The following is a 71,034-nucleotide window of genomic DNA, read 5'->3' as shown; positions in this document are numbered from 1 at the left end:
TTAAATATCCCTCGCTCCACACCTCCATGTGTGCTCTCCATTTCTCAAACATCACAGCTAGTTGACATGGTGAGCCCCAGATACCTTGGCATTTCATCTGCAAATATTCACATCTGAATCCACACTCACCGTGATTTACTCATAAAGAGGCTACGCCAACAGAGGGTACCTAGATATATGGGGATTAAGGTGACCAAGGTGGGATAATAATGGGTTGAAATGGTTGTAAAATCTCCAGTGGCCAGCATGAGGGAAGTGTATTAGGAAGGTGGGATGGGAGGGTGAACTGGCACCTAGTTTCTGGTGGAGTAGTGGGTCAGTGGTGCCTGCCTTTAGTCCAATACAGTGCTGTTGGGTATGACATAATGCTTTTTCTCCACATGTACATACACTGCCTGTGTGTTCAGTGCAAGACATTAAAGCAACCTAGTATTTTGTATCACTATTAATTTATACTTTTTAAATGAAGGCTTGGTTGTTATATATTTTCTCCTTTTTGTATCATATGTATAGGGCAAAGTTAAGGTTATTTGTGTGTTGCATTTTGGTTTAAATATTATGTTTATCTCATATGAGTTGTATGATTTGGCTAAAGAGTGTGTGCTCTATAAGTTGCTGTGGGTTGCTTGCTTTGTGTGTGCTCAATGGGGCTTACCTGTTAATTTCCTAGATATTTAATGTTTGTTAAGCTGGTTGTTTATCTTGAGCAACCTTAACTGTTAACCAGTGCAGTGTTTTTGTGCATGAATATATATTGGAACAGAGTGCAATTTAATCACAGCAAGAATATTCAAAAGATTAGCAACCATCCAATCTTAATACCAAAACTTGGTTTCATACAGCAGATACATTATGAATCAATGTGGCACAATCACCCTGACGTGACAGTGTAAGGACAACAATCCTTGTGAGTCAACAATATGGACAAGATAATAAAACTATGCAAGTTAAAGATTTGCTGATATCCAAAAGATCTGAATAAGGCAAGCGCTAGCCCAAGAACAGTTGAGGAGGTTGCATCTGGCCCTTCAAACTTCAAGAGTATTTTCACATTTGGATGCAAGCTGAGGTTGGAAAATGTTTTTTTGTTCCTGTGAAAAATTTTGACAAAAATGAAAAAGATTTTGGTTTTGTTAAATTTTTCTCCAAACATTTTCAAGTTTTCATCAAAAAACTGGAAATCCCCAAACCAAAATAAATAAATAAATAAATATAATCTGTTTTTGGTAACCAAAAACTGAATTAAAAATGGACATTTCCACAAAAATATCCATATTGACTTTTTTTTAATAAAATAATTGAGTGAAAATTTTTGAACAGCTCTAGCTTTGGCTGGTCTGATTCAATACAGGAAGAGGTTTCAAAGTAGCAGACGTGTTAGTCTGTATTCGCAAAAAAGAAAAGGAATACTAGAGATCCACTTCCTGGACACTACGGTGCTAATAAGCGATGGTCACATAAACACCACCCTATACCGGAAACCTACTGACCGCTATTCCTACCTATATGCCTCTAGCTTTCATCCAGATCACACCACACAATCCATTGTCTACAGCCAAGCTCTACAATATAACCGCATTTGCTCCAACCCCTCAGACAGAGACAAACACCTACAAGATCTCTATCATGCATTCTTACAACTACAATACCCACCTGCTGAAGTGAAGAAACAGATTGACAAAGCCAGAAGAGTACCCAGAAGTCACCTACTACAGGACAGGCCCAACAAAGAAAATAACAGAATGCCACTAGCCATCACCTTCAGCCCCCAACTAAAATTGGACAGTCCCTATGTAAAAGAATAAATGGACACAAATCAGACGTCAAGAATTATAACATTCAAAACCAGTCGGAGAACACTTCAGTCTCTCCGGTCACACGATTACAGACCTGAGAGTGGTTATCCTTCAACAAAAAAACTTCAAAAACAGACTCCAGCGAGAGACTGCTGAATTGGAATTAATTTGCAAACTGGATACAATTAACTTAGGCTTGAATAGAGACTGGGAGTGGATGGGTCATTACATAAAGTAAAACTATTTCCCCATGTTATTTCTCCCCCCACACCACCCCCCACTGTTCCTCTGACGTTCTTGTTAACTGCTGGAAATGGCTCACCTTGATTATCACCACAAAAGGTTTTCCTCCTTCCCCCCCTCCTTCCTGTTGGTAATAGCTCATCTTAAGTGATCACTCTCCTTACAGTGTGTATGATAAAACCCACTGTTTCATGTTCTCTGTGTGTGTATATAAATCTCCCCACTGTATTTTCCACTGAATGTGTCCGATGAAGTGAGCTGTAGCTCACAAAAGCTTATGCTCAAATAAATTTGTTAGTCTCTAAGGTGCCACAAGTACTCCTTTTCTTTTTTGTGAATACAGGAAGAGCAACACTCTGCACCTACATCCCCTCCATTACTAGCAACTTCCCTTTGTCATTGTCTCTGCACCTGACATGCACCAAGGCATCACATCCTGGATCTGCTCTACAGTTGGTGATCTGCTAATTTAAGGCAAAAATGGTCAACAAAACAATGAGAGTCTATCCAGGCTAGACTTGTTTGCCGTGTACGGCAATTGCAATTTACCACACTAGTACATAGATTCTTCTTTGTTTATTCACCTATTTTATTTGCCTGGTTCTTTTGCAGGCCCAGCCAATGCCAGGGCAGTCACCAAATCAGTGGACTGTTTAGAACTGAAAGCAGCCTGAAGAACTTGCCTTCCCCATAAGAAATTTGGAGCAGGGATGTACTAGACCTCAATTCTGCTACTCTGGCCTCCCTTCTTTTGCAAAATCCAGTTCCCACTGACACTGGTAGCAGGGGGAGCAGAGTGGTGAAGATAAGATCCAAAATGGATTGGAACCTCTATTGAGCTAGGTAAGATTTGGCTAGTTGGCATCTGGGGCCGCAACTATGACTTCTAATATCTGTGTGGATCTGGTAGATTGATTTTCAGTCTAGTGTGCCAGCACTGATGAGACATCCTGAGGGGACTTGCCTCAAATCAGCCAGTTATCCATGTATGTGCAGATGTAATTTCCATTCTCTTGAGATGGGCTGTCTCCAGCTCCAGGCACTTGGCAGCAGGCACCCACAGGGATGTAGACAAGCCATGTACTCTGCCATGTACATTGGCCAAACTGGACAGTCTCTACGTAAAAGAATAAATGGACACAAATCAGACTTCAAGAATTATAACATTTAAAAACCAGTCGGAGAACACTTCAATCTCTCTGGTCACTCGATTACAGACCTAAAAGTCACAATATTACAACAAAAAAACTTCAAAAACAGACTCCAATGAGAGACTGCTAAATTGGAATTAATTTGCAAATTAGACACCATTAAATTAGGCTTGAATAAAGACTGGGAGTAGATGTGTCATTACACAAAGTAAAACTATTTCCCCATGTTTATTTTCCCCCCTACTGTTCCTCACATGTTCTTGTCAACTGCTGGAAATGGCCCATCTTGATTATCACTACAAAAGTTTTTTTTTTCTCTCCTGCTGGTAATAGCTCACCTTAACTGATCACTCTCATTATAGTGTGTCTGATAACACCCATTGTTTCATGTTTTCTGTGTATATAAAATCGTCCTACTGTATTTTCCACTGCATGCAACCGATGAAGTGGGCTGTAGCCCATGAAAGCTTACGCTCAAATAAATTTGTTAGTCTCTAAGGTGCCACAAGTCCTCCTGTTTTTAAAAGAGGATCAGGAAGCAGAAGGCCCTGTCACCTGGGAGCCACCTGAATAAAGTGGGGGTCTTTTTTGGGGGGGTGGGGGGGTGGGGAAGCGGGGAAGTGAATTAATGTCTTTGTTAGCTTAAGACCCTTCTACTTCGTCATGTCTGCCAGGCGGCTCAAATATATGTGTGTTTGATGGTCAGCAGCCTATGATTCCTGTGAAGTGTCTGTCTTGTCATGTATGTCTCTGGGCTTTGGTGCATGCCTGTCAGATGATTCAGGTGCTTCTGGTGCATTTCTGTTAACCCAAGAGCATCATGTTTTCATGTATGCCTGGTTGAAATCAGGTCCTTGATCCTTGGCCACATGGCCCTGGTTGAAGTTAGAGCATAGGTAGGCTACTCTAACATAGCAGTGGAGGATCAGATATAGTGCACCTCCTCTCTCCCTCCCACACCCACAATACCCCATACATGCCCCTTCCCTGCCCTTGCAATGGGGGCATGGGGCAGCTTACGTAGGCATGGGAATTTGCTACTATCTCTGGCCACAAAGTGGCCTTCGCAGACAGGAAAAGACTGGTTGTATTTTTGCATGTACATTTGGTTGCTTCATCTCCCAGAGGCTTCAGAAATCTTCATTAGACAGATGCATAGATCCCTCCTTTGACAATGATTTCTTTCTGCAGCAGGTTTCTCAAGCTTCCCTATCAAGTGTATTTATTTAGCCAGATACTAAACCCTAAGTACATCACAGGGTCCCTTCATTTTTGCTTGAATCGATTATTTCATTTTCCTGAAAACCCTGATTTGTACAAATATTTTAATAAAAGTCTAGAGCTTACTGATTTCTGTATGGCGTCTCTTCCTCTCAGAGAATAATTCCCCCAAATCCTCCACGACACTAGAGAAAAATGCAATGGCTTCACTGTGTTATAAAAATATATGTTGTTCTCCTGCTGTGTCACTAGATCTCCTATTTGTCTTTGCCTCTGAATCTTTCAGTTCTCTTTTGACCACCATGTTTATGTACAAATGGTCTCCACCCTTGATTTCTATCATCTCTTGTCTGTTTTCCTGTTCTGTTGTTTTAAGTGGTCATTTCTAAAAATTAAATACAGACTTTAAACGCTCAAAATGAAAAAAAGATTCATGTTCTAATGTGAAAATGAAGTTAGAGGTAAAAAAACTCTACTGTGACATTCATTGTTTATGAGCAAGCAACAGTTTGCATATGGGATCAGATTGGTTAACATGCTTTAAGATCTCCATTTTGCTGATTTCTAATAGGTAGGTAAATGGTAGGAACTGTCTGATGCGTTACATGAATGTTTTCAGCCAGTTATGAGCCAGAACTATTTTTATTGACTGTACCAGTATTCGTTGTACTTTTTGTTTGGCACAATTATGAGACCAGAGTCCTTTCTACAAGGAAAGAGCATGTCTCCCTGTCACCTTCCAAAGGTCATACCTCCACATTTCTTCCCAGCCAGAGTTAGACGTCCCACTCAGACAGCATTGCAAGGCCTTTGCCCAAAAGGCTGAAGAGAAGACAGCTAGCACTTTGCTCCAAGGAGCCAGTTATCTAGTCTTCCTCAATGTCACTCCAAGAGGCCGTGTACATTCAAAGGAATGACTCAGACACTTAGGAGAGTTGTGTATATCACCTGAAGAATAGCAACACTTAGCTCTCATACAGCAGTTTTTGCCTTCATAGATCTCAGAGCACTTTGCAAAGGAAGGTCAGGATCATCCTCCCCTTTTAAAGATTGGAAAAAGACACACAAGGGAGGTGATTTGTGCAACGTCACAGAGCTGCTCAGGATTAGAGCTTGGGATTCATGACTCTGAAGGCAATGCCTCATCTATGGCCCCACGCTGCCAATCCTGGCGGAAGCTAGGCACTTGGCCTCAGTGCCCTGGATAAGACTTTCAGCATGAGTTATCAATGGTTCTTGCTGGATTAGTTTACAATATTTCCTTTACAGCTGTTAGTCAATTCCACAGTTTTCTTAAGACTTTCACCTTCCCCCTGCTCCAGTCTTTGGGGTTGACATCCTGGGACAAACAGGTCACAGGATTTCTTCTTGCAGGGGGCTATATTTATTGTGCTTCTCGTGATTCAAAATGTTCTGAATCAATGAGCCCTTTCTCCTGAGACAGGGCTCCATCCTGTGCTCAGTGCCATCAGGGCAGAACTCTCATTGACTGCAGGTGTAGTATCAGGCCTAAAGGGTCTGAACCTGCAAGGTGCTGAGTGCAGTCAATGGCAGTCGAAGGTGCTGATCACAGCTCAGGGGTCACTCAATTTCCTGCAGGATTGGGCCCATGGCAAGCAAGTACATGCTGAAAACAGACAAAAGATTAAATTGTTTGAACAGAAAAAAAAAGGGCCTGATCCTGGGTGACATTCACAATGCGCAAAGACCTCCTCCCCTCCCTGTAATGGCGGGTGACTGACGTATCTGAGACCATGAGCCTGGAGAATAATCAGTCATTATAAATGTGTTCTATTATGGACCCAGCCAGATGGATATCTTGATATACCCATGGGCTGTGTGATAAATTTAAAGTGAGACGGATTGGTCCTCATATAGACGTTTCGTTACAATTTATGACCAGTTGTTCGACATCTGAGTACATGTTAGCTCAAGGACTTACTACACATTTATTTAGTTTGCCAGTACCTTGGTGAGTCTTATAAGTCCACTATGATACCCCATCTTGGAGGTTGGAACCATGATTCAGTCAGAATCATAGAAGTCTCATCTTAATATAGTACTATTCAGAATAGACAATTCATTTTCATTTCTATGAATTGGAATAAGCTTGTCCAATATGCAATTTGGCCATTTTCTCCTCCTTTGTACGAAGTTCACATAAGAGCTCCGATTGCTGAGAAGGGATCTTTAGTTCCTCCACAGTTAATGCTTGCAAATCTGTGGTACATACTGAAATTCTTTCATGCTAAGCCACCTGCTATTGGGTCAGAGGCAGTATCTGGAAAAAGAAGAGGTCTCAAAGCATCAGCAACATTACTTTTTCTTTTGATGTGGTTCCTAGTAAACTCACATGGTTGAATTTTCCATCTTAGGTGTTGGATTTTAGGTGATAGGTGGTAGCATGATAGATTAGCTAGGATTTAACCTTTGAATTAAGGGTTTATGATGAGTCATGTAAACAAATATACATCCCCAAACACACACATTAAAGTGTCCTATGACCTACACAAAGCCAGGGGGCTTCCTGTTCAGTCTGTAAAATAGCCTCTTCACATTTATAGTAAGTCACTGGAGTAGGCCACAGCTTTCCTGGAATCATCATTTTGTACTTGGAACACACATATGTCAATTGGGCTAATGTCACTTACAGCAAATATTGATTTCATTTGGTTTATAATGTACTGGACACAGTTTATTTGTTAAAGCATTTTGAATCCTTGCAAACCTGTTTCTGTATGTGAATTCCACTGTCATACAGCACCTTTGCTGACTGGTCATCAGAGTGGCTCTAAAATGTTTGGATAGTTTGAAATAAATTTCATAAGAAAACCACAGGTTTCTATAAAGGAGTGCAATTGTCCTGGCCTCAAGGCTTCTTGAGGCAAAGAGGCAAAAAGAACAGCTTCCCCTTTCTTTGAGACAGACTTAATACCATCTGCTGTGATGAAACCTTCTTATGTTTGTGTTTCATTCAGGTTAAAACAACATTTATTTCTACTGAGCTTCAATTCAATCCCCTTTCTTGAAATTTATCAAAAAGATCTCAACCTTCCCTCCAGCCGTTACTCACTATCACAAAGATGACACCATCATCCATATAAAAAACAACTCCAGGTAAACTACAGAGCATTGAATCCATAGCCATCTGATAAGTCTCAGGAGCATTGGGAAGTCCACAAGAAACATTAGAGTACCTGTAAGAGCTACAGCAAGTAATAAATGTCATCAGATTCCAGGAATCAAGCAATAATACTGCCTGTCAGAAACTTTTTCTTAGCATCAAGTTCATTGAAAACTTTTGAGCATTGTGAAGTGTGGAGAATATTATCACTTGTAGCTAGAAGATGGTGTTCTCTAACTACAGCTTTATCTACTTCTCTTAGTCACCTTTTTTTGTGTGTGGCCATCTATTTTATATTCATTCTGTCCTCTCCTGCTCTTCAATAATTCTGTCACCTAGCATGTTATCCACTTGCTGGTTCACAGCTTCTGTCCTGGAGTGTGGAACACATCAATCATTGAGCTACTAGTGCAACTAGTGCATCCGATGAAGTGAGCTGTAGCTCACGAAAGCTTATGCTCAAATAAATTTGTTAGTTTCTAAGGTGCCACAAGTACTCCTTTTCTTAGTGCAACTTTGCCATCTCCTGTGTCATTATCCTTGAATTTCTACAAAGTCTTTCAATAACAAATCCTATACCTGGACAGGCTTATCAAACTGTTCTCTGGGATTTACCGTTTCATTCTCCCACTCCCTGCTGGAGAATTTATACATCAAATCTGGTTTTCTAACCTAAAAGGGCTTTGATTTTCCCTTCAGTAACATATGTCATCTCTCACACTGATTCAGTAAAGCTTTATGTCAATGCAGCGACTGGTGTGGGTACGGTTATTATTAATGATGTTTATTACATTAACACCTAGGTCAATAGCATGGTCTAGTGGCCTGAGCAGTGGACTAGCTCTCCAAAAAACCTATGTTCTAGTCCCAGCTCTGCTGCTGGATGACTGAGGGAAATCATATCACTGCCCTGTGCCTCAGTTTCCCCATTGGTGAAATGGGAATAACAATGACATCTTTTGTGACGTGCTTTAAGATCTGTGGATACAAAGCACTGTGAAAGGCCTGAGTATTATCATTTATTATACAGGCCAGCACAGAATGGGCTTTGTGCTGCACAGTCCATGTCCCAAAGTATTTACAGTCTAAATAATATTAATAAAATTAAGCACAAGCTGAAATGCTTTGCTGAATCAGAGCCTATGTGGTTTCCAACTGATCTGCACTTCGAAATATCCCATACAATGAACTGGTATTGTCCAAATATAGACAAAACATTGTTTCTCACTGGATAATAATGTACCAATGTACAAACTGGGTTCTTTAAAGAGACAAAGCTATGAAAGATTCACTCCCCAGATCAATGACCATTTCCAGCTTTTGTCTGTTAACAGTTATAGTTTCTCATACTTCTGAGTTTGTAAAATAAACAAACTCCTCTACCTCTGAGTCAGTGTTGTTATCTTCTTAGACAGTTCACGCTCTCCTATTTCCTTCAGGGATGGCTTTCATTCAGAACTTCTGTGCCCAACCTTTTTGCTACTCACTTTCTTTCAGCAATCTCTAGTTTAGTGCCCCAGCAGCCCTGCTTTCTTCTAGCACAGATAGTTGGCATTACTAGTCCCATATTTATCTTGTGGCTATGCAGACAGTTCACAACACCAACAAATGCTGTGATCATTTATCATAGTAAAATCCATATGCTGCGCATATGCTGAAACATCTTTTTGATGGAAACAATTGGTAGCGAAACAGTGAGACTGCACTCTGTAAATGCTCATGGCTACAGGCACAGCACAGAGGAAGCTAGATTCGGCCCCTGCTAAGCCCCATGGTCACAGATGAGCCAGCTCTATGAGTTGTCCCCATAGACTGTGGGTTTTCCAACCCTCCTATGGGTCTACGAGGGAAATTCAACCACGGATTTCACTATTAGAATGGCTGCCCTTCCCCATTCCCTTCTCCTGGAGACATATGTTAGTGCACAGACCCAGTCCTTCAATATGTGAAACAGGAGGAGATCCTACCACCTACCTCCAGTTGGACAAAGGCCTAGGAGCAGGCGGAGGAGTGTGGATTGCAGTAGCAAGGCTGGTTACACAAGTCAGCAGGACCCAGTTTGGGGGGGGGGCGGGAAATTAACAAAACTTTATTTAAAACAACAAAAAAGAGGCCTTTTCACACCATAGCGTGAGCCCATTTACCCATCCCAATTACTCCATACGTGTTACAACAGACCCGGAGTTCTCCATGTGATCTTTCCGCACTAGCCCTACAATTCTGACTCCCTTCTTAAAGGGACTCGGAACCAGGAGTTTTACAGAGGGATTCCTTGCCCAGAGCCCTTTACTGAGAAGGGAAGCCCTGCCTCGACTCTCTGGATGATTGACAGTTTGTCTAGCCAACCTGCTCTCTTTCCCTCACTCCTAGTTCTATAAGGGCTTCGCCCCATCACAAAGTACCACTGACTGTAGCAGATGGAGGTTATAGACTCAGCAGGTGAGGCTGCTTCACCCTAAATCATACGAAGCAGCAGCACAACTGAAAAGTTTGGCCATTTGATCTTAAAATCAGCAGGGGAATGCCGGATCTGACAGCATTACTACTCCTCACCCCTCACCAATTGAGGAAGATGAGGAGGGTGAAGATTTGGTACTGACTTTCACCCACGACCTGGGAGAGTGAAGGGTGAAGATCCCAGATTTCCTCTCCTGCTGCTCAGGGCAGAAAGATGCTGCATTGTAGTTTCCAGGTCTGTTTCACCTTGCTCTACCTGGGAGCAGCAGCCTTACCCAGGAAGGGGGGAGAAACCAGGGTCAATCCTGCCCCACTCAAGCCAGCAGGCCTCCCAGGCTAAGGTAAAGGGTGTAGGGGCAGAATGAAATGCTGCAGGAGGAAGACAAAGGGAAGGAGAGGCAGGAAGTGGTTGTAAGGAAGGATGAGATGGAGAGAGAGTGTCAGCATCCCATTGCTTGTTTCAGGCAAGCCATTGGCAGCCTCCCTGGAGGAGTCCAGCTGCCCCTTCTATTCTGCATAGAGGTTGGTTGTATTTAAGCTGGAAGGCAGAGCAGTGATACAGGGGGACTTGCTGTCTTTCTCAAACTTCTTTCTCAAACCACTGCTCGTTGCCAAACTGCAGTATCAGCGATGATGCAGGGAGTCTCAGGACTCAGCACAATGCCTCTGTCTAACTATCACATCAGCACTGTGATGGATAAAACCAGATTCAGAGTTCTACTCTGAGAATCCCTAAACTCTGCAGATTTCCACTCCAAGTCTCTCCCCTCTACTTCCTCTGGCCTCTGCACTTCCTGACAAATGCAGGCAGTGGCCACAAGATGGCACTGTTCAACACGCTCAGGGAACCCACTGGTCTTCCTATGCAACACCCCTGGGTGTGAGGGGAGATCAGCCATTCCCTCCCAGGGCCCAGCTGGCATCCATGAAGCACAGTGGGCAGCTAAGGAAGAAGGAAAACAGCTGGGACTGCTAGGCCAGCTCCCAGTGGTGTGTACCCAGCCCTGCACCTCCTGTAGAGCCATTCGGTTTTCCCCTAGGGACTGTATACTTTTGATTTGGTTTGGTGGACCCCATGAATTCCACAGCCATTCGTGTAGCTCCAACCTCTTCCTTCCCTTTAGCGTTTAAAATAGGTCTTCCCTTCACAATGACGCTACTCAAAGCTGAAAAGCAGTCACAAGCTGTAGTAACCCTATATTTCTTTAGTCTTGTCTTGAATGAAGAGACGGGTTAAACATCTCTGATTGCACCAGGCAGGGAACTATATAACCGGGGCACATGGTTACAAAATGTCCTGCTTCCCATTGACTCACATTTCTTAGCAGAGAAAACCAGATAAGCTGCTAGTTCAGATCCTTATAATCAGCAGGAATATAAAGACGGAAAGTGGCTGGGCAGAGTCAGGTACCATCATTCAGGATCTTGAATATAAATCATCGAATCATTGAAGATTAGGGTCAGAAGAGACCTCAGGAGAATTTTGAACCTCTCTGAAAATCAATGAATTTTGAACTCAGATACTTGATTTGACAAGGAATTAATTCAAAAACTTTAAAATAGGAGTAATATGCCCTGACAAACATGTGCCTAGAAGGATGCAAGTTGCTGTATTTTGAATAAGTGCATCCTATTGCTCTACTGCAAGCAGGTGCTCCTGCAAATCAAGGTGGAAAGACAAAAGAGGGTGTTTTTCCCTCCAATAGCTCCACAGCAGCTTGGCAAGGTTTTCTTGATGGTAAAAAGAGGTTTCAGTAATGGACCTAAGTAATGTGTTCTCTTTGAATGCTCTTGTCTTGCCAGATGATATTGGCTGCTCTGTATCTTGGATTTCATGTCAAGCAGACACCTTACTTTGTGGCGATCTATCATCCCTGCCACCACTTCCAATAATAAGCCACTTATATCTGTGTTGTATGTAAGTGATGTGGGAGGACATTATGAATGGGCAGGGGGCTCCTGCAGGTGAGACCCAGTCAAACCAGGTTGTTGGGGATTCCTGGCTGGATTTTGAACCATTCACTTCCCCAGACAAGTTCAAACTCAGATTTAATTCTTGATACCTGTTTGACAGTCATCTTCCTAATCTCCCTGGGAGCAGCACTCCCTGTACAAATGAGAGACAACTCAAAACCTAACAGAGCATTCTAACACAAGAATTTTAACCGGTTGTTGGACACAGTGATAATTCTACAGAAACACCAGGGTCACATTGGTGGTACTGTGCAAACAGCCAGCTTGTATAGTTCTTCCCTGCTGATAAAAACACCAGAGAGTTAGCTAATTTTTCCCAACTCCATTTGGTTGTGAATTTCTAAGCCTATTAAAATACTGAAGATGAAAACCAGACATTTGATTGGCAGCTGTAACTAGATGTGAATTGCCCACAAATGTCCCAGGGGCTGCCATTAATTTATCCCCTCTACTTTAAAGAGGATTAAAACTTTCTATACTCAGATAGTCTAAGCACAAGTTCTACCTTCCTGTTCCCATAATCTTACACTACTCTCCCCCTGCTTTCTTCCAGGATCTGCCTTTAACATTAGTTGAGAGGCAGTCTTGTTGTCATGCTACACTTAAGATTTAGTCCCTGGATGCACCATAAACCCCTGTTATTGGAAGCTTAGAATCTAGCTGTAAAACTGTCAAAAAGAGGAGAGTCTTATCCTTGAACAACTGTCAACTGTATTGCTAACAATCTTTAGCTAATGGAATTTGGCAATTTGCAAACCCTACAAAGGTAAAAAAACACAAGTTGGGAGTTCTAGATGTAGTTTTGGAAATTTCTGAAAACCGTGGGGTTAAACTGCTTTAAGGCCTCTTCAGAACAGTCCTTGGAAACAAAAAGGGCATTATTAAAACTAAAAACCAAGCATTACAGTTTTTCACAGATAAATAAGAATTATTTTTACATCCTGAAATAGGGCTATTCTAAGTCTTCCTTAAGAATTCTCTGCACTTATTCTCCCAACATTCAAGGTCTGTCCAAAGGCCATTCAAGACACTGGAAAGTCTCCCATTGATTTTCGTAGAGGGTCTGAGAGCCCCCCAAAGCCCAGAATATTCCCACATCTTCTTCACTTTCAGGGGTAAACAGAGATCCTAAACCCCCTGACATCAGAAATCATCAGAACAGCAGAACAAAGTGATCATGATCTGGGGATTGAAGGGGGGAGAAGGTAATGCTACTTTCCAGGGTCCACCCACAACATATCTGCCCACTTGACATGAAAATGAGACACCCCTCTTGGTGGCTTGTGCGGGTATTCAAAAGTGATGATATGGGATCTCTGGACTCCTTGATTTTAGCTCTCCCTCACTCAAGTTTGAATATACCATGGCTGAGCTCCTTGACAGGCAGGGGGCAAGAGGGTCAGAAAGAGAAAAATAAAGGACCATATCTCCCAAGTTCACCCACTCAGGGTGCCAAAGTGAACTGCCACCGTAGAACATGTAGCTCTGGAAGCAACGGGGTCTAGTGGTTAAGAAACTGGATTGAGGGATTGTCTACACAAGGAAATTTACTGGCATTATTTCTGTGTAAACTCCCCCTGTGGGCAAACTTATTCCAGAATAAGAGTGTGCATACAGAGGGTTATATTGATATAAATATAGCTGTATAATTATGCTGGTAAATTTTCCCCACAGTCCTGGGAGTGAGAAGACCTGGGTTGTAATTTTGTCTCTGCCACTGACCTGCTGGGTGACCTTAGGCAAATCCCTTCATCTCTGTGCCCCAGTTTCCTCCCATCCTCTGTCGTCTTGTCTATTTAGCTTGTTGTCTCCTTGGGGCAGGGTCTGTCCCCGATTGGGTGCATGCAGCACCCAGCACAAAGCCGTCCTGATTGCACTTAGTGCCAAGAGGTGCCACTGGAATCTAAATACTGCGTAAGCTCCTCGTGGTGTGATTGTCCATTTTCTCACCTGCTTTAGCAGTGACAGAGCAGTACAAGGGTGGCATGTGAAGGATCCTCACTGGTGTCTCAATCAGCACCTACTGAAATGAACGGGGCAACTCAGAGCTGCTGTTTCAGGCTCTCTGCAAACTCAGACAGACATCTTCCTTTCAGCTGCGCTCAGCTCACATTTTCAACATTTGCAGCTAGCCAGTGACTTTGAAGGCAGCTGAGATTCGAGAGCAAGAAGCCAGCTTAGGAAAGGTCCCGGAACAAGGGACCAGGGCACACTGGCCCAGTCCGAACCCTGCCAAGAACCAAGGGGTGCTAACCCTCCTTCCAGCCGGCTCTGGCTCTCCCACTCCCCGCAGGATGAGGACCGGGGCTCTGGCCTGAACCCCTAGAGGGGGGCTGGCCGCAGCGGCGGGCTGTGGAGAGACCCGCCGAGGAGCAGGGCTGGGAGGAGGCACAGCCGACGCGCCGGCCCAGGTCGCCCCGTCCGGCTGGCTGCGCCGACCGCAGCACTTCTCCGGAGCCGTCCCTGTCCCGCCCTGGGGGTGTCCCCGGCCTGCGGACCCGCCCAGGTAGCCGCATCCTGGGGCCGCCCCCGCTCCTCCTCCCGCCCCCGGCCCGCCCCCCGCTCGCTCTCCCCGCGGCTCCATCCCGGGATCGGCCGGCCGAGCTGACAGTCTGGCTCAGCGGCAGCCGTGGGCGCATCAGCCGGGCAGCGCCCCAGCTCTGCGCCGCACCTGCCCTGCCAGCTCCTGGGCGCCGAGGCTCGGCTGCCCGGCGGGGCGCCCTGCAGCCCGGAGCAGGGGGTCCCCCCGCCGCCGCCGCCGGGGCTCCTGGCTCGGGCAGGGCAGCTGCCCCGCCGGCTCCCTGCCCGGCTGCCCTCCAGGATGAGCCCGCAGTACTCCCTGCGCTCCCTGCTGCTCGTCATCCTCGCCGCCTTCTCGGCCAACGCCAGCAACTGGCTGTAAGTGCGGGGCCGGGGAGCGGGCTGGGGGCGGACCCGCCGCGGAGCAGGTGCCTCCGGGGCCGGCGGCTCCCTGCCCGGCGCCCCAGAGCAGGGACCCTGCCCGCCCCGGGAGCCGAGCCGGCCGCTGCGGGGCAGGGGGTGTCAGTGCGGGCGGCACTTGCTCTGAGCCCTGCGGAGCCGAGTCCGCCTGGGAGCTCGCTGCCTTCAAGGTGCGGCGCCGGAGCCTGCCTGGCCCCTCGCTTGGGGGGCGGGGAGTCCCTCTAGCCCTTTTGTTCCCTCCCTAGGGCTGGGATCTCCCCTGCGCCAAGCCGGCCGCCCCGCGTCTTCCCCACGGAGGAAATCCGAGGGGGCAACCGACTAACCCGCCGGGGAGCGGGGCTGGCCGGGCTCGAGAAGTGACCCCCAGTGGCTGCGCACGGTGCTTCCTTTCTCTTGCTCCAGGCTCAGCAACGAGGCGCTAGCTCGGCAGCGGGGCTCTACCTGATCAGCTGCTGCAGGCGCTGACATTGGCCGCCCGCCCTACTCAGCCCCTTTGCTGGCTTATCTGTCCCAGTCCCAGCCTGAGCCTTGTCTCCTGCGGACGCCTCAGCCCTCGGGGACCCCCTTCCCTCTGAGTGGACTGGTGTCCGAACCAGTAAAAGAGCAGTACTGGTGCAGCCTGGGTTTCCATGGAGAGCAGGGGGTGCAGAACGGTTTCTCCATGTGGGGAGGAAGGAACAATTGCCCCCAATGAAGTTGCCCTACATGTCCTCCCTGCTGTTGCTCTGAGGTCATGGCCTGCTTCCTGGGTCGCGGTGTGACTAACTGGGGTGAACTCCAGCCCTTGTGTGCCCACGGAGGTGAGGCAGAGCTCTTCCCCTGACGAATTATTATTTATTATTTAGGCTAGTTATACTATAACTTTATGGAAGCAGAAGCTACATCTGCATTTGTTCTTAAGTTACTAATCTGTGTAGCACCAAGGCCCTGAGGTCAGAGCTCAGGTCAAAATGAAGCCTGGGTTTTGCTGCGGTTCAGATAAGCGAGTGAATGGTCGGGGACAGGATTTGGTGAAGCGGGGAGAGAGAAAATGGCAAAGTTACAAATCTACAGCCCAGTTTAGCAGAACTCTTTTCTCTCCCCCACCCTCAGGGCCTGTCTGCGCTGATAGACACTGGATCTCTCCTGGCCCTAGTTAGAAGAGTAGGGGTTTGCTTCCCCTCCTCCTTGCGTTCTCCACCTGGCTGGCACATGCTGCCCCAAAGCTCTGGAGATCAGTGGTGCTGTGGGGCTCTCTGGGATGAAGAGATCTAGAAATGTGAATTCTGAGGGTAGGATGTGGAGGAGCCCAGTTAGATTAGGAAGACCTGAAACAAACACTGAGATAACTTGTAAGGTAAACAAGGAGAGAAACTGCGGCATGGTCTAGAAAATTCCACCAGAGCTTTGCCAAGGCTGAGGGAAGTGCTCCCTGACACGGGCCCTTTGGGGGGGATCTGCTGGGAGTGGAGTGGGGGAGGGGCAGCATCTTTTTCCAAACTTTGAATTAACTAACAGTTTGGCTAATTAATTTCTTCTGGTGAGTGGGGCGGCTGCTGCTCCCTGCTTTTATCAGCCTCGGAGGCTGTGATTGAATTATAATTAGAGCCCAGTTCAAGGGTTTAACAAATCTAGTCTCTGGAGCAGAGTGACTGTTGCACTGTCGATGGCTCGGGTCACAGCAGTAGCGCAAGCCACCATGGCTACATTTACCACTTGTAGCATAACAATAAAGATGACCCTTTACCCAGGAAAGAATTTTCTGTAGTATCTGGCTGGTGAATCTTGCCCACGTGCTCAGGGTTTAGCTGATCGCCATATTTGGGGTCGGGAAGGAATTTTCCTCCAGGGCAGATTGGAAGAGGCCCTGGAGGTTTTTCGCCTTCCTCTGTAGCATGGGGCATGGGTGACTTGAGGGAGGCTTCTCTGCTCCTTGAAGTCTTTAAACCATGATTTAAGGACTTCAATAGCTCAGACATGGGTGAGGTTTTTCATAGGAGTGGGTGGGTGAGATTCTGTGGCCTGCGCTGTGCAGGAGGTCGGACTAGATGATCAGAATGGTCCCTTCTGACCTTAGTATCTATGAATCTATGAAGGGCCGGTTTGCCTTTTCCTCTGCACCTGAATCTCCCATGGGCAGTAACCGGAGTGATGAGTGTTTCAGGAAAGGAGATTAATCTCCAGAGACATTAAATTTCAGCTACCACAATGAATACCCAGTCAGCCACAGCATGTCTATGCCCCCCATTCCACTCTGTAGTCCACAGGTGCCAATGCTTTATCCCTTGTTTAAGCCAGTGGTGGCTGAGTGGTTTTTAGAGGATGCTACTCAGTCCAAGGAGACCAAGGTGCTGACCAGTCTGTGCCTGGAGTGGCCACTGTCATCCTTCAAATGGATGGATGAGAAGGGTGCTATTAAGGAGCCTGTTTGGGTCACATGGGATAAATTGTCCCATGCTCTATTACTGGGCTCCCCCTATTTTCCCTTGTCAGATGGAAAGAGTTTTGTGGCATGGGTCTCTTGCAAACGCTGGGTGGATTAGAGCAGACAACAAGGCAGCCTCACATTTGGTGAAGACATGTCATGGGTCTCTGGTGGTGGTTTCTGCAGTGGACAGGACTGAAAGGGGAAGTACTGGCTGAGGATAGTGGCCCTACCAGGAACTTTGCAGAGGAGTTGGCACAGATGCTTGCCAGGCTGACTTTTGGGAAAAGGGGAAAATTCTGGAGGTGGAATCTTCTTAATATTTGGGGATTTTTACAGGGACTCTGAGCTCTTCAGCACTTCCAGGCTTCTCCCTGCACTCTGTTTTGATGCAGTACCAACAGAAACTGCTGAGCTAGGTTTCCCACACCCACCCAGCCATTTGGCCCATACACACAAGGTTACCAAAAATTGAAGGGGCCAGGAAATGTGTGGCTGTTTATCTGCCAGTGGGTGCGGTTTGTGTGTAACAGGAAGGTTGTCGTTGTGTAGTAAAAGTAGATGTGTGTAAGAGGACGGCAGCATGGAGATGCAGTGCTGGGAGTGGAAGCTGCTTTCCCCAGGGCTTTCTTTTGGACAAAGAGGGTTTGGCTCACAGGTATAGCGGGCAGGAGAAGTTGTGTTGTAACCAATGAAAATGGCCTTCAGCAAAACCACCCAGGGGAATAAGACTTTTTTTCTTTCCCCCAATAAGGGTTGGCTATACTGAGAGGGATTTCCACTGGCTGGGTGGGATTATGCATTAACTTGTGTATTTGTATTACAACAAGGCTGAGAAATGCCTTATTATGATATGTAGTCCTGATACCTAGGCCTCTATACGCTGCGTGACTGGAGCTGAGTGTGTTGCAGCATTGCAGCCCACTTGGTTCATGTTTGAGAAAACCGAGCATAGGCGGCTTTAGCTGCCAGCGACTGGGGGCTTGTGTGCAACAGCTTGTACTTTCTAGGTTATAGTGGATCTTTCTAAGAGGATGGACATGTGGGGATGAAGCTCTGTGGGAGTGGAGGGCTCATTCCAAGCACTTACTTCCAGGCACCAATTCCTGCCAACAGTGTGGAGGGAAAGCAGAGATTCATTTCACTGCTTTTGGAAGAAAAGAATGGAGTCTGGCATAACAAATGTAGCTAGTCCAATAAAAAGACAATCTACAACTTGGTGTTTTTATTCTTTGCCTATTGGACTCAGGCAAGTCCCACTCCTGACATCAAAAAGAAAGGGCTGCCCTCAGGCCGTAAACAGGGAAAGAAGGACCTGGGAGCTATCAGATAGTCTGAGAATGAGTATACCCTGCATGTTTCCTACATACCATGTGTATTCTGTGCAGAGGTCTGTAATGCTCTGCTTTATTGTAGGGTTATGTCTTGCTTTAGGCCTGTGTATACTACATATATGTGTATGTACAGCACACGTGGCCCATGTCCATTGCATTCAGCCTGGGCAGGCAGTGTGTGGCTCTTTTGGGTATGTGTATTACCTTTATGCCCAGATGTGTAGTGTTTGTGTGCATGTTTCTTTAGGCTTGTGTGTATGTTCAGTGGCACAGCTCTGTAGAGAGTTTGATTTTTCCAGAAACCTGCTGGATTAGTGATTAAGCTCAGTGAGCGTTTCACAAGACAAGAGTTTTTTTCTAAAGCTTCTTTTAACCTGTTGGAACTCGCATTCCCCGAACGCTTCAGAGACAGACAGCTTGTAACAGTTGAATTGGACATTTTCACAAACTCCTTGCTTTGCATGGAAGAGCTCTAAGGAGGTAGCTGTGGAAAGGCTGTTTAGATTGGTTTGTGTGCCAGTGTTTATGCATTTTATAATCTGTAAAGGAGAAGCATCTTGGGATCTTCTGGAACGACTGACCTGCAGTCCCTCAGAGAGATCACTCTGCTACAGAGGCTTTCAGAGTTGGAAGGGAGTTTGCAAAATCTGATCATTGAACAAACCAAGATATCTGGCTAGAAAGTAAACCTCAGGCATATTTTGTCAGTCTCTGGATTTTGGGAGTTGCTGCTGGGTTTGCTGAATGTCCTGGAAATCTCTGTCCTTAAGCCATTTCAAGATTTGGAACTAGAAACTTTCTCCTTTTTGATAACACCTGTAGCCTTGCTTTTCCTCCTACATTTCCAGGCTCAGTGGAAGCCTCATACTAAACCACTATACTGAAGTGAAAGGTCAGTTCCCAGTAGATCTGAGCCCCAGAGTGAGGGTATGTGCCAGGGGAAGAAAACATCTCCTTTGGCCTCTGCGTGCCTCTCACAGTTGGCCAAACGTTATCTCCAGCAGTGTTTTTAATTTGTGCCAGGGATGAGCCTTGGTATCTCTAGGCTTGGCAGTTCATAGCCCTGGCACCTCTAGGCTTGCTGCATCAGTTATGAAAGTAAAAAAAGTTGCTTGAGCCCTGGCACCTCTTTCATTACAAATTAAGCACTGATCTCCAGAGGAGCACAGAAGCTTGCTGCATGCATAGACGTTACAATCCATGGACTATCCAGGAGTGAGTTACTTTCCAACTCATTGCATTGCAAGTGTTACTGTGACTGGCTTATAGGACTGAATTAAATTTTTGATTCATTGTGGTTTTGCGCTAAAATATTCCAAACCCTGCACCCTGTCCATGCACTCCAAAACATGGCTTGTACATGCCAGGGCGTTTTCTAGGTGGTGCAAATGGGATTCATGTGGCATTTTTCCAAAGGGGCGCTGACCCAAGCACTCAGCAGTGTACTAGCTGAGAACCTCTCCGAAGTGGGAGAGGATGGTCAGAGTTCTGACGCTAGGTGTGCGAATGAAATCATTACAGAACAACTTTGTTGGCAAGTTCCAATCTAACTGGGTAACCATAGCCAGTAAACTAACAGGCACTACAAAGCCTGGTTTCTCCTGACTCGGTATTTGACGCTATTGGCTTTTAAGATGTGACTGGTTGTTTGGATTATTAGGATGACTTTCTTGAAGCTCTCGAAAAAAGATTCCTTGTGTGTGGAGAACCCTGGGCACCCACTCATCCTGAAACCATTAGTGACTGCTTTCATTTTCATGCCGTTATCCGGCTAAAACTGTGTTGGTCTCTGGGAGCTTTGCAGGAGGCTCTCCATGTGATGTAAATATTCTGAGATGAGGTTAAGCTGCTGTATAGCAGGGTGTGCCGCCAACAGCTCTTTAACCCCTATAAATAGGGGGTAGAGATGTGGCAGTAACATTTCTCTCTGGGCTGAGATTTGGCTTAAAGTGCCAGGAGCACAGTTGTTGGGGGTTTTTGTTTGTTTTGAGGGGGGAGGAAGTGGGGAGATGTTTAAACTTTAAGAAAGTGGATTTGACTTTTCTATGAATACCTAAAAATCTGTGACTTACAAAGTGAGGCTGGCTGGAAAGCTGGTCTCTGTGGTTTCATTCTGTTTGCGTTATAGGGCCAGAGAGGAAGGAATAATGCTTTGCATTTCTACAGCCCATTTCATCCGGAGATCTCCCAGTGCTTTGCAAACACGGGGCCTGATTCTCCTGTACCTGGCTCCTCGTCTCATGGACACCTTTGCAAAGTTGGTGTTGTGAGTGCAGAATTCTAATTTGGTAGTGCTTACTCTGATGGTGCTGGTGCAAATGGCTATCCATCGTGCAGGGCGATGGGGAACTGTGTTGATAATTCTCTGTCTGGTTGGCTCTGCTCTTACAACTACCTTGATGTGGATGACTGAGTTCTCTTCAGCTAGCGATTTCCCAGCTTTCATCAGAGCAGCAAGAGGCCCTGATTCTCAGGTCTGGCTAAAATCCACTCATGGATTTTACCTTTACATCATTCTAGATTTTAGGCTCTAGATTTTCAGCCCAGCTGTGGCCTGGTCCACTCCCTGGTATAGAGCAGCACTAAGGTGTACTAACTGATGTCTGGCTGCTGAGAGCCCCAAGGTGCTGGCTGATCTGCACAAGTGGGAATGGCTTTAGTTCTCTCCCCCTCCCCCCAAAAAAACAACAAATGAGTGGCTTAAAGGTTTGTATCTTGGTGGCAGAAAAAACATTTTGAAATCTCCCAGACTTTGGAATTAGCTGGGATGGGCAAGGCCCTGATCTCGGGCTCCTTTTAAAAGCTAGTAATGCCATCAATAATCAGGTCCTAGCTAAAGGAGGTAAATTGATCAGTAATATTCAGATAGCTAGAGATGGTGAGCATCCTTATTTGGGGCTTTTTGAGCGGGTGGTCCCTGGTGGCTAGTGGCATGCAGGAACCACCCTGAATCTGGGTGTGAAGGAGGATATCTGAGAAGTGAAACTGAAATAAAAAGTGCTGCCTTCCAGGCTGAGAAGGGGAAGGTTCTATGAGCTCCAAGGCCAAAACAATGGTAAGGAAAATGGACTTCTGTCTGCCTCGTTCCTGGTACTGCCTGTGATGCTGGTTTCTGAGCCTATAATAGACCCTGCAGTTATCTGAGCCTGCGATGGACTGTTACAGTTGCTGCTATTTGTGTCACTCAGCTATAGGATTGTCACATCCGCGCTGGAACAATTTTTATAGTGTGGGTGCTGGAAGCCATTGAACCAAACTGTAAACACTGTATATGAAGGATTCAAGCCAGGGGGTGCTGCAGGGCCCCTCCCTCCCCCCCCCCCAATTCCAGCATCTCTGGTTCATTGTCATCCCCTTCACTAACTTGTCTTGGATGGCATACGTGGAAGCAGTCTATTGACTTTCTTAAAAGTGATAAAAGTGCCAGACAAACTCAAGAATCCGTTTCTGACATGTTTTCATATGTTTTCACCAAGGCAGGTTCCCTGACTTTCATGGTGTTTTGTGGATATTTTTAAGCCTTGGATCCTGGAGTCATGTGAATACAAGAGAATCTCAGCTTTCACTTAAAAAGTTTCTAGTCCTCTTGGTTTCAGAGAGAAGCTTGAAAACATGACTCAGATGGTCCCTAAAGGCTCAAACCAGAAGGCAAATAAACTCCCCAAATGTGCTAGTTTTTATAAAAATCTGATGACCCAGGGGGCCCTGTCTCAGGATTTTTAGACACTCGGGTTGGCAATATTTAAGGCTGTAAGAAAATTGTGGGCAGTGGTTTTGTGGTGGCAACTGCAACTTTTAGCAGACACAGCAACTTCTTAGAGTTGCTGCAGATTTCAGAACTCCCAGCACTTGGATGCTGCAGCCAGCAGAGGAGCAGTTCCTCTTCATGTATTGAGGAAGATATAGTGAAGAGTTAATATTGTGAGTTTTTGCATTTCTATTCAGTTAAACCAGTTCATGAACTCCTGTAAGTTCTGTGCAAGTTAGGCTGCCCCTAGGGTCCTGTCAGCCTGCCAGTGTGCACATTGGGATAATGGCATTGTAAAGTTGGACTCTCTTGCAATATGTTTCCTGATTTGAAGATTGAGCAACAAGATCGAGTCAGTGCCAATGGCACTTTTCTCCTTTAGAATAATAGCAATTGGACCATATTCAGCACTGCATCACAGGCTTGTGACAGTGTCAGCAGCACATAGAGAGTCAGCAGTGACAGCATTTCTCAGACTCTGTGACTGTTGTGGCAAAGAAACCTTGGCACAGAGCAGTATGTGTGGCAGGAAACGTCAGTGTGTGCCAGCATGCAGCAATAGGTTTGCAAGGTGTGCAGCATGCAGCAGTGCAGGTGTGCCATAGTACAGAGCAGTGTTTCCCAGAATTGTGCCTCCCCCAGTGGGTCTGGGGAAGGTTCTAGGTGAGTCGTGGGCCTGCACGAGAGAGAGTTTGTCCTGCACTCACCCTGCAGCAGTGGCTCCTATCCCATGGGGCTGGGCCTGGCTCCCTATTCCAGGCGTTGTGACAGGTTTGGTCTGGCTGATCCCCTATTGTGATGGGGAGTGGGACTGTTAGCTAGGCCAAATTTGAGGAGTGGTGCTGTGACTGGCATGCAAGGGCAGGTGATGAGTGTGAAGCCTAGTGTGGCAGAAGCTTGTAATCGTGTGGAAATGTCACACTGAGAGACTGACTTGGTCACTTTTAACTAGCGGTGGAAATTGGGGGCTGAAAAGCAAAGCCAAGAGAAGAACAAATGTGTGGCCGATGTGACAGGAAGATCAAGATGTAGACACATCCTAGTCTAATGCCCGAAACAGAATTATTCAAAGAATCAATTCAGGAACAACACTTTCCATTAAAAAACAGTTACAGAAAACAGTGTCTGACTAGCAGGAGATGGCAAAGGGCCTCTCTAGGTAGGATGCATAGTGAGATGTTGCCACAGAACCATGAATGACAAATGGCCATGGGTGAAACTTCCCAGACTTAGGCAGATGCTTGATGTATTGTATCCACCTCCGACAGATCCCTGGGTTTTGTACTCCCTGCTCTGGCAGCACACGCAGCTGATTGTGCTAATCAAGGATTGCTGAATTGTGTTAGTGCATGACATGGTATGTCTGTGCAGTAGCATAGAGGTATTGCAACATGCCCCATATTGTGCAATGTACTTACTGCTACACCACTGCAGAGTTCGTGAGTGGGCTGACAGACGCTGGAGGTGTGCGGCGTCACTGGCTGGGGCAGTGACAGTAATGCAGTGTGTGGCAGTGCAGAAGCACATGAATGTACCTAAGGAGTGTGCAGAATACAAATGTGAGCTCTTCAGCTGTTCACAAGGACATTCTCCTCTACCCCCTTTCCACTGTCAGCTCGAGGCCTATCAGGAAACCACAGGAAGTGGATTCCCTTCTCCATGTCCTGTAATTCACTCCTGAAAGAGTCATGGGTGGTGGTGAATTGCTCCAGCCCCTTCTCCCTGGGTGGGAATGAGAGAATCCTCAAATTGCCCCTCTTCATTCCAGGTGCATCCAGTCAGGACCTTTCGCTCCTTCTGGCAGCAATGCTCTGAGGTCCTTTCCCCTTCCTGGGGAACCTCCCCTTTCTCCCGGGAACCACTCTGCTTGTGGCAGGTCCTGGGGAAGGGGAGTAAACCCCTGTGTCCTAGAAGAACGGGATGCCAATGTGGGGAGATATCTCTCTCTGCAGAGGAGAGAGCTCCTTCTGCTCTGTGCAGATGCTGGGGTGGGAGCTAAGGTTAATTTCCCCCCTTGCCAGCTCCGACAGCCTCTGGGGCTGCTCCAGTCACGCTCCTTTGATTCTAGAGGCCAAAGTCTCGGTCTCTCCCCTGCATTCCATGAGGCATCATCTCTGAGGCACAAACACCTCCCTACTCCCCAGTGCTGCTGCTGCTTCTCCCCACAGCGACCATCTGCTACCTAGCCCTCAGGCTCCAGCGTCCCGTCCGACTCGTCTCAGTTACAGCAAGAGTTTAAAGAAGCTCCATCGATCGAGTTTAGCCAAGAGAAGGGTCAGAGGTGACCTGAGTATGCTGTAGGTACATGGGGAGAAGATTTCTGATGGCAAAAGCCTCTTGAATCTAGCAAACAAAGGCAGAACAAAAACCAGTGGCTGGAAGCTGAAGCTAGACGCGTTCAGACTGGAGATAGGGGCAGGTCTTTAACTGGGAGGATAATTAACCATTGGAACAGCTTAGCCGGCAATGTGGTAGAGTCTCCATTGCTTTAAGTCAAGATAGGACATCACTGTCTCGAATATCAAATTGAGCTAGAGCAGAAGTTCTGGGCTTGATGCAGGAATTGCAAAGTGAGAAATTCTCTGGCATGCGCTATGCAGGAGGCCAGACTAGATGATCATAATGGCTCCTTATGCCTTAAAAGTTGTGACTTGCCCTTTTTAAACTCACAGAAATCAATGTAAGACAGACTGCTTGAAACGGTCACTTTTAGAGGGCCTCAACCTTTTATAGCAGTGTGACTGTGTCTCATCATGTGCTATAGTCCAGGAGGATGAGAGTGGTTGTCAGGATGAGGTTATGTTAGGCAGAAGGGGCCATAGTCAGTGTAACACAGGCCATTGGCTAAACAGAGGGCAGCTTTTGTGCTATGGCCAGAGTGAAAACCAGACTGGCACTGGTGCAGGTTGTTGTGTGCGAGGTCACATGGGAGATTAGAAAAGGCAACTTTCTCCAGCATTTTGCAGAGTGGGGTGGATGGAAATAGGGCAGTGACTAAAGAAGGTGTCTGAGTCAAGGAGAGCAGAACAATTCAACCAAAACCAATCCTAGGCCCCATCTAATCCCAGCCAATGCTTTCCATTGTACGCTTACTAGTGTTTTGCCCAGTCTTATAAAAAGTTCTGGCAGCCTGGTCTGCTTCCCCTGCCCTAGGTGAACTGTTCCACAGCCTAACGAAGCTCACTGTCGGGGTGTCTTTCAGACTGAGTTTTCTGTTGAATTCTAAACTAAATTATACATTCTTTGTTTAACTCTTAATCGTTCCTCGATCCATCCACCCTTCTGCTAATTTCCGTGACTCTTTGGAGCGCCCTCCAGTGTGTTGGTATGTTTCTGGCAATAAGGTCTGGTGGCACTAGAATCACAGAGATGGCCCTGTGCTCATTCACTACAATAGTCACAGGACAAGAACATCAGAGGCACCAACACACCCAGAATAGATATGTTTAAAAATCCAAATGGCTTCTCTGCAAGACACTTGATATGTCTTCCCTGATCTCTGCCTTTATTGAACATCTCATTTACTCAGATTCTCAGTAGTGGGAAATGCAGAGGTTTATCTCCCCTAATTTCTGTTTTATCTGCCAACCTGCATGGCTTTCTCTGTCTTGTTCTTGCTCCTGGAAACTTTCTCCCCTGAAGTTGCTATTATCCTTGGGTATATTTTAAATAAAAACAAGATTAATTTTTAAAAGAGCCCTGGGGTTAGGAGGGATCTTGCAGCATTGCAGACAAAACAATTGCAGAGGAGATGAGTCACAGACGTTTTTAAATTGTGAGATTTGGCCTAGTCTAAACACAAAGTTGTACTGATATAACTAAGGTGTGTCTTTATACTGCCTTAGTTAAACCAGTGCAACTTTTGTGTAGAAGAGACCTTTTTGGTTTTTAAACCGGTAACTACAGTTGTGGACAAATTCCTGAGACATAAAGGCTAAAGGAAAGAAGAGTAACAGGTATACACTGCAAGCGACAGTGTCACTAAAAGAAAGTCAGCCCACTACAAATGAACCATGGGACTAATTGGCTCCTTTGCTATGTTCTAGACCCAATATGAGAAAGGAAGGAAAATACCTATCTAAAGTAGGATCTAATGCCTTCTCTGTGGTGCCTTGCTGTTTGCTTATTGTGCTGAGGGACTTTGTAGAGGAATAGTTCCAATGGAAACAGTCAATATGTAGGTGGGGAGAACTTTAAGGAAAGTTTGAGAGACTCTGGTTCTGATTCTGGGCCATCTTCTAGCCCTGGAAAGGCTTCCAGGTGGTTACCTGAGGAAATAGTTTGAAGCAGAAGTGACTTAGAGAGTCCCTTACTTTGGGAATCAAATGATGCTTGGGTTATGCGTTTTCTTTTTCATGTTCCACAAAGGCCCAGCACCTGTACTCCGGTGGGTTAGTTTACCCAGGGGAATTTGACTTTCTGATCTTCATAGGATCCATTTGCTAATTGGATCCCTAGACACATCTTATTGGAAAGGAAATTCATAGATTCCAAGGCCAGAAGGGACAATTATGATCATCTAGCTTGGCCTCTGTATAACACAAGCCAGAGAACTGCCCCCAAATAATTCCTAGAGCAAGATTGGATCTCATTCTAAAAGACCTGATTTCAAAATTGTAGGTAATGGAGAATCCATGACAAACCTTAATAAATTGTGACAATGGTTAATTATTCTCACAGTTAAAAATTTACACCTTATTTCTAGTCTGAATTTGTCTAGCTTCAACTTCCAGCCATTGGATTGTATTACATATTTGTCTGTTAGACTGAAGAACAATTATGAAATATTTGTTCCCCATATTGGGTACTTACAGACTATAAGAAAGTCATGCCTTAATCTTCTCTTTGTTAAACTCAGTAGATGGAGTTCTTTGAGTCTATCACTGTAATGCAGGTTTTCTAATCATTCTCATGGCTCTTCTCTGAACCCTCTCCAATTTATAAACATCCTTCTTGAACTGGGGGCATAAGAACTGGACACAGTATTCCAGCAGCAGTCTCACCAGTACCAAATCCAGAGGTAAAATAATCTCTACCTACTCAAGATTCCCTGTTTATTCATCCCTGAATCCCACTGGCTGCAGCGTCGCACTGGGAGCCTCAGGTTCAGCTAACTATCCACCATGACCTGCAAATCTTTATCCGAGTCATCGCTTGTCAGGATAGAGTCCCCCATCCTGTAAGTATGGCCTGCATTCTTTATTCCTAGATGTATACATTTACATTTTGTGTATTAAAATGCATATTGTTTGCTTGCACCTAGTTTACCAAATGACCCAGATCATTCTGAATCTGTGACCTGGCATCTTCATTATTTACCAGTTCCCCAGTTTTTGTGTCATCTGCAAACTTTATCATTGACAGTTTTGTTTTCTTAAAAGACATTGATACTAATATGAAATAGCATAGGGCCAGGAACTGACCCCTGTGGGACCCCACTGGAAACACACCCACTCAGTGACAATTCCACATTTACAATTATATACTGAGACTTGTCAGTTATTCAGTTTTTATTCCATTTAATGTGTGATATCTTAATTTCATATTCTATTCAATCAAACTTGTAATCTCATCAAAAAAAGAGATTGCTAGTTTGGCAGGTTCTGTTTCACATGAATCCATGTTGATTTGCATTAATTACATTACCTCCTTTAATTCTTTATTAGTCAAGTCCCATATCAGCCACTCCACTCTCCTATCTGGGACCAATGTCAGGCTGACAGGCCTATAACTACCCAGGTCTTTCCATCTCGACTGAGTTTCTTAGTTGTGGGTTTGCTGTCTGGCATTGCCTAGTGGAACTGGTCTTGTACGTAGAAGGGTTCTCTGAAGACTTAGATTCATAGATTCATAGATACTAAGGTCAGAAGGGACCATTCTGATCATCTAGTCCGACCTCCTGCACAGCGCAGGCCACAGAATCTCACCCACCCACTCCTATGAAAAACCTCACCCATGTCTGAGCTATTAAAGTCCTTAAATCATGGTTCAAAGACTTCAAGGAGCAGAGAAGCCTCCCTCAAGTCAACCATGCCCCATGCTACAGAGGAAGGCGAAAAACCTCCAGGGCCTCTCCAATCTGCCCTGGAGGAAAATTCCTTCCCGACCCCAAATAGGCAATCAGCTAAACCCTGAGCATATGGGCAAAATTCACCAGCCAGATACCCAGTAGTTTGTCTCAATTTGTCACATGTCGAAGGGATGAGGCAGCCATTGGTCAACGTGCTGGCTCTTGCCCTCTGAAAATATGCTTCTCGTTCCTGGCCCAGCAGTTTCCAGGACAATTGCATGCCAGGTTTAGGAGCCCAGGGTCTTGAAACTAACCCTATAGACTTGAGAATTGGCAGGCCAGTGCAACTGGAGTTGAGCTGGAAGACAGTAGGAGAAGGTGCAATGGTCTACAGCAAAGGAAGGGAAATTCTGTGGTATCTTGCAGACAGCAATTAGCAGTAAAAGCAATTGTGTGGTGGAACAGACTGCAAGACAGGCTGTCTAGACATGAGCACTGCAGCAAAGCATGTTAGGTAATGTACTGGTGGGAATGAGGGGTGGAAAGTGGTCCTACAGAATGCAGGCATTGGAGTGATTTTCTCCTGCAGCCTTAGCTTGTGCATGTGCAAAAGGGAAACCGACTGTTTAATGCCAAAGAAAAAAATGCTACAACAGTGTCCCTTTTAAGGGCCAGATGGAATGGTGGAGCCCAAAGTTTCCATGGTCACAGCGAGGGGAAGCTGACGAGATGATTATGTCTCAGCCCAGGGCCTAAGGCAGCTTGGTCCCCACCTCAAAATGGTTTAGAAATGCTCCGTAGCCTCCACTGGGACAAAGGCTGATGTGCCACAAAATGTAGGCATGAAACCTGAAGCTCTGTGATCATGGGAATGTGTGGTGGGAACAGCCTCGGAGATGGCAGCTGCGGGACTGCCCTCTTCTCCTAGAGACGGGGAGGAAGAGGGGATATTTACCTGCTTCCCCTCCTAACCTGTGCCTGCCAAGAATCAGGAGAAGAGCAATGTGCGCTGCACCTATTTTTCTTTTTCCACCTCAGGGGAGAGAGGAGCCTGTGCCAAGGCCAACATCTCTCATTCAGCTTTGTCTGTATGGAGCCATAGAAGTTTCCCAATGCTTGTGGGTGCTGGCCTGCTGACTGCACCCATGCCTGACGCATGTCATGCTTTGCTGGCCATGTAACTTCTCCTCCCACTGACTGTGATAATCGCCCATCAGCAGTCACTGGTCTCCGCAGTTACTGTCTAGTAGGGTGATGCAAAATGGCTCCTTGGCCTCACTGCTGGGCTCCAGAAAGCAGCACTCAACCTGCTCCCAAGTCTCATTTCGCCGCTCCCCCATCCATGGCTGGACAGGCAGCTGAAGCCTGGCTTTTTCTGTAATGGCAATACCCAGAATGCTTTGTATGCAAAAGACAAAACAGGAGTGGAGTGGGATGGAATACAAGGAGAACACCCCCGGACGCTAAAAGGCAGAGTAGGGCTGCTCTCCGGTACCTGAGCACAGAGGGAGAAGGGGCGTGAGGGCTGGAGGGGATCACTGAATTTATGTTGGAGAGGGAGGCTGGAGAGCTTGTCAGGCTGGAGTCAAAGCAGGGGAGGCTAGAAAGATCAGAGCGGCCTGCAGAGATGGACATGAGCTGAGTAGGCAAAGGCATCCCCAGTTCAACCAACTTAGCTCGCATAACCCACCCCGTCTCATAGCTGTGATGCGATGGCGACTTTCCTGGCGCCCCAGAACATTGCTCTGCCATGATCCCCCAGAGCCCAAACAAGCGTTTCCAGAAACTTCTTACTGAAATGTGTGTGTTTGGTTTAGTTCTCAAGAGGGGAGGCTGTTTCCCCTGGGAAGAGGCCCCTAAGCTATCTGGAAAAGTGACTGGGCTGTACACATCCACAGCTGAAGCCATGGTTACGTGCCATAGGCCCACGTAACTTGTGGCTGCTGGGGTTGTGCGCTGTGATTCAGGACACCGGTTTGAAGTTGTAGAAAGAAGTGCTCTGTTGTCTCCTGCCGGCTGACCTTCTCCTTGGCTTCCAAGAGGCCCCCTAGTGGACTGACTATGGTAGTAGCTCAAAGCACCACACTTCACGACTCCCCTCCTTCCAAAGAGAGCAAGATGTTTTCGTCATGTTTATCTCTTCAGTTTCTCTGGCTGGTTTCTTGGGGACTGTCTTGCACTTTGGCAAGGATTTTTTGTTGCATCAATGACCTGGCTGGACTCCTTCAGCAACAGATCTGGTGCTATAGCGAGGTCTCCTGAAAGAGGTACGGGAGGAGATGCATTTGGAAACCAGGTTCTCTGTAACAGGTGAGGCCACCCTTGAATAGATCAGGCCCATTTTACATTGGCAGTCTGTGCTGTCACCAGCAGTGGGGGTGCATGCTTGTGTCTGTGTGCTGTGCATGGAGCAGTGCTGAACAGCATTGAGGAGTGGGTGCATAGACATGGTGAGTGGCGATGGAGGCATGTGGCTAGCCCCCATGGGAGAGGGAGTAGCTGTGAGCGTTCTGGATAGCTTCACCCAGCCTGTGTGTCTTGTGTATCAAGTTAACAGCTCCTCTCTCAGTGATGGATGCAGTTTTCTGAAACAACATCTTTTGTCTTCATTTTATCTTCTTAAACAGTAATAAGTATTTGTTTGGGAAGCCTCTTATCTGGAGCATCTGCTTGGAAAGGTTTGAAAGGGCCCTGTCACGCTTCTCTTCCTATGCTGCTTTGAATTTCTGACTCCCCATCGCCTGGAGAATTCTGCCGAGCTAGAAAGAACATTGGGTCTCTGAAGTAATTTTCTCCTCTCCCATTTGCCAAATAGAGTTTCCCCATGTTCCAAACAGAGCTGACACTAACATGGCTGCCTCCAGCAGCTGCTTCACCTGTGGCATCACTTCCTCCTGCCAGCTTGTTTGTGTTCAGACCAGTTGCTGAATCATCAGTGATGCTGGCTGCATAGCTGTGGGAAGTGTTAATTGGGGAGTTTCTCTGAGCACTAGGAGGTGCCCCAAATACTGCATTTGTGGGCATGGTCCAAGAACAGGGAAAAGGAGAACATTCTCCTGGAGTGGGTTAGGAGCCAGCAGTTCTGTACCTCACTCTGTGGCCCTGGTCTGTACTTTTTTTATGGCACGCTCCCCAAGGGGATAGCGAATACTCTTTCAGAGAGGAGAAAGCCAAGGCACAGACATACTGCATGGAGTTGGTGCTTCAGTTAGAACCCAATTTTCCTAACTCCTACTTCCATGACTAATCCACCAATCTGCAAGGTCATTGTGCAAGTCTCTTAACTCTTCTGTGCCTTTATGTCCGTATCTGTAAAACAGGGATAATAGTTACTGAACTCAGGGGAAGGTGGGGGTTTCAAGGTAGGTTAATGTCTCTTCAGAAGCAAAGTAGTGATGTATTATCTGCCCTTGGCATCTTGGAGGAGTAGAGGGCAGCACTGCATGGGAACAGCAGACATCCTTCCCAGTATCCTAGCCTGCCACAGATATCTGAGGACCCTGGCTTGATGGAAGGAGGTGAGGCTCTGAGAGAAAGATGTCAAAGTTAGTCTCTAAGGTGCCACAAGTCCTCCTTTTCTTTAAGCCAATAATGTACATTAAGGAGTCACTGAGCTGCTTTTATATAAGCAAGTAATTGTCTTAAAAGAACGTAAATTCTTGGACAAATAGATTTAACTGGGGTTAAGGTTGTAAAAGAGTTTCATTCTGAAAATATGGCAGCAAGACACTCCATGTTTGTCTGTGTCTCATTAGCTCCCTATCAAATGTGCTCAATTTACAGGTGAAAATTGCATGCTTTTTCTGACTGCCAGCACTCCCCTGAGACCTGAGAGTCAAGCTGGGTTCTCTGTCTTACACATAATTAGTAATAGGGATTCCACAGGCCAGATTCTGCCTTCAGTGACACCTGTGCAGCCCAGACACCAGAGGTGATTTTGTACAAGTATAACCGATTGGAATGTAGTGAACAATTCTCTTGATGCACAGGAGGGAACAGAATCCAGCTCCCTCCTGCTGAGCTGGCTCCACAGAACTAACACACTGAAAACGTATGTACTGCTGAAGTCAGCAGATTTGACACTTGAAACCCAAGGGGAGCAAACTGTGCAATAAGGAATCACTCCTGTGTAGTCCCCTCTCAGAACAGAACTTCACTTTGTAAGGGAAGGATCCTTAACAGAACGTTGTAAGATGCAAACTCCTGAAAATCAGGAAATTCAAAAACAAGATTCTACTTTCAAAAACAAATTGACCTGAGGTGCTTCAAACAATCTTAACTGCCCTTGCTGCTTCATAGTGTAACTAAATGTAACTTTGAATTTTTCTGGCTGTCTGTCCAAGCACTGAATGGTGGTAAGGATTCCCCCTGGGTTTATTGATACATATTTAGTCCTAACTCCAGTTTCAGTGAGTAACTTGTCTGGAACTCTGCCCTAAGCTGTAGGAGCTCCCTACCCCTACAGGCAACACAGTGCCATTGCCAGCATGTCAGCGGGAGCCAGCGGCTGCAGAGAGGAGAGTACTAACATTAGCCTTGAGCTGTGTGAGGGCAGAGTTTGCCGGGGTCCCTGGTTGAGTCTGCTCTGGCAGGCACATGGGTGCAGGGGGTCTGCGATTATCCAGGATCTGGTAGGAATAACGTACCAATGTCCTGAGCTACTCGGAAATAGTGACTGGGGGGATCAAAATGCCCAAGCAAGAGGTGGGGCTTTGGGAAGAAGGTAAAACACTGCCCCTCCAAGAAACATAATGAACCTCCCCGCCCTGGACTGAGCTGGGGTGGGATCACCAGCCCCTCTCTTCGAGAGCAGGTGCTCACACTTCTCTCCTGTGCGTGGGGGAGCCCGGGGAGCAGCAGTGGGGTAACCCTCTGGAAGCCCATGCCGTCTTGTGGGGGAGTGATTCCAGTAACTGCCAGGAACCCAGGAAGTGGAGTGGGCCTGGAGTGTGGCAAAGGGATAAATCGCTGGAAGTCCAGGTAGTGGGGGGGTTACACCCCCACATGCACCTCTTCCCCAGAACACTGTCACTAAGCCAGGCCCAGGCTGGCGCAGCAGCCTCTGCATGTCCTCCATCCCGGAGAGCAACGTGCAAGGCAGCAGGAGAGCGCAGCCTGGGGCATGCAGGGAAGCAAAGGCAGCGTTTTTCAGGTTGGCAAGTCCTTGAGGCCATGTTTGCAAGCGGGAACCTGGAAGGTGCCGGTCACAAGGGGTTTTGCCCATGACAAGCTCCTGACTCTACTTCCCCCCCTTCAAGCCTCACTAGAATTCCGAGTGGTGAAAGACCCAGCAGTCTCCCCCCCGCCACCCACCAGGGCTGGATCCCCACACGAAGGTGCCGGGGGAAGCTAAAAGCAGGACTAAGGAGGGAGATGTTTGTCGTGAGTAAAACACAGCCAGCGCTGAGGGAGCAGTGTGGCAGCTGTAGCTGGCAGCCGGGCTGCTGCACTGCTTGCTTTGGCTGACTTGAGAGACCTCTGGCTTTTCCTAGTAGCACTTGGATATGCTGGTACTCGGGAGACTTGACAGGGTATATTCAGAACATGCTGAGAATATCCCCCTTCATGCTAGGCGGACAGAGCGGAGCTGTTGTGCAGCCTCCCTGCTGAGAGATGGAATGAATGTAGACCATGCTGTAGCTGGGCAAGAGGGCCATACTCTCCCCCAGTGTTGCTGTCGGGACCCTCGCTCTGCTCCGAGGCAGAAAGGCCATTCTGCAGAACTGTCAGAGCCAGCCTGACGATGCAGAGGGACCCAGTCAGGCACTAGCCTCCAGCTCCAATGAGGAAAGAAGGAGAGGAGAGCAGACGGTGTCTTTATCCAGGCTACTGGAAGGGGCCACGCGGGTGGAGATCTCACCAGCCCTGGAGGTTGTCAGTGCAATGGCAAGGGGTCTTCCCAGCCTCAGGACTGCAGGTGTCCGTGCCCAAGGCTATCCCTGATTTCCCCTCTCAGACAGCTGTATGGATACGAAAAGGCAGCATTTCCCAGGGAGAGGCTGGGACAGTTCTTTCTCCTGCTCAACAAATCTTTCTAACAGATGTTGCTGGGTGTGCTGACAGGTACCTGGCAAAGTTGTCCTCAGTGGGGAGTATTTCCGAGGAAGAGACCTGTGAGAAGCTGAAAGGGTTAATCCAGCGCCAAGTGCAGATGTGCAAGAGGAACTTGGAGGTGATGGACTCAGTGCGCCGGGGAGCCCAGCTGGCCATCGAGGAGTGCCAGTACCAATTCCGTAATCGTCGCTGGAATTGCTCCACGCTGGACACCCTGCCAGTCTTTGGCAAGGTAGTGACACAAGGTGAGCGAACTGTCCAGAGGCATGTGCTCATCTGGGAAAGGGAGTGAACTTAACAGAGGCATGAGCTTCCAGGTGGGAGATAACGAGCCTCGAGCTGGGGCTGTAGCAGTGACGCAGACAGAGGCAGATCTTTGGGGAAATGGCTGCATCGTGTAGACCCATGCAGCATGTGCACACTAGCACTCCAGTGTGGAGTCTGATTTATTTGGCAGCATCAGAGCTACCATGTGGTGGAGGGCCTGAGATGGCCTGATGCTATCCTTTCGCTTCAGCCATAAATGCCACCTTTCCCTGCCATTCACCTGTTTTATAGATTAGCAGTGTGTTACTCTCCCAAAAGACAGGAACATGAGTGACAACAGCTTTGTTTTGCTGGGTGTTGGTGGCGAGCAGTTGGGGGTTGGATACGGCAAGTAGCATCACTGGGGACTATCAAGGCGTGCAGCCATGGGATTCTGGCGCAGTCGCTGTTTGCGACTCCGGTCTCAGCTGGCTGTGGAGAGCCATGGGAAGCTGGCAAGGATGTAGAGAGAGTGGCAGTAATGCATGTGGTACCTTCTGGTCCTGGGACTCCCATACAGGCTGTACAGGAGGGTTCATTGGGGCTGCTTTTAAGCTTGCCCAGTGCCTTAGCTGCTGTCTGCATTTCCGTGGTGGACCCAATTTCCTTGGTCATGCTGCAGAGCCCTGCTTTGTATGTACCTGGGCACAGTGGCATAGACTGGGCATGGGCTTTCAGCCTGAACTCTGTGTTGCAGGGTGTTTGAGTTGGAACTGGCCCCGTAAAGTTACTTGAGTAGCTCTGCAGCTTCATCTGCCTCACCAAGAAGCTTCCCCTTGCAAGGGCTCAGCAGCAGCAGCAGGATGCTTTATTTATTTGGTCTCTTCTCAGTGAACAAGCCGTAAGCTAGGGCTGGACCGTTTTTGTTACTCCTGAGTGCAGCAGACTGTGGGTGAGACCTTGGGATGGTGCCCTCTGCTGCCCAAAATCAGTAAAACACTCCTCCCTCTCTTCAGCATAGCATGCTGCTATGCCAGCTCTGGTTCTCCTCCTTCCAACTACAGTGTCTCCTGTTCTTATAGAGACTCCAGCATCATTCATCTTCATGAAGTGATCTCTGGTGTGGACTACCCCAGCCTCCTACATTCTAACCATCTGCGAGCGTTGTGCTGACTTCATGACAACGCTGTGACCAAACAGAACGAGCCCTGTTCATGTTGTAAAGCAAGGAGGGGGTCAGGATGTAATAGCTGAGGGCAAGTGGGGCAGAGCTCTGTGTCAGGACTCCGATGTATTTGTAGAACTGAGGGGCACTAGAATAGTGTGGAGGTGCGTCAGTATTGAGATGCATTGGCAGAGCTGGGGATGGCCAGGACCATAAGTGCAGACTTTTATTTCCCCTGCAGGTGCTCCACCCCCGCTCTACCCCTTCCCCCAAGGTCCCGCTTTCACTCCACCTCTTTCCAATCCTTGCTCCATCCCCTCATCAGACACCCTGCCCTTGATCCACCCCTTTGCTCCACCTCTTCCCGTCCCCTTCCTGAGGCCCTTGCCTGCTCGCTGCTCTCCGCCCTCCCCCAATCTGCCAAACAGTTTAATAGATTCATAGATACTAAGGTCAGAAGGGACCATTCTGATCATCTAGTCTGATCTCCTGCACAGCGCAGGCCACAGAATCTCACCCACCCACTCCTATGAACAACCTCACCCATGTCTGAGCTATTGAAGTCCTTAAATCATGGTTTAAAGACTTCAAGGAGCAGAGAAGCCTCCCTCAAGTCAGTTGTTTGGCAGCGCTCCCAATTATCTGTGGCTGATGGGTGTTGAGCACCCATTCATTTTTTTTCCATGGCTGCTCAAGCCCCAGACACCCACAGGGTCTGCGCCTCTGACCAGGACTAGAACAGCAGGAGGGTACAGGGCAGAGCAGATGCGCTTTGGCAGAGCTCGGGAGGAGTGGTGAGTTTTCTCCATGGCTGGCTGCATGAGGCCTGTTTCCAGAGCCGAGTTGTTCTTTCCTGAAGGCAGCACTAGTTTCTATGGCAGAGGGAGCTGCAGTGACTTCCCCCTTGTTCAGATCTCCCTCTCTCCTGGCAAACTAGTGACCAGAGGCATCTCCACTCTGACCCCCTTTCCTCTGTCTAATTGTTCTGTGGGTTAGATTAGCTTCTGGGTGTCCCCTTCTCTGGTGTGACTCCTGCTGTTCCCTCTTCTCTGAAGCTCTGGGCACTCTCTGCTCTGACATACCAGGACCTGCAGGCCCCAGCCTCCCCCAGTCCAGCCTCAGCTCCTTATTTAACTTTCCTTCCCTCAGCATGGGGGTGAAGATTTGTGCTTGTGAAGGTTCAGGACTGGAAATACCAGAAATACCAGAAACTGAAGTCGTCTCTTTTTAGGCAGCCACAGCACAAACCAACCAACATGATCCTACTATTAACCTCGATTAACTTGGAGGTGATTCAGTCCCACGCTGGCTGGGTCCTCACCAGCCACTACCGCCCAGACCAGATTACAGCCTTGGCCACCAGAGTCTGAGCTGCGACCACCAAAGTTGCTCCCCTTTGTCTGACCAGTCAGTTGTGAGCAAGGGCTCGAGAGGTGAAGGGCAGATCTCTGTTCACGATATCCACTTAAGTGACTCTGGGGCCTTTTGCCCTGAGCTTCCAAATAGCACAGCCTGGACTTTAAATGCTGATCCCTTCAGTCTACAGCACATGTTCTGAGACAGAAGGGCCTGTTATGTCCCAGCCACCTTGGCTTCAGAGCGTGGCAGGAGCCAGGGAATTGGGTGTTGCATGATTTAATTGATGACCACTAAACCCACAATCATCACACACATGCAAAGAGACACTATCCGTGAGAGAAAGAGACACAGACCTGGGCACACCCCTTATATGCACCTTTGCAAAGCTCCCTTTTCTTTTGCAGCTTTGCTGTAGCTCTGCTTTCACACAGGCCAGTCTCTGCTGGCATAGCCAGCTGGCCAGCCGAAACCTGGCCATGTGTCCTGCATGTTTGCTCTCTCCCTCGTAGAGGTTTGAAGTTCTCAAACAACTGCTTCCTCAATGTGAAGTAACCACTCTGGTAACCGTAAAAAGCAGCGTGAAAGGGGCTCTGTCCCCAGCTGATGGAGGGATAGGGTTCTGAGAGTGGGGCAGGGTTCTGGAGCAGAGCAATGTGAGAAGGATTTTGCAGGTGGGCTGTGGGGATGGGATGTGCAGGCTATTCTGCTTAGAGCTGTTAAGGCAGAGGGAAGCTTCTTAGGCTCCAGGGGCAATTCCATGTGGGGTTTCCTGGATGTGGGATTCAGTCTGGAAGGAAATGGTTTGGGTGTGAGGGCTCTAGGTGAGGATGGAGGTTGGATTCTGGTTGAGATGCAGTGCAGGGGTGGGTGGAGGGTAGGCAGTGGTGGGCCTGATGTTCTAGGCCTGTATGGGGGCTTGGCTAGACCTTGCAAAGCTAGAGCATCCTCAGGGTTGATCTAACTTGCCCATGGGCTGCATATGTCATGTTAGCTGGACCATAGCAGTGCTTCAAAAAGCCCTTGGCTGGGATGATTTAGTTGGTGTTGGTCCTGCTTTGAGCAGGGGATTGGACTAGATGACCTCGTGAGATCTCTTCCAACCCTAATCTTCTATGATTCAACTCAGCTCCCAGAACTTCCTTTACAGCATGGGCTGGAAGGGGATTTTACCAGAGCTATTCTGGCAAGGAGCCCCGCTACAGCACTTTTTCATTCTATAGGGGAAGAGGTCCACTGCCTGATTATTATTTATTTATACTGTCATAGCACCTAAGTATCTCAATCATGGACCAAGACTCCTTGTGCTAGACACTGTATGAAGGCCCCTTTTGCACTGCTCCTTAGTTCAGTGGAGAACTGGGCCCTGGAGGTTCTGCGGGACTGTTTAGGGTGTGAGTCTGCTTGGGGCTGCTCTCGAAGGGCAGTTGGGGACAGGTTGGTGGGGTTGTTCTGTTTGATCTTCTCTGGGAGACGGGGTACAAAGGCCTGGGGAGAGCTTTCACCATTTCAATGGTATTCCACTTCGCTTTGATTCTCACGGGCAACTTAAGCTGGTCTAATTGTTTGCTTCAACTGCCTGGGCCCCAAACAGCAGGTTCCAAATTATTAGTAATAAAAATTAGTTGTAGTATGAAGTTGAATTAATTGGGTTTTCTGTGCAGGGCTTGGGCTGCAGGCACCTGTGAGCAGAAATGATCTGTGCTGGGTTGCTGTGTGAGGGGCTCTGGGGGGGTTCTCTGCTCTAGACTTGGGGTGAGAGGGGAGGGGTCTGCATACAACATCTGCATTTGTGGTTTTGTCCAGAAAAGTCTTTCTGCAAGTTTCTAGAAAGCGTTCTTTGGAAGGGGTTTCTGTGCTGGGTCTCGGGCTGTGGGGTGTTGTGCTTGGGAGGGGGTGAGGTCTGAGACTCCCTATGCCATGTTCTGCATGGGGCTGGGATCCATGGCTCTCAGTGCTCGGTTCTGCATGGTGTATGTATTGGGTGTGTGCAGAGATTTCTGCCCATAAGTTCAGGGTATAGGTATGCAACATATATGGCCTTGTGTACCAGGGGATCTGTAGGTAGGTTAGGTACAAGTATTCTGGATGGAGCATGTGATGATAGGAGGTTCTGAGTGCCAGGCTTTTGGATTGGGAGGAGCTGATTGCCAGGATCTCTGTCAGGTAGGTAGCATTCAGGGCTCCTCTGTGCCACACAACTGCATGTGGCAGGGGAAGATCTGTATCAGGCAGTGGCATCAGTCTGACACAGACATGCATGAGTGTGCGGGCATGGACACTCTGACTGGAAGAGGAACTGCCCTCTACTGTGCATGTGAATTTGCAAACGATTCCCCACTGCAACTTTTGTCATTCCAGGGACACGGGAAGCAGCTTTTGTGTATGCCATCTCCTCCGCGGGGGTGGCCTTCGCAGTGACGCGAGCCTGCAGCAGTGGAGAGCTGGAGAAGTGTGGCTGTGATCGGACTGTGCATGGTGTCAGTCCTCAGGGTAAGTCCTTACAAGAGTATGATACGGGCGAGTAAGAGTGGAGGTGCCAGACGGTCGCAAGAGACCTTCTCTAGGCTAAGCACAGGATTGCACAAGATCCACTGTGCCCTTGCCCACCAACTAGAGGAGAGAGAGGAAGAATAAGGACAAAGGAACAAAAAGGATCCCTGCCCCAGTCACTCCCTGCATGTCCCTTTCAGAGGGGACGGGTGGGTAGGTCACCCATTTGTCTGGCTGTTCAGACACACAAAGGCTCCGAGGCAGCTTCCACATCTTGAAATGACCTTGGATGGTTTTCTCTTGAGAGGGTTGCCGCCCCACGGCCCAGTGCTCCAGGTGTGCCTGGGAAAACACTCCTGCTGCATTGCCAATCATTCCAGGTGTGCCTGAGTGTGTGCCTACCACATTGCCAGTTGTTCGCTCTGTCTGGGTACAGCATAGTGCCCCCTGGGAGAATCCCTACGTACTGCTGAACACACTCCCAAGCCCTGCAGGCACCTTTAGTCTGAGTGATTCCTCTGCCCTGCAGGGCAATCACAGTACATATGCTCACCACCGTGCTAATGTTCTGTGTGAGTCTAGATGGAGTGCTTACCGCACAGCCATCAGAGTCCAGGGGCCAGTGGGACTTAGGGGAAGGTACAGCCAGCAGGCAGCATGGCAGGCCGCCGCACAGGAGATAAAAATCAGATATTAGCTTCGTGCAGCAGGTTACGGCTTCACAATTTGCCTCTGAGCAATATTTTTCCAGCAATTTTGGGGTGTGTTGCTTATTTCCCTTCTCTAGAAGGTCCTAGATGGCAGAGTCCTAGTTCTGGACCTGGTCTTTACCGTAGCAGCTCTGGCACATGAAGTCCTTTCACTAGACACTGGAGGCAGCTGTCCAGTGTGAACTCAAAGGAAACAGACCTTTGGAGGGAGAAACAGGAAGTGGCCAGCTCCTCTGTAGCTAGACTGTGGGGATTGGAGAGGGAGAGGACAGGCCAAAGAGCCGACTGATTGTCCTGTCCTCCAGCTCTGCCTCGCCCTCATTTCTGCTGCATATCACTCTTTCCGATCCCTGCTGTGCTTTAGGCTTCCAGTGGTCTGGCTGTTCTGATAACATCGCCTACGGAGTGGCCTTCTCACAGTCTTTCGTTGATGTCCGGGAGAGAAGCAAAGGCGCCTCCTCTAGCAGGGCGCTCATGAATCTCCATAATAATGAGGCTGGAAGGAAGGTAATAGCTCTTCAGAACACCAGGGCAGCTGCCAGACTTGAGCTGGTGGCCACTGCCCAAGCTCCATTCCCCTTCATCTGATAATACTAATGGCTCCTGCACTTCATTGCTCACTGTCACGTCTCTTCACCTCAAGCAGGCACCTCCATTCACTGTTGTGCTAGGTCACACTTACATCACACTTCCTGGTCTTACTGCCGTACTGCATGGTGTGTATTAATGGGTCTCAGTGAGTGTGCCTCCTGCAGGCAGCTGATAACTCTCTCTTCTTTATGTACTCTTTCAGGCTATCCTGAACAACATGCGGGTAGAGTGCAAATGCCATGGTGTGTCAGGCTCATGCGAGGTGAAGACCTGTTGGAAAGCAATGCCTCCCTTCCGCAAAGTGGGCAACATGTTAAAGGAGAAATTTGATGGGGCCACAGAAGTTGAGCAGAGAAAGATCGGCTCCACCAAAGTCCTGGTGCCAAAAAACTCCCAGTTCAAACCACACACGGATGAGGACCTGGTCTACCTGGACTCCAGCCCTGACTTCTGTGACCATGACCTAAAGAATGGGGTCCTGGGGACCAGCGGCCGGCAATGCAACAAGACTTCCAAAGCTATCGATGGCTGTGAGCTTATGTGCTGTGGGAGGGGCTTTCACACAGACGAAGTGGAGGTGGTGGAAAGGTGCAGTTGCAAGTTCCACTGGTGCTGCTTTGTCAAATGTAAACAGTGCCACCGAGTGGTAGAAATGCATACGTGCCGGTGATGCCCATATGGGAGCTCCCATCAGTCCCCTCTATAACTGACCCTTTCTCTCCCCTGCCGGTTGCACCAGGACTGTAGGAGGTAATCCAGACACCTCAAGGAGAGGGTTGTGTAAAGAGACACCGAGTGCAAGAGAAAGCTATTTAAAGTTCCAAAAGTGATTGTTGTATTTTCGCTTGCTTTATTTATTGCCGAAGCCAGAGCCCTCCTGAACTGCATGTGCTGGAAGGGTCGCACATGCGTTCAATGCTGCTGCTGGGCAGGGGCCAGGCAAGGGACCTTTGTGGCGCTTGCCCCCAAGTACCTGCCTCCATCAGACGAACTCCCACTGACTGACCAACGGAGCGTTTCGGTCCGCGTAGATTTTTAAACTGAAACGAAACTTAGCGTTAGGCACTTTTATATTGGTCTTTTATATTACAGCTACTTCAGCCTAAAAACAAACCGCAGGCCTGGCCTGAGGCTCCCGGAATCTTTGTTCTCATATTGGCTTATTCTGTACCACATGCCAGTAGAAGAGAGAGGACAGAGCCAGCAGAGCATCCCAAGCTGCCCTGGGTGTTGTGCTATTACCAGGAACTCTGCTGCTGAGCTGCTGGGACCAGCGGATTCCGCAGATCAGAAATCTTTGTGCAGAAGTTAAAATGTGGGGAAGGACAAAATTAGTGGTAGGGTTCCTGTCGGTATTTCTTCCTGTTGTTCTGCGGTAGGGTTCTCCCTTTGGGTCTAAGCCACTGGAAGGGGTGAGGGGTGCTGTCCACCACAGAAGCAGGAGTCCGGAGAACAGAGACTCAACTGCACAGAAACTACTTCATCTACGGTGGAATCTGCTTCACCAACAGCCCCCCTGGTGCCATGAGCCAATATCCACTCTTGCTGTTCAGCTCCAACTGCCTTGGGAGGCTGACAGCCTGTCATCTCTTCCCATTCCCAGCTGATGCCTCTTGTGGTAACAGCCTCTTACTTAGAAATAAAAGAAAAAATAATCATGCTGATGAGTAAGTCCATGAGTGCTTCCCAGGCCCCCCACCCTCTCCATAGCCTTCACCCACAGCAAAGCCCTGAGCCTAGCCTCTCCAACACTATTGCAAGCTTCACTCCAGGCTTTGCATGTTTCCTGCCCCCCCTCTACTCCCCCCAGTCCACTGCAACCGTGGTGCCTCCTGGGCTCCTGACCTCAGATGTAAGAGCTCCTCTGGCTGCTAGGCCAACCCACGGCCTCCACCCCACATGTACCTGGGGCTGCCTAGAGTAATGGTCCCTTTCATCTTACAGCCTTTGCCTCACTGTGGGCTCCTGCCCAGCCTGCTAACCACCCTGGGCTCCTCTCTCCACACCCCTTCCCAGCAAAGCTCAGTCCTGAGCCCAGCCACATCCACCCCTCCCCACGCCCTCTGCTTCACACAGGACTCTGCTCCTCTTCCACAGCCTTGAAACCACAGAGGACACTCCTAGCACCACCCACATCCATTACCCCACAGAGATCAGGCCTGACCCCAGCAGGTCCGGCCTCTCCCCCCAACCTTTGCCATGGGTCCCTGGCCTGACCCCAGCAGTGTTGGCCTCCCCTCTGCTGCTCCTTCCAGGACAGTTTCCCTCACACCCCTGAGATCCGCCCCCTCCCCCCCAGACATTTGATCCTGAAGCCCATGTGTATCTCCTGGGGTCACTAGGCACTGCAGCACAGAAACTGCAGCATGGATTAATTGTCTGCAAAGGGACCTTGATGCCTCCCAGGTTCTGGGTGCTGCAGGAGCAGCCAGGACCCAGCTAGATTGGAGCAGCTCCAGGGGCTGCTTTGCTGCCAGCCTAGCTGGAGGCAGGCTGCTGCTGCTACACTCTCATACCCTCAGTAAACACTGAGGGCCGTGCTGGGGAAAGGATATGGCCCAGCTATGCTGGGGCTATTCTCTGGGGGCTGTTTCTATCCCTTTCCAACATCAGAGCAGCATAATGGAGTCTTATACGGGTCAGAATCTGCCCCAGCCTTTTAACAGGAAGTCACTTGAGATTTCTTCAGTTTTTCCAATTGCTGCGTCTGAATCAGCCCCGATCTCAGTGTGCAGGGTCCCAGAGACCTGGCCTCCTTCTCCACTTTCCATGTCTCTGCTCCCCAAGGGGCCCATTCTCCCTGGCCTCTTTGATGAGGACTCTGTGGAAAGAGGAATCTGGATGTGGGCAGAACCATATCCCTTCTCAGCCTTTGGCTGGTAGGAGGGTGGAGTGAGTTCCAAGGAGGGGGAAACATTGCTGGAGTACTACACACATATTGGCCTTTGCCTACTGCTGTTGTCCGGCCCTAAACACAGGTGCTGCAGAGGGGATGAGGGGCACTGGGCTATCCTTACTGGCAACCATTTGCTTTATAAACATAATGAAATGAACACCCTGAACACACCAGGAGGCTCAGTTTTTCTTAAGGCAGAGACCTAAATGCTGCTCCTCCACCCAGCCTTCACCTTGCAGCCACGCTGGCTAATGCACTGTTCAGCTCTCTCCTTCCGCCTAAGACTAGGGTAGTACAAAGCCCTTGCTGCTGCTCGACAGTGTGAAATATTTGGAGAATTAATAAGCTGTGGGGCACTGAGGGGAGGTGGCACATGAAACAATTTCCTTCTGCATATCACTAGGTGAGAGGGAGACAGTGGAAAACGCAGATTAATCCCCAAAATCACACCTCCGGGTGAGAGAGAAATCTGCTGTTGGTAGAGACCAAAGCAGGACTCTGACACTTGCTAACAGTTCCTCTTCTGCTAGCTGAGTGGAAAACTGTGTGCTGATGGTGCCAACCCTCCATCTCAATGGATTGTGGCCAGACAGACTGCCGTTCCCGATCCAGAAAAGCCCAGACTCTTCCGCTTGCCCTTGATCCAGTCTCTTTAAGACAGAGACAGAGGGTTAAGAGCTGAATCCATGCAGACCTTAGGCCTATTTTTTCCCCTCTTCTTCCCCTTAAACAAGAGAAGAGGGGAAAGGTTAGAGGGACACGCAGACATACATGAAATCCCATCTGTGCTATGGCAGTGATGGGACGGGGGAGCGGCTGTGGTCGTTGGAAGGACTCCAGACATGGTCCGGCTGGAACTTTTCTGACAACTGACTCGGCGCAGCAGCAGATGCTCCTCCAGAGGCTGAACTGTGTGCCCAGAATGGGCCCCTGCTCACTCTGCACTCTACACTTCCGCTTTCTGTGCAGTATGGGACAAAAAAGGATCCCGTGGAGTGAAGCCGCCCAGTGGCGCAGAAGATCACTTCTCCCTTCAGCCAACTCCACTGTAACCTCCTGGTATGTCTTGTAACAGCAAATCGCTTCAGTGCTGTGTGGAAGGGCTAAGCAGCAGACTGCAGCTCCACTGCCACCCCCTCTCCAGTAAGTGCAGGCCTCCTAAAGGCAAAGAGGAAACTTCACCTGGTGGACTCAAGCCCCTTCTAACCTGGAATGAACACCTCTTGCACCAGTTCATTCACTCTGATCTAAACAGGAGCTATTAGCTTGAGCAACACCTGCTCTGTCCTGCACTGTGGGAGTGATTACTGTTCTGCACCACTTTGGTTTACATATGTTATGATATTAAATCACCTTTTGCAGGTATCTGGGTTTTAACTCCCATGTCAACCTGCTGCCTCAATTCTCTAGGCGCCAGTGTGTTAAGACTGTGAGCTCTCAAGTGCCTTGAAGATTCTTTATACTATTTCCCAGCTAATGCAGTGGGGGCCGCTGACCTCAGGACATTGGCCAAGTTTTCTGCTCGTTGTCCAGCTAGGCCGAGGGCCAAAGCTGAACGAGTCAATCCAGATCAGTGTGGAGATAATTTCTCTGCACAGGATTTTTTCAAACTGCAATGAAAGTTGATCCCTGGAAATGTCACCCCCGAGGTCCCCTGGCTCCGCAGCTATCTGGCGCTTCTCACAATTCTACGTTTCATCACCAGTACAGCAAAGTTCCCTTTTTTCTGGTTTACTTTGTCTATTAAATGATGATTTTGTGCTAAATTAGCATGGGGTGTTCCCCCCTAGTAATGGAGCTGCACTGTGCTATGTAAAACTAGTGCTCTCTGCAAACAGCCCTTCCTGGCTGTTCTGATGGGCTGGAACTCCTGCATTTAGAAGGGGAAGAACTGGTATGGGTGAGGTCTCGGTGCCTATCTGCTTGAAATGCCTGGGAGGAGGGGCATTCAGCTGTCGCTTGATGAGCATCCCCTGGGAGGACGTGCCTACGTCTTACCACATTAATATTCTGGAGGTCTGGGAGGATCCTGATTTTCAGGCTAGTGGCTGTCTCCTCTTGGTACTTCCATCACAAATGTTCGGTCTGGGTCTTTCATCAGTGCTAATTTGGTTACTGCGATCCCAAGTGCCTTCACATCCTTCCTGTTGCCAGAGGCACCCCCCACACACACACACATAAGTGCTTTACAAAGGCAGATGGGTATTATCCCTGCTTTACAGGGGGAGAAACTGAGGCACAGGGAGACGGTGACTTACCCAGAGAGTCACTGCTGCACATGGGAACAGAACCCAGTTATCCTGACTATTAATCTCCTGTGTTAACCACTAGACAGGCTGCCTGCTCAAGAGGGGCACGTAGCTTAAATCTCGGTAACTCTGCATCGTCATGTTGTCAAGAGTGTGGGGATAATGATCAGTTTAAAACAGTCCAACATCCTCAGCGTGCAGACAGGGGTCACAGATGATGCTTTGCAGATTCTCTGCCCTGCTCCCCACCCTTTGTGTTACACAGGCTGGCAAGGGAACCAGAAACCCTACACATGCCTCCTGGTAGGGATTCCCTGGGTGTGGAAGAGTCCCAGCTGGGAGGACAGAGATAGTGTATTTAGCTCTGACATCATCTTGGGGTATGGAGGTGTGGTGGAGGTGGCTGGAGTGTGCAGTGCTCTAGCTGTCTTCACCTGATGCAGTCTCTGGCTGCTCTCGTTTGTGCTAGGGCAGAGATCCAGGTTCCAGAGCTAGTTGCTCATTCTTGATTTCTCCTTTTCTGTTCCCCTGGGGTGCCCTGGAGGGCTGTTAGGGAGGGAAACCATCCTGTGCTAGTGGCTTCCCTACGCTCACCAGAGCTGGCCAAGCTCTGATCTGGCTCTCCCTGAAGCGCCTAGGGCCTGGCAGCGAAGCAGGCAAAGGAGCAGCCAGAGCCGTGCTCCTCCCTCCCCTGCGATGCAGATGGTGGTCAGGGGCAGTGCTGAGCAGTTGTAGCAGGGAAGGGGCAGCAGCTGTTCTGCACACTCCTGGGCTGCAGGGGAGGTTGTTTTGGATGTGGCACCCCCAGTTTCTTCCTGCATCAAGAGGGCTGATTCCCAAGCGGCTCAGGGCTTTGCTGTCAGTTCAGAATCAAATGCATATAATCTCTTTAGCATGGTTGTCCCATGGGCCATGAGTTGGAACCCCCAGGTTTGAAGTGAGCATTAAGGTCAGAATTTTCAAAAGGGCTCAGTACTTGCAATCGGGTCCAGATTTTTAAAGGCTCATTGGGTGCTGAGGGCTTGAAAATGCCTTCCTTCTGTGGGCCCCTGGCATCTGACATCTCCCAGGGCAACGATCTTCCCAGCTCCTCCAGATCCTGAGATTTGGCAATTCCTGTGCTCAGGGGATTTGAGGAGGCATGTTCCCATAAACAAGAGAACCGGCCCAAGGAGTTACTGCTCCCTGCAGTCACCAGGCCACTTAACTCCTTCCCCTGCATGAGTATCTTTGGGCCTCTGTTCAGGAGACATTTGGCACGAAATCCTTGGCTATTTACCAAGGCATAGAACCAACCCTGAGGCGGAGCCCTAGGGCAGTCAGAAGCTATCATTACATGGGATCCTGACACATAAAGAACTAGCCCCAGAGCCATGTTCTTGTTCTACCTCTCTTCATACAAATGCCTGGGCAACAGCACAGATGAATCCTCCCAAAACCATGGCATTTCTTGAGCCTCAGGCATCTGGGAACAACCGGCTCTGTTATCTCCACACACATGCGGAGCAGTTTGTCAGGTCTCAGATTCTGGCTGTCCCCATGCTCAGCATCTCTGATTGACACTGTCAAATACGTATATAACCCTGGAAAGGTGTCAACCCACGCTGCCCCAGGTCTCTGTGTGTCATGGAAATGTAGCTAGAAACCACTTCCCGTGTGTGTTCCCCCGTGCCCTTGCCATCTGGCGCGGAAGCTGGGTTGCTGTAGGATATTGGATGCTGCTATCCCAAACTGTGTGGTACTCTGACTATTATTTTTGAATTTTAGTGTCCTATTTTTATACTATATAATTGGCTGTAATGTTTCCATCACGTAGTTTGACTCACATTTTGGTGGCATTCACTATAAAAATGATTACTTCTTGCATTCTGGCATCTGTGTGTGGTTTGGTTTTTTTAAGCATGACCATTGTTGCAGAAATAGAACATCTAACAAATGCAGATTCTGCAGGAAATGGCCCGAGTCCCCTCCTCCTTCACATTGTTCCATGCAGCGTTATTTCTCCTCCTGGAGACTGGCTGACTTCTCTCTTCTCCTGGAACCCCTCAGTCTGTCCCACTGGACTCTGTCCTTGCCCACTTCCTGCATGCCTTCCCTGATTCTCCTCATTCCTACTTTCTCTTTCTCATCTGCCTCCTTTCTATCAGCCTTCAACCATGCCACTGCCAACTACTTGAAATCTTCCCTTGACTCCTATTTAGCTGTGCCACTTATATGGCCCCTATTACTAGAATTATTTACCCTCATAACACGCCCGTGAGATAGGTTCTTATCCCCATTGAGACTATGGGCTGGATCTTTAAAGGTGGTGAGGCATCTAGGTGCCTATCAGCATCTTCAGAGGGATTTTCAAAAGCCCTTAGGCACCCTATGGGAGTTAGGTACCAAGACACTTTAAAATACCTTTAAAAATCTGGCCCTAGGGCCTTGCCCAAGGTCCCCTAGAGAGTCAGTGGCAGAATAGGTCTCTTGAGATCCAGGCAACCGCCACCACATTCCATCTTCCTCCTCCTTCCTCTTGCTTTGCAGGCCATTGGTCGCCCACTGAGGCTGCTCTTATGGCCAAGCCTCACTCTTCCTGGCCACGTCCCTTCCACATGACTTCCAAGTGGCTCATCCTCCTTGTGAATGCCATGCACAATTCTCCTCATGGCTGGCCACCATTCTCCTTTTTTGGAGAAACTAAATAAGCTTCTAATAATTAAATAAATAGTATTTTTGATTGATTAGAAATTTAATTACTACTCAAATCCTGTCTTCCAATTTAAACAAAATAAAGCAAATCCCCTTAGGTACTCGGAAAGAGCAAGCTCTGATTGTGCCACACAAGCAGCTCCCTAACTTGTGCATGTTCCTTGCTCCCTTGTTGTAACCAATTCGATTATAAGTAAGGCCCTATGTGAATCGCGGGATGATTGTCAAATAATTGTGGCTAAGTTATGGACAAGACATGGAAAATCATGGAAAAGTACTAATGGACCTTTATTAAGTGCAGTAATTGGGAAAAGCCAAAGAAGACTAATTTGTTTAAGAAAAATTTGCTGGACCAATATAAACACTCAAGTATTATGTTATGTCTTCTAATTTTTTTGATAATCAGACATTTTGCTGCAACAATATTACAGTCATTAATGCATAGGGCTGACAGCCCAAGCCCCAGCCGCCGTCAGCTCAGATAGATGGGGTTCTACTGTACTAGTAGAGGGAAAAGTGTGTTACAAACCTCAAAATATATGCAAAATTGTGGATTGTGCAAAGTAAGCTAATTAAAATCAAAATTGCAGTAGAAGCCTAATATTGCGGAATCCACAATAGCACAAAATTACATAGGGCCTGTGGGGCTCAGACTGTCCTTACTTGCTGTGTACAGTACCGTGTACACCCATGGTGCTATAGGCACATGATGACTAATGGTAATGAGTGCTGTGTTCCAGCATTTTGACAGAGTAATGACTGAATTCTGCTCCCCTATGTAATTAATGTTCTCCAAATTGGCATTCAGCCACCCGGAATTTAATGGGGCATCTACATATGTATTTATCACTCAGTAGTAGGGGAATCAGGAATTGGATCCAGCAGGCAGTGGGGATCCTAGGAAGGCATGTGAAGAAGGGCAGATTCATGCAGTCAGTGCAGGCCAGGAGCCTGTTCCAGAGGTACTGTGTTGGTTTTATTGGCTCTGACCTATGTCTTCAGGGCCTACACAGAAGATGGTTGATAAAAGCTTGTTCTCTGTCCCTTCTGTGTTATCGGATTTGGCAATAATGGGCCAGATTCATTCCTGCTGTAACTCTGCTGAAGTCAATGGACCTACACCAGAGCTGAATTTGACTCAGTGTTATTAGTGATTCCTGAAGATCCCACCTTGCACTTTTCTCATCACCAGAGTTTCTCCAGGAGTCCCAACACAGCTCGCAGGAGGGCAGCAGTTTAAAGGGCATCAGAAATGCCCTCAGCAGGTCTCATGACAGCAACAGGGAGCTCAGCCTGAGCCCCTCAGAAAGGCCTCTGGAAATGCCCTGACAAACCCCTGCTTTAAGTGTAGGAAAATAAACCAAGCCCCCTGCGTTAGCGGAGGCTGGATTCTAACCCTGTCGGTCCATGGTGAGGGGAAGAGGTGCACGAGCTGGGAACATACTCAGAAAATGGCCAGCGTTCAGCACCCTGTGTTAAGATTGGGCATTTGGACAATACTAATAATACTCTCTGGTGAGCTGGTTCACCAAGCCCACCCCGTCACCAGAGTAGCTGAGTACCCTGCAATCTTTACTGCATTTCTCCTCCCCCCGGGCAGTGCTACTCTTCTCCTTGTACAGAGGGAGAACTAAGGTCCAGAGAGGCGAAGGCCGGGCTGCACAAAAAGAGTCAGGCCCCTGGAAAATCCCTGCAATTCACACAGCCTGAGTGTGGCTCCGAGGCTCCCTAGCCAACGAGTGAGGAGAGAGGCGCCGTGGACTGCAATCCACCAGGCAGCCTGGTGGGTAGGTCGCCACTGAAGTTAGCCACTCAGAGAGGCTGATGAGAGGGGAGTGTGCTAAGCCCCACCCCTCTGAGAGGTCTGTGCACCTGTCTCTGCTAGTGAGTTGCAGCTGGAAACTCTCTGGTGCTAGGTGCCTGTGCAGGTTTTGCTGAGAAGGCAGAGACTCTCCCTTCCAACTTGTAGCCTAGTGTCAGGGTACTCACCTAGGCTGTGGGAGACCCCTGCCCCAGTTCAAAGTCCCCCTCCACCTGAGGGGGAGACGGGATTTGAAGAGGTGTATCCTATGGCTTAGGAATGTGCTCTAACCACTTGGCTCTGGGATTGTCTGCTGTGGGCCCCCCTCAGTCTCTTCTTTTGAAACTGTTACACTGGTTAAATAATGAAAGACTCATTTGGGCCAGAGAAAGAGCACACGTGGGATAGTAATGCTATAGCCTGCTGGTCAGAGTGTTCATCTAGGATAAGGGGACCCAGGGTCCGGCCCCCTGCTCCAATGAGTCTTTAATTATTTATGCAGTGTGCAATCAATAGGAAAGACTGTGGATGGTTGCCTTCAGAATGTCCCATAGCTCAGTGGTTAGGGCAGAGAGGGGAATTGAACTGAGGGTCACCCACATCCCAGTACTGGGCTAAAAATTATGTGGGAGGGTCGCTCCCCTTCTGCTGTTTTGTGTGAAGTCACCTGAGGGGCTGAGCTGGTAGGTGCTCAGAGGGCATCGCCTGGATCTGGCCCTGCATGTGACTTAGGCAGCAGAACACCTATTTTCCCTGGTTCACAAATTGCTCTGGAGCTTAGGCAGGCATCTAGACGCCTAGAGGCAGGCAGCCATGTACGTGACCGCAGGCAGAAACATACGTGCTGAGGGAAATTTTATTGCAAAAATGTAGGTGTCAAGTGAGCTTAGGGCCTACAAGGCTCAGTGGGAGTTATGTGCATCTCAGTAGAGCTTAAAACTGGTACTTAGGCATCTAAGTACTTTTGTGAACCTGGGCTGAAGTGATTTGCCCCTAGTCACACAGGAAGCCCATTGGAGAGAAGGGAACTGCATCAGCTGAGGCAGTGGGCTTTTATTTTATGACAAACACCCCCAAAAATTGCAATCGTGGGGGTCTCCGTAGTAACCATGTCAGCATGCGGCTGTGTCCACTGGCTGGTCTTCCCCCAGGAGCCGCTATCCCATTGTCTTGTTGAAAACTATTGAGGCAGGAGCCCTGTATGATTAACTTGAACCGCAAGGTGCTGGGCAGACTTTTAGGTGCTGTAGAATAGTAAGTAGAAGATGATGATGAAAAAAGGGAAAAACTTCAGCACCAGAAAAGCAATGAGAGGCCTGAACCCTTCTTCCCCGCTGTGGGGAGCAGTGGGGTGACATTGTGCTCACACCAAACTCTCCACTTCCGGTACCATGCAAAACTGCTGACTTTCCCCATCCTCTCTGTGACATTTCCCAGGGCACAATCTGGCCTGTTGAACAGCTGGGTCCCCTAGTTCTCCAACCTGGGGGGCTTTTTACACTGCTTCGCTGTGAGAGCAACCACTCCTGGTCTGCTCCCACACAGCCACCAGCATGTAAATTACCCACAGCTGTACTGCAAGAGTGATTCAGCCAGCCTGCCACCCTTGAATTACACTGCAGAGTGACACCAGCAAATTCCCAGTCCCACACTTTCCCCCAGAAATGTGCATCTTGTACTGCCCAGCCCCTCCTGGGCAACACAAGCTCAAGTAAAGTCCGTCATGTCATTAATACAAAAAGATAGGCACACATCTTGTTATCTCAAATAAAGTTTCCCAAACTCTTCAATCCAAACATGCACTGGTTTAGATAAAACAATAAAACATGTTTATTAACTACAAAAAGATAGATTTTAAGTGATTACATGTAATGGCACATAAAAGTCAGAATTGGTTACAAAGAAATAAAAGATAAAACACAAACTAATACCTAACTAATCAAGCTAAGTGAATTCAACTCAGAAGGGTCTCTCTCTCTCTCTCTCACTCACACACACCACATGTTCTTTTGCAGTCTTATTGGCTGGGTGGGTGCCTTTCTGCCAGGACTCCTCCCCCAGTTCAGTGTTGCTTTCTTTGTCTTTCAAACATTGTTGATGCCATCAGTAGAGATGAGGGGCGAGAGGTGATTTGGGGCCTCTGGTCCTCATTTTTATATCTTTTTCTCCTCTTTGAGAATTATCTCCAGCTAGTGTTCAGGCAGCAGCCAGTCTGTTTACTTGGGAACCTCCAGCTGTTCCATTGCCAAGATATAACTTTCTCGCTCACACGCTTCTTCCTGCCAAAGAATGGCTGCTTAACCATGTGATGGCCCATTTGATTTTGCTGACACCTCACTGAGGCATCAGTTTGCCTTTTATCTCTGAGGAACTGGTTTGTGCTGCTTTTCTACACTTGGAGCATGTCTCAATAAAGTCACACAGTAGAATCTTATAATTTTACTTGCAATGTTGCCACACATATTTGACCAGGACAATAATGACCAGCAAATTATGAGTTTTCAAATCATACCTCACAAGGCACACTGTATACAAAATTGACCACAGTCTTGTAAAAAGAGTGACCATAAGCGAAAGTTTATGCTCAAATAAATTTGATAGTCTCTAAGGTGCCACAAGTGCTCCTTTTCTTTTTGCGGATACAGACTAACACGGTTGCTACTCTGAAACCTGTCATAAGGGGACAGACTGTCACACTCTTCTTTTACCCAGTGGGCCCTGGACCCCAACATTTGCCTTCAGATATCTCCTGGCAAAGTCCTAGACCCCTTCCAGCATCTTCAGAGAGGCCAGCTGACCTGCTTCTCCCATCTTGGAGCACACTGGCTGTCTCTATTCACTCTAGCTCTTCAGGGGGGTGGCTGCCTTCTTGTTCAACCATTCAACAGGACCAGAAAGAGCTCCACCTGCTCTGCTATTACCTCTCCCAAAAGCCCTAGGGCTTGAGACATCCCAGGTGGCAACTGAGAGATAGGAAACCTTTCCCTGTTACCAAGGTTCTTGGATACCTTTGGCTCCAGCTTGAGCTATGGGCATCTCACTCACTCATTGCATGGAGGGACTGCAGACCTCTGTGGCATAGAACTACAGGAAGAGCAGTCCTGTCTCCTCATGGTGTACATTGATTTTGTTAATAAGAATGTAAAGGGATAATCCCTGCTTATCACATACTGTCTTGAGCACCCCATATTACCAAGGGTGGCATAACTCCTAAATCCCCCAGCCTCGGGGGCTTGGTGACCCACATTCAGGCCAAAAGGTTCTTCTTTGTGCTGAGTTCCTCCAGCTAATGGCTGGGTGTGTGAGCTAACAGTCCCTATGGCCTCCAGGACATTACAGTTTATAAATACAGGAAGGCAAGGATCTGCAGACAAAGAGGAAAGTTAGGGTTAAATAGAGGGGGAAGGACAGGAAGCAGGGACCAGAGGAAAATGTGGGGGAGTCAGGGTAACATGTAAATGAGTGGTTAACCAATTGCACAGCAACAATTAAACACAACCACTGTCAAAGGCCCAGCAAGTGAACGGAATGGGAATACCCCGTCCCCAAAGGGTGCCCACAGGTGTAGCTGGCTGGTGGAGGTGGAGCTCAGTGAGAAGGGCTGGAGTCCCTTGCTGGGAAGCTGACAGTTCTCCCTTTGTGAGGGAATGAGTCCAGGGAATCCACAAATCCTGGCCGGCCCCTGGCTTTCAGTGCAGGGGGGTCCTACTGGGCCCAGCCAGCAGTCAGTCCTCACAGGTGCAGCGGAGCCCTTGGGTTCAGGCTCTTTGTTGTGGAGCTGGGAGCTCCGGGTCAGTCTGAGAGAGACAAAGTGGCACCTCCTCATCTGCTGCAGGGACCATCTCCAGGGCTGCCTCCCCTCCGGCTGCTGAAACCCAGACCCCTGGTGCCAGCTCTCTCCACAAGCGCAGCCAAGCTCAGCACAAATGCTGGGGAGGTCCCAACCAGATGCAGGCCTTGCAGTGGGTCACCCAGGCATGTCAATCAGGCTTTGGCTCGGTAACGCCTCATCCTCCCAAACCAGGTGTCTGAGGTAGGTGGCCCCCGCCATGTGCAGGCAGTTTCTGGGACCTGCAGTGGGTGACCGGCTTGTCAGTCAGGCTCCTGGTCTGGTCTCCACAGGCAGCCGCCATTTCATTCCAGTGTCTGATTCTGTGCTTCTGCTGGTGGAGCTGCTTCTCTCATGCCCCCAGACTGGGGAGGGATCACTGGTTCAGATAAGGGAGAATGACGTAGTTGTCATATTTCAATGGAAGTCACTCTTACTGGTCAAACAGATGGTGTATAAAAGGTTTGATGGAAGGCTCTACTTATATTTTCCTTTCAGAGCACAATGCTTTTGATGGAAGGTCACAAACAGGTGATCTTATGTGCTAGGAACATTGCTTCATTAACAATGAGCCAGGCTTACATGCTAGCTGGCTCACTTTATCTTGCTGCTGAACATGTAGTTCTGTTCCAAGTAGTAACATTGTGTTTTCACATCTGAATAGCTCTGCAGTAACGTAGACAAGTGGGGAATAAATAGGAAAAAAATGGGCCCGCACAGCAATGGGGCTGTGTTCTGTGCACAAGGAAAGTTCTGCATTGCTGCTGAGGTTTTTCGACTCCAGCAGAAGAGTAGAGCAGATGGAAGAAAAGGACCCAAAATCTAGAGGGCTCAGTGGAATGCAGAGAGCATGAGAGACCCGGATATGGTCTATTGGAGCTTGTGGCTAATGAGATGAAATGGGCTGGGCAGGTCAGGGAGGCAATCCACCACCATGAAGATTAATAAAGAGCAAGGACTGTACAGAAGCATTCGTTTTACATACACAGTATGTTAAGGGATAGGTTGGGTGCTTGTGGTGGCTTCTCCATCACTGACCAATTTCAAACCAGGATTGGATGTTTTTCTAAAAGATCTTCTCTAGGAATTATTTGGGGGAAGCTCTATACAATAGTCCCTTCGGCCTTGGAATCTATGACTCTATGGGGCCACCACACCTAGAATGTTGTGTTCCTTTCTGGGCAACTTTGTACCAGAATGATCCTGACAAACAGAGGATTTCAAAAAAGAGCACATAAATGCCTCGAATGCTTGACATACAATGTGTATGTCTAGCTTGGCCAAATGACTGTGTAAGTGCTGGAAGAAAGAATGACCACCACCTCTGAATATTGAAAGGTTGCAAACCCCAAGAGGGATTGTTATTTAGTATACAAAAGGGGATAATAATAGGAAGCATAGGATGCAATTATGAAAGGTGAGATTTAGGTTGAATATCAGGAAGAGTTTCCTGACAATGTGAAGTGTTTGGCTGTAGAACAGTGGAAGTGGTGGAAACTACATTGCCTGGACCTCTAATACTAGACTGGCTGGTTCCATACAATGTGCAGGAGCCAAGACTCCACAATATGATGAAACTCAGTTCTGTAGGGAGGCCCTCAAACTTTCTGTGACCGGCTGGAAATTCTTCCACAGTTTGATTTCCATTAAAAATGGGAGGTGACAGGACTTCGGGGTCTGAACCAAACATGAAAATGAAAACTACAATCAGCCAGCACCACCTTGGGTTATTTTTTTATATTAACTTCAGTTTGTGTCTGTGATGAAGTGGGAATGTTCTTAATGTTTTCTCTGAATACTGAATGGGTGCCTTAGTTTCCCCTATACATTTCTTAAGTATCTAGGTGGTGGGATAAGGGAGTGTGATTGTTGCAGAGCCCTAGAGGGTCAGTGTGAGGGTGTCTGCACAGAGAATGGCCGACACCCTGTCTCCTGGTAACTGATGGCCTGGGCCCCTAGTCTGCAAAGGTGCCAACTGAAGGTGTTGAACAAAGATCAGGGGAACAAAGAGATCAGGTGGCCTCCTGGCCTGTGAAAGAGACAAAGGCAAGTAGAGAGGCTGGAGAGTTTTCAGTTTGGAGCTGGCTGGGGAAATGGAGGGAGGCCCAGATGGGGCTCTGGGCTCACTGCCCCGCAAGACAGACCTGACTGAGGGGTCCTGTTCTCTGTACCTACAAGCTCTGTTTTAGACCATGTTCCTGTCATCTAATAAACCTTCTGTTTTACTGGCTGGCTCAGAGTCACATCTGACTGCAGAGCTGGGGTCCTCTGGCTTCCCCAGGAGCCCCGTCGGTGCGGACTCACTGTGGGAAGCACACGGTGTAAAGAGGGGATGCTGAATGCTCTGAGGTCAGCCCCAGGAAGGCCAAAGCTGTGTAAGCTTCTTGCCTTGGAGACAGTCTGCTCACAGAGAGGAAGCTCCCCCAGTCTCATGACTAGCTTCTTATGGAGTTGTTCCAGAGCATCACCCCGTGACTCCGTGACAGTTTCACATTGTCCCACATTTCCAGTTTTGAACATGCTGTAGATTTTGGCACTGATAGGGCAGAACTGCCTGGTAGAATTTGTCAAAGGAGAGAAGCTGCAGGGTTTGGCAGTTGGAGACTGTGGGATAAGCACCTTAGCTGGATGTTTCTACTAGAAAGATCAGGAGTGAAACAGTAAAACAGTCACACTGAGATGACTCTTGGTTCAGGCTACCTGCAGACTCAGACCTTCCAAGCATCAGTTAACTTCAGAAACAAGACTTGCGTGTTTCTTAGTAGCCAAGAAGGATGGAAACATCATTTTTTAAAGCAGTAACACTTGGATTTTGAAACACAATCCTATGGCAAGGAGTGGATTGCCTGGCCAGTGTTGCAGCCATAGAATCACAGAATACATTGGCTCTTGACAAGATGGAGCAGTCCTGCACTGGCAGAGGAACCATCCAGTGTCTTGGGAGATGAGGAGGAGCTGGGAACTACTAAAGACTTCAAAGGGAAAGAGGGGTTGGCTGCCATCATGCCTACCTGAGATATCTAAACATTAAGTGGGGGGATGGTAGAAGAAAATGGAAGTTTCAGATGCGTGAAATGCCTGGAAGCTGCAAAAACTATTTTAAAACACTGTAATAGAGGCACAAGTAAATGTATACCCCAAATAAAAAAAATACACCAAGAGGACCAAAAAAATGTCAACATGGCTAAATAGCAGAGGGAAAAGAGCAATGGGGGCAAAAAGGCATCCTTTAAAAACTGGAAAAAAATCCTACTGAGAAAAATAGAAAGGAGCATAAACGCTGGCAAGTCAAGTGTAAATGTATAATTAGGCAGGCCAAAAAAAAATTTGAAGGGTAACTAGCAAAAGTCACAACAACTAACAGCAAATAAAAAAAAAAAGTACATCAGAAGCAGGAAGCTTGACAAATACTCAGTGGGGCCACTGGACAATTCAGGTACTAAAGGATCCCTCAAGGAAGACAAGGCCATTGTGGAGAAGTTACATGAGTTATTTGCATTGGTCTTCACAGCAGGGGATGTGAGGGAGATTCCCACACCTGAGCCATTCTTTTTATGTGACAAATCTGAGGAACTGTCCCAGATTGAGGTGTCATTAGAAGACGTTTAGAATAAATTGATAAATTAGTAAGTCACCAGTACCAGATGGTATTCACCCAAGAGTTCTGAAGGAACTCAAATGTGAAATTGCAGAACTGTGATATGCAACTTATGACTTAAATCACCATCTGCACCTGATGACTGGAGAATAGCTGTGTAACACTGATTTTTAAAAAGGTTCCAGAGGCAATCCTGGCAATTACAGGCCAGTAAACCTAACTTCAGTACAAGGCAATTTGGTTGAAACTGTTGTAAAGAACAGACTTATCAGACACATAAATGAACATGATATGCTGGGGGGAAGAGTCAGCATGGCTTTTGTGAAGGGAAATCATGCCTCACCAATCTATGTGAATTCTTTGAGGGTGACAATAAAGCATGTGGACAAGGGTGATACAGGTGATGTAGTGTACTTGCCTTTGACAAGTTCCCACATCAAAGGCTCTCAAGCAAAGAAAGCCATCATGGAATAAGAGGGAAGTTCCTCTCATGGATCAGTAACTGGTTAAAAGACCCAAAACAAGGGGTAGGAATAAATTATCAGTTTTCACAAGGGAAAAAGGTAAATAGTGAGGTCCCACAGGGATCTATACTTGGGCCTGCGCTGTTCAATATATTCATAAATGATCTGAACATGGGAATAAAGAATAAAGTGACAAAGTTTGCAGATGACACTAAATTACTCAAGATAATTAAGTTCAAAGCTGACACTTACAAAGGGATCTCGCTAAACTGGGTGACTGGATGACAAAATTTAGATGAAATTCAATGCTGATAAATACAAAGTAATGCATATTGGAAAACAATCCCAATTATATATAACCCTTCTGCCAGGTGGAGTTGGCAGCAACAAGGGGTGGGTGCAATATCATGAGGTTCCTTTATAACAATACAACACAGAACTGGCTTGATCCCCTGCCCAGTAACACCTGGGTACTTCTAAGAGTCAATAATATTTCCCCTCTCACAAGCACCGAGTCTCTGTGTAGACAAGAAACTTTTAATAAAAAGGGGAAAGTAACCCAGAAATAACTTGTGAAAACACCAAAGGAAAATTCATAAGCATAAGACCATGAGTAAAACACCCACCCCAGAGTAGGTTGGGCAGTGTCCTTCTGCCTTAGGTTCTCACTTTGCAGTGAGAAAAGCCAACAAGCAAAAGTTCCTTTAACGTGCCCTTCTGCCTCCACCATACCCCACTCACATTAATTGTCTTTGGCAGCAAAGATGCAGAGTTCGGAGATGCATTCTCATGAGTTCACCTTCCATGCATGGGCAGGGCCAGCTCTAGCTTTTTTGCCACCCCAAGCAAAAGAAAAAAAACAAAACTCCAAGAACACAACTGCTGAAGCAAAAAAAAAAAAAAAAAAAAAAAAAAAAAACACCCAGAATGCTGCCCCTAGAATTGTGCTTCCCCCAAGCACATGCTTGGTTTTCTGGTGCCTAGAGCCGGTCCTGCTCATGGGTGGAGGGCACCTTGCTCATTCCACCAGCCACTCACTCGCACCATGAGATGCTCACTCCACTGCAATATCTGGGCTATCTTGAAGTCCCACCACTTAACAAAGCTCTCTGTGATTTCAGCTGTTAGCAGGGGATCCTCATTGCTAGTGCAGACTAGGTAATCTCTTGCATCAGAGACACTGCCCCAAAGCAGATTTAATGCTTTGGTGTGATTATCAGTGACTTCAGCTCTATTAATCTGCAACAAGACCCTCAATTTAGTTTTAATCAGCTCTATCATTACACAGTGGAAAAGGAGAGATCTAGAAAGCTTAGGCAAAGCCCACACCACTGGATACACACATCTATCCCCACCCTCTCTCATCTCCACTGGGCTTTGGCACCCCTGTCCTCTGCCTAGCAAGTGCAGTTAAGCTGAGGGTGAGTCCCTCAATCAGGTCATGCCAAGAACAATTCTGCTGTCCTTTATTCACACAACAAGGGTAACACTTTATTATCCCTGCCTTCCAATAACAAAGTGACTTGTGATCCAACACTAGCCAAAAATGATCAATCGGGCAAAGCAGCTCCATTATGCTGCGCACCTAGGCAGAGTGGGCAGGTCCATGCAAAGAAGGTCAGTTCCTGAAGTCTTCTCCCCCAGGTCATCACTATATGTCAGGGGAGAGCTCATTCAGACTCTACTTACATAGACATACAAAATTATGGGTTCTAAATTAGCTGTTACCACTCAAGAAAGAGATCTAATGGAGTCATTGTGGATAGTTCTCTGAAAACATCCATTCATTGTTCAGTAGCAGTCAAAAAAGCTAACCAAATCTTAGGAACCATTAGGAAAGTGATAGATAATAAGACAGAAAATATCATAATGCTGTTCAATCCATTGTATACCCACACATTGAATTCTGCATACAGTTCTGATAGCCCCATCTCAAAAAAGATATATTAGAAGTGGAAAAGTTACAGAGAAGGGCAACAAAAATAATCAGGGGGACAAGAAGGGATGGATCACTCAAAAATTGCCCTGTTTTGTTCATTCCTTTTGAAGCATCTGGCATTGACTGCTGTCAGAAGACAAGATACTGGGGATGGACCTTTGGGCTGACCCAGTATGGCCATTCTTATGTTCTTATAAGCTTTTGGAGGGGAAGGAAGTTCTACTGGGTAGAGAGGAGATCTAGACCAAAGGCATGTTTGTGAAGGAGACTGTATGATGGAGGAGGAGGATCCCGGCGCAGGTCCTCTCCAAGGTTCACTTGAATCTGGATCAGATTGCACAATTCACCATGTCTTAAACTCTGCTGCACTTGGCTGCAGTGGGACAGGAGGATGGAAGGTAGAAATCTGTTGTGTATGGGCTTATGACAGCTCTTGCAATGTCCAGAGGGCAGCAGAGCATCTGCCAGGATAGTTTTACAGGGCTTTATTACAGGAGGATAGGTGAGACTCCTGACTTCCTCACCAACTGTGAGGATTAGTCCCAATTTCAGCAATCAGTGGCCATTAAGCTTCCAAGCATGGGGGAGTTTCACCACTGCAAATCAAGGCTATCCTTGTCTGCACTAGTGGTTAGCACCAGGACAGCTACTCCAGTTGCTGGTTGTCAGTGGCTGAAATCAAGGCAAAGCCCACAGACAGACAAGGGCAAGACCCCAAGAGAATTAAGTGCTAGCCTTCTCTGACCCTGTAATGTGATCCTGAACTAGAGTAGCAAGGACAACTGGCCAGAAAGCAGATGAATCTTGGTTCATAACAGATAGCTCATAAAGAGAGTGAGGACAGTGGGGTTGAGGGCAATGTCTGTCAGCTCTATAAAAATTGTCTTACATGGAGCATAGACTGCGCTTTGCCTTTAGAGCCAGCCAGGTTATGTCTGGGGTGCCTGTCAAGCTGTTTTGCAGTGGCTCAAGAGCGAGAGTACCAACCTCAGGGCAGACTGTTAAGAAGCAGGGCACACAACCCAAATTGACTGTGAGTTCTATACTTAGATTTTACCAACCAAGTATCAAGTGCAGACTCCATAGGCACAATAACATGTGCCTAAACATGGAGTCACAGACAGCCCCCTTCGGTACTCCAGTCTAGCTTGACACCTAGGCAAGCTTGCCGTTGTGACAGATGGTTCCTTATGCTAATAATCATGACCATATTCAGGTTACTCCCAGTCCCAAAGGACCAGTCACTTACTCCAAGTCAATTGCACCTTAGATCTCATACCGAAGACAACGCTCGTAGCTAATCCTATAATAAGCTAGCTAAAGATTTATTAACTAGGAAAAAGAAATAAGGAAGTTATGTACAAGGTTAAGGCAGGTAAACACACACACCACACACACACACACACCAACACACCGGTAGTTACAGTCTTAAGTTTCAAGAGATAATAGAAGCTTGTGTCATAAGCAAGCACTATGTGTCCCTTAGGGCTAACTCAGGCTCAGCAGCTGGGAATCTCTTGCTTATGCCTAGAAATCTTGACCTCAAGAGTCCAAGCAGCAGACAGATACAGTTTCTCCTGTTAGGATTTTTATTCCCTTCTCTCTTCTCTCTAAGCCACCAGCTCACCGATGGGAGGGAATCACTTGCACGTCCCCTCTTTATGGTGCGGAGGTCGGGAGGACAGATATCAACAAAATATTTTTGTCCTCTTTGAGTCCTCTCTTGTTCACTGTGGTTTGGAGTCGATAGATTCATAGATTCCAATACCAGATGGGAACATTGTGATCTCCGGTATAACAGAAGCCATAGAACACCCCCAAAATTATTGCTAGAGCAGATTTTTGAGATAAACATTCAATCTTGATTTAAAAATTGTCAGTGCTGGAGAATCCACCACAATCCTTGGTAAATTGTTCCAATGGTTAATTACTCTCACTGTTAAAAAGTATGCTTATTTCCAGTCTGAATTTGTCTAGCTTCAACTTCCAGCATTAGATCATGTTATAGCTTGTCAGCTAGACGAAGAGGTCCATTATGAAATATTTGTTCCCTTATGAGATTCTTATAGACTGTAATCAAGTCACACTGTAACCTTCTCTTTGTTAAGTAAATAGATTCAAAGAATTCCATCTATCACTATTAATGTATGTTTCTCACCCTCTAAATGTATGTTAATCATTCTTGGCTCTTCTCTGAACCTCTCTCCAATTTATCAAACATCCTTCTTGATTGTGGGCACAAGAACAGGACACAGGATTCCAGCAGCAGTTTGCACAAGTGACAAATCCAGAGGTAAATAACCTCTCTGCTACTAAAGATTCCCATTTATGCATCCCAAGATCTCATTAGCGCTTTTGGCCAAAGTGCCATTGGGAGCTCATGTTCAACTGATTACCCACCACAACCCCCAAATATTTTTCAGAGTCACTGCCTCCCAGGACAGAGTTCCCCATCATGTGAGTCTGACCAACATTCTTTGTTCCTAGATGTAGACATTTACATTTAGCTGTCATAAAATGAATATTGTTTGCTTGTACCCAGTTTACGAAGCGATCCAAATTGCTCTGAATCAGTGACCTGTCCTCTTCATTATTTACCACTCCCCCTGTTATTGTGTTATCTGCAAACTCTATCAGTGATGATTTTATGGTTTCTTCCAGGATATTGATAAAACGTTAAATAGCGAAGATCCAAGAACCAATCCCTGAGGGACCCCACTGGAAACACACTCACTCAACAACAATTTCCCATTTACAGTTACATTTTAAAACCTATCTTTTAGCCATTATTTAATGTGTGCCATGTTAATTTTATATCATTCTAGTTTTTTAATCAAAATGTCATGCAGTACCAAGTCAAATGCTTTGCAGAAGTCTAAGTATATTAAGTCAACACTATTACCTTTATCAATCAAACTTGTAATCTTATCAAAAAAGATATCAAGTTAATTTCACAGGATCTATTTTCCATAGACCCATGTTGATTTGCATTAATTACATCACCCTTCTTTAATTCTTCATTAACTAAGTCCCCTTGTCAGCTGTTCATTATCTTGCCTGGGATTGACAGGCCTATCATTAACATGGGTCCTCCTGTTACCCTTTTTTAAAAAATTGGCCCAACATTAGCTTTCTTCCAGCCTCAGGAACTTCCCCAGTGCACCAAGACTATGAAAATCAACATTAAAACTCCAGCAAGCTCTTCAGTCAGCAATTTTAAAACTCTTGGATGCAAGTTATCTGGACCTGCCAATTTTAAAATGTCTGACTTTACTAGCTTCTGTTTAACATCCTCCAGAGCTATTAGTGGAATGGAAAGAGTATTATCATCACCATGTGATGGGACTATACCTGTTTTTTCCTCAGCTACAGAACATAAATAATTATTGAACACTTCTGCCTTTTCTGTATTATTATTGATAATTCTATCTTTTCCATCTAGTAATGGACTAATAACATTGTCAGGATTCTTTGGTTCCTATTATATTTATAAAACTCTTTCTTATTGTCCTTAACTCTTCTGGCCATAGAGTTCTCCTGTGTCCCTTTGCTTTCCTTATCAATTTTCTACAATTCCTAACTTCTGATTTATACACATTACTGTAAATTTCCCCTTTTTTCCATTTGTTATATAGTGCCAAAGTTCCTCCTCTGCCTTAGAGGGGCCTGAGCTTTTTGGCAGATTTGCTCGCCTCAGAGGTTCGTGGCAGCCCTCAGTTTGGCCACTTCTGCTAGAGGTTCAAACCTGCCATTCACTCAGCTAATCTCATCACTGGCCAGCATGGAGGAACTTTCCCCACAGTCTCTGTGTCCCACCTAGTGGGTCAGGGGCAGGCCAGATCCCTTTCCAAATTAGACCTTCCCTTCTGGTGTTTCTCACAGACCAGGTCAATTCCTCCTGTGTCCAATCAGGCGTTGGGGGGAACCCGGACCCACCCTCTACACTGGGTTCCAGTCCAGGGCCCTGTGAATAGCAGCTGTCTACAATGTGTCCTGTATCAGCTACATGACAGCTACAATTCCCTGGGCTATTTCCCCATGGCCTTCCCCCAGCACCTTCTTTATCCTCACTGCAGGATCTTCCTCCTGAAGCCTGATCACTTGTACTTGTACTCCTCAGTCCTCCAGCAGCACGCTTTCTCACTCCCTGCTCCTTGCACACCCCCCACTAATTGATGGGAGTTCTTTTTTAAACCAGGTGTCCTGATTAGCCTGCCTGCCATAATTGATTCTAGTAAGTTCTTAATTGGCTCCAGGTGTCTTAATTAGCTTGCCTATCTTAATTGGTTCTAGCAGGTTCCTGATTGCTCTAGTGCAGCCCCAGGTCAGTTTTTTAACCAACATACCCTTCTTCCTTAATTGTGGGATTGTGACTTTTGGGGCATCTAGTCAGGTGTTCTTAAATGATTCACAATTATCATTTATATTTTTCTGATTAAATTCTTCCTCTCTGTTGATTTGGCTCCTAATTGTTTTTAGCTTTGTGAAATTGTCCCAAGCATCAAGTATATATATTACTGGTATAGATTTTATTCTGCTTGTACATTATAAATGTGATTGTCATGATCACTTGTAACTAAGCTATCCTTAATTTTTAGTTCTGTGATCAGTTCCTCTTTACCTGTTAGGACAAGGTCTAATAAAGGATTCCCCCATGTTGGGTGCAACAGTTTTTGAGTTAGGAAATTGTCACCTATAATGGTTAGAGATTCCAAGGATGTTTTGGTACTGGGAGCATGAGACCTCCAGCATACGTCACTCAGATTGAAGTCCCTTCTCAGCATACAGCTTTTTTTCCTACATGTATAGATAGCAGCATAAGCAGCTGGTCATCCTGTTCCCTAGTGTGATGTGATGGTCCATACCAGATACCAACTAATACCCCATCTTCTGCTTTATCTGTCAGGACATTGAGCGATAAACATTCAAGATAATTTTCTTCCAAGTTATCAGTGACTTGGAAATAAGGTGATGCCATTTTTCATGTGGATTGCCCCTTCTCCTCCCCTTTTGCCCACTCAATCCTTCCTACACAGTTTATAATCAACCAGTGATTGTAACTTTCCAGTCATGTAAATCATCCAACTAGGTTTCAGTAGGACCAACTAGACTGCATTTATTCTCATGAATGAGCAGTTCCAGTTCCTCTCGTTTGTAACCCAGGTTCCGAGCATCGGTGTGCAGGCAATTCAAGACTCTGCTCACAGGCTATCCCTACAATATTCTCAATCCATCTGCGTGTTTGTCCCCAACATCAAGATAAGTCAAACTGAAATCCTTCACACAGCAGCATAGAAGGTTCCTGCCTGTCATCTAATGAGACACCCACTTTGTCGCTGTCAGAAAGCTTAGCATAATTATAAGCTGGAACCACTCTCTGAAGTCTAGAAGACAAATTTTGCAAGGTGCTGAGCACCCTCGGCTCTCACTGAAGTAAAGGAGAGTCAAACAATCTCAGCACCTAACAGGATCAGGCCCTGTTATATTTTATAGACTGGCTGAGCACAAAGCCTGTTTCAGAGATATTATTAGAAGAGGCAACAATCTGTGCCAACATTTTTGCATCCAAATGTGGCTGAGGGATACAGTCCTGTACTGTATGCCTGACATACCACAAGGTCCTGGTTCAGTTTTAAAAGTACAATAAAAAGCCCTCCCTTAAAGCAGTGACAAAAATCCCCTTCATTGTACAAACTCAGTAAAGTTCCTAATTCCAACCATTTTTATGACAATCAGTAGGAAAGTTATCTAAAGCTGGTGTCTCTGTCTTGCATCTAACCTTTCTTGCTTTCCAATATTACCTTCCAAATTCCGTTTCTGATCCTTGGATAATTCTAACATATTGCATTGCTTTAGGATCTGTGTTATTTTATCCCTTTCACCTGCCCCTTTGCTTTTAGATAAACACTCATAACTCCTTTCATATCACTTTAACTCTTTGGTTGTCACTGGAAATTGAACCAGCTCAGAGTTGAAGAGTGAAAATTCTTTTCTTTTTCTCTTCTTTGTGGATTAAGCGAACCAGCATCTTACCCACCTTATCACTGTCTTCAGATCATTTTACTTGAGCTCTACCTAATAATTTCTCCACCTCAGGGGTATTATAACCACCCAGCTCAGACTGCTTACTGTGTAAAGCTAGCTTAATCAGCAACTCCTTGACTAGTGCACATTGTTTCCCTAATTCTACTGTATCCTGTTCGAACTATCCCCTCTTAAGATTATACTCTTGTTTCTTTAAGGCATTAAACGCCAAACTCTAGCCCTGTATCCCTGCTCTACACACTGGCACACTCACTGAATGCAGACATAACATGAAAGAGGTTAGTTTCGGATAATGACTAACCTCCTCCTCCTCTTCTCTATCCCATCACAACCAGCCCAGACAGCAGCACTTGACAGGAGGCAAAGAAACAAAGCTGCGGGTGCAGGCAGCCATGTCACATCCTGCAGTACAATGTCCTTGCTTCTTTCTCCTGGGAGCATGGACTTCTCTCAGCCCTGCGCTCTTCAGCCCTTTCTTCCCTCTCCACATTGCATGCTGAGAAAGGAAGAGAAGATGGGAGGTCCTAAAGAAAAGGAAAAAAGAGGAAGATGCCACAAGTACTCCTTTTCTTTTTGCGAATACAGACTAACACGGCTGCTACTCTGAAACCTGTCATCTTTCTGGTGACTCTCCCCAATGTGTGCAGGCTCCTAGAACCCAGAGGGAGCATGTGTACAACCCAGATCCATCGCCCTCTCCATGCCCTTGGGTCTTTTTGGGTCAGTCACTGCTGCTGCATTTCTTCTGGGCAGTACGCAGCCTCCAGCTTTATAAAGCCATAGATTTCAGGGCCAGAAGAGAACCCTGTGATCATCTAGTCTGCCCTCCTGTGTAACACAGGACAGAGACCTGCCCCAACACAATTCTCAGTACAGAGCTTTTAAACAAACCTCCTCCATCTTGATTTTAAAATTGTTCTGTGTGGCCTTCCTCCACCACTGCAGTGCACACAGGAGACAGCTCTCCTGCCCTCCCTCCTTAGCCCTAAATGTAAGTGCGAATCCCAGGATCCTTCCCTCACCAGTCAGTTTGTAGTATTCACCCCAAGCATTCACAAATCACAGGCAGGTCCCCCCAAAATCACAATATTCACTCAAAAATCATGAGATTTCTAAATAATAATAAGTGCCTTATTTTATTTTTTTAAATGAGAGCTAAGATTCTCGTATCATCACTTGCTTACAGGAACTGGAGCAATAAGGGAAACACTAAATATCTCGAGACTTGCAAGAAAAGCATGAGAGTTGACAACCCTGACTCCATTTCGCCAGCGGCACATTCCATTCTGCCAGGGCCTCTCCCTGCCTCCTGCAGAGGGCGCTCTGGAGTTCTCTCCACTGCCTCTGTCCCGCAGTGCTTTGGCTCCTTTTGCAGCACAGCCCCGCCTGGCTCAGTGCCCCTTTGGCTTTGCCAGTCTTTCCCTGTTTCTCTCCCTTGTCTTGGGCCTCGAGTACACACAAAAGCTGCACTGGTTTAACTAACAATGGGTTTCAATCAGATTTAGTGCACACTTTTTTGCTTAGCTACCGAATTACGCTCAATCAACCTAAACTGGTTATAAACTGAAGTGTGTCCACACAAGGGTTTGCACCAACTTTGCTAAACGGATGTAGACAATGATTTAGTTAAACCAGTGCAAGTTCTGGGTAGAAATGAGGAATGAGTTTGCCAGCATTGCCCTCTGCACAGGCTGGTGCCTTCAGGCCGCCTGAGCCTTGCATGCATTGATGGTGCCCTTCCCCCCCCCCCAATAACCCTACAAGATGGCCCCATAATAGAGGAGTCTTGATCATAGGTTCCTGTGTCATCCTTATGCTGTCTCTGATCCAGTGGATTTTGCCAGGTCGCAGCCCCAATGTCTCCTGCATGGAAAAGTCTATGCGCGAGTCAGACAAAGCTTCCCTGTTCATTCAGGCTGGGATGTTCGTCAGTCAGTGCTGAGCACTTCAATCTTTTCCTGTTGAGGTCAGTGGAAGCAGAGTTACGTTGGCCCTGAGCATCATTGGAAATCCCACCTTTCATATCTAAAGAACGAAGCCTGCTCGGTACCTGGGGCATGGACAGGAAGGTCTGTGACAACCTAAGGAAGAAATTCTGGAGGCTAAACCAAAAATTAGGCTCTCTGGGAAAGGGGATCCGAGGAACCAGCAATCCCTATCGCTCTCCGCCCTCAGGAGCTGAAGGATGGTTCCTTCCCCGGGCTCAAAGGGTTACTGAAGGGAATGTTGGAGACCTGAAGGCAGGTTCTTTGCAGTGGGAAAAGTGGATAAATCTTATCTGGTGAGAAAGGACTTTGAAAAACTCTCCAGGATAAGAGTGAGATCCCGATAGCCCATGGCTCCCCTCCATCCAGTTGCCAGACTCTAAAGACTGAATGGGTGGCAGCTCAGGGAGCTGAAGCCCTCTCTGAACTGCTAACACAAACAAAAGAATTGGTTGGGGAGAAGAGCTGGAAGAAACAAAGTGCTTTCACAGAGCAGACCCAGAGCCCTATGCCCATGTCCTGTATGCTAACTGAGAGATTAAAGACCTTTCAAATGTATGTCTGACAGACTCAACTCCAGGCAAAGTCAGTTGAGTGAGTTGAGTATGTCAGATGCAAAACGCAGTAAGTGAAGGTGTGGCTTGTCTGCTTGCTCTGCCAGATATAGGAAGCAGCCCTGTGACTGGTGTCTTAGATTCTCCTGCACAATTTTTACAGGGTAGATTGCTTAGAACAAGATTGCTATGTGCTGAAAACACACATGAACCCTGGAAGTGCACAGAGGAGGAGGCTAAGATTATTACAAAGGCATTAGGCTCAAACAGCTGGAAAGTTGTCAACTTATAACAGGTGACTCTGTGCTGTAAGCAGATCCCTGCTACTGTCACCTGGGGACAACCAGAACTGCCCGGTACATTGCTAGCCCAGAAGGGGATGCTCAGATGCAATCAGGCACAAGTCACCACTAATACAAAACTTCAGAGAGGGAAAGGCAGCAGGCTGTGAGGACACATAGAGCATTGCAAAGCCTAATATACAGAGTGGAGAAGAGTGACAGACATGGAAAGTGTCCCTGAGCCCATCGCAGGGCTTTTGGCCCATCTTCCAGGATGGATTTACAGGACTTGGTTATGTAACAATAGGAGCAGCAGTGAAGACAAGATACCAAAGTGGTTAAGTGCTAGTGGCCTCTAATCCTAGACCAGGAAGGGCACTGGCCTAAAGCAAGGGGAGGATGTATTTATTTTAAGCCCAAAGAGTAAAGACAGCTAGTATGAGAGAAAGTTCTCTTCACACTGGCCTGGGAGTGGGGCCTTGGAGGCCAAAAAGCTGCAACTGGGCCATGGTAAGAACCTCCTGGGCAGCTGTGGGGAGCTGCGGATGCTCCATCTGAACTGGGCAGGGAGTCCGGGAGGCAGGGACACGGGCCAGGGGCTGCTCTCATCCCCCTCCCCTCCCCTCCCCAGCCAGGTAGAGGGTCTGGGCTCTCAAACCTGGCTCCGGCTTCTGGCTTGGCTAGGTTAGGGTGACCAGGTAGCAAGTGTGGGGGTGAATAGGTGCCTATGTAAGAAAATGCCCCAAATATCAGGACTATCCCTATAAAATCGGGACATCTGGTCACCCTAGGCTGGGTGGAGGGGGGGCCCTCTAGGGAAGAGGGAGGTGGGGCCATGGAGGGGTGGGGCCTTATACTCCCCTGCTTTTAGGAAGAATCCGTCACCGCCGGCCTGCAGGCATTACCGAGTTCAGCAGTTCACGCCTCAAGAGATATTGGACACCTTAAAGGATACTCAGCCCAAGATCCATGAATCCAGACTGTGACCTTTTTTGCTTGGTAAAAGAGTATTAAGAGAAAACTGCTGTCACTCCTGATCAAATTAGCCAATATCTCATTCAGAGAAGGAATCTTCCCTCCCCCTTACAACAACACAACAATTGGACCATCACGGAAGAAACTCACTCTGCTTGCATTGATTCTAAGCATGCAGGGGTGTAATCAGGAAGGCCAAAATACATCTAGAGTTGCAGCTAGCAAGGAAGGTGAAGGGTAACAAGAAGGGTTTCTACAGATAACAAGAAAAAGGTCAGGGAAAGTGTGGGACTCTTAATGAATGGGAGAGGCAAACTAATGACAGGTGAAGTGGAAAAAGCTGAAGTACGCAATGCTTTTTTTGCCCCAGTCTTCACAGACAAGGTCAGCTCCCAGACTGCTGTCCTGGGCAACACAGTATGGGGAGGAGGTGAGCAGCCTCAGTGGTGAAAGAACAGGTTAAGGACTATTTAGAAAATCTGGACATACACAAGTCCATGGGTCCAGATCTAATGCATCCAAGGGTGTTGAGGGAATTGGCGGATGTGATTGCAGAGCCATTGGCCATTATCTTTGAAAATTTGTGGCGATTGGGGGAAGTCCCTTATAATTGAAAAAGGCAGATATAGTGCCCATCTTTTAAAAAGGGAAGAAGGAGAACCTGGGGGAACTACAGACTGGTCAGCCTCACCTCAGTCCCTGGAAAA

The 71,034-nt window shown here is 47.3% G+C and overlaps 1 protein-coding gene and 2 long non-coding RNA genes across 4 annotated transcripts; 2 read left to right on the top strand and 1 right to left on the bottom strand.

Moving 5' to 3' along the window:
- Window positions 1–14,520: 14,520 nt before the first annotated feature.
- On the top strand, window positions 14,521–45,710 carry WNT4 (Wnt family member 4). 2 transcript variants are annotated; one of them, XM_038376956.2, is made up of 5 exons: window positions 14,521–14,864; window positions 34,466–34,701; window positions 39,585–39,716; window positions 40,791–40,933; window positions 41,220–45,710. In XM_038376956.2, the coding sequence occupies exons 1-5, from the start codon at window positions 14,788–14,790 to the stop codon at window positions 41,685–41,687; spliced, it is 1,056 nt and encodes a 351-aa protein (XP_038232884.1). In that variant the 5' UTR covers window positions 14,521–14,787; the 3' UTR covers window positions 41,688–45,710. The 2 variants fall into 2 exon arrangements, with proteins under 2 accessions (XP_038232884.1, XP_043356047.1); XM_043500112.1 differs by lacking the exon at window positions 14,521–14,864 and adding an exon at window positions 15,545–15,706.
- On the bottom strand, window positions 36,324–62,492 carry LOC122457087. Its single transcript, XR_006276410.1, has 3 exons — window positions 62,287–62,492; window positions 55,803–55,808; window positions 36,324–36,353 (listed from the first exon to the last, which is right to left on the bottom strand). It is a non-coding gene; the product is annotated as an uncharacterized LOC122457087 (long non-coding RNA).
- Window positions 52,080–62,581, top strand: LOC122457088. Its single transcript, XR_006276411.1, has 3 exons — window positions 52,080–52,186; window positions 54,100–54,104; window positions 62,569–62,581. It is a non-coding gene; the product is annotated as an uncharacterized LOC122457088 (long non-coding RNA).
- Window positions 62,582–71,034: the final 8,453 nt, after the last annotated feature.

The sequence above is a fragment of the Dermochelys coriacea genome, chromosome 18 (assembly GCF_009764565.3).
Source record: "Dermochelys coriacea isolate rDerCor1 chromosome 18, rDerCor1.pri.v4, whole genome shotgun sequence".
Lineage (NCBI taxonomy): Eukaryota > Metazoa > Chordata > Testudines > Dermochelyidae > Dermochelys > Dermochelys coriacea.
Note: the sequence above shows the minus strand (reverse complement) of the source record. Positions and strands in the feature narration are given on the sequence as shown.

Excerpts from the sequence above, each read along its gene's own strand:
- WNT4 (XM_038376956.2), top strand. The coding sequence starts at position 14,788 with ATGAGCCCGCAGTACTCCCTGCGCTCCCTGCTGCTCGTCATCCTCGCC. Across the intron at positions 39,717-40,790 it reads GCATGGTGTCAGTCCTCAGG|GCTTCCAGTGGTCTGGCTGT; the intron begins GTAAGTCCTTAC and ends GCTGTGCTTTAG. Across the intron at positions 40,934-41,219 it reads ATAATGAGGCTGGAAGGAAG|GCTATCCTGAACAACATGCG; the intron begins GTAATAGCTCTT and ends GTACTCTTTCAG.